The sequence below is a fragment of the Phaseolus vulgaris genome, chromosome 5, assembly GCF_000499845.2.
Source record: "Phaseolus vulgaris cultivar G19833 chromosome 5, P. vulgaris v2.0, whole genome shotgun sequence".
Classification (NCBI taxonomy): Eukaryota; Viridiplantae; Streptophyta; class Magnoliopsida; order Fabales; family Fabaceae; genus Phaseolus; species Phaseolus vulgaris.
The window spans coordinates 12,770,287-12,842,375 of NC_023755.2; the positions used below are offsets into that span (position 1 = coordinate 12,770,287).

Below are 72,089 nucleotides of genomic sequence, written 5' to 3' on the forward strand. Positions count from 1 at the left end.
GAGTCCGCGCAAACGGGTATCCCAGGTCGCACTCGGCTTACCGGGACTTGGGAGTCATGACTCTTGTGGAAAGCATTGAAATTATAGAGGGCAGGGTCCCCTCTGTGGGCCTCCACGTCCTCAACGGAGTTCAGGAGAGAACATTCGTCCAGAAGTTCGTCGGGGGCCCAGTCATATTCGTCCTTATAATGAGACTTGGGGAGCGGGGGAGGCGCGGTGGTCTTGGTTTTTGCCATCAACACCGATGCTGAAGATCAAAAGAGAAAGAAAGGGTTCAGAGAAAAGGGGTTTGGAGAGAAGAAAAGGGGAAAATGGAAGAACCCTAGGGGCGCCCTACCCACAAAAGAACGAAGGGAAACAAGAGGAATAACGAAGCATACAAGCAACATCCAGAGAAATGCAGTAATATGGACAGTCCCAGGCAGTTCATACAGTAAAGAGAATCATCAAGGAGGGAAAAACCATACCTTTGGAGGCAGTAGGAGAGCGCAGGAAGGAGAGAATCGCGATTGCAGAGAAAGGGGTTTTGAAGGCGATGAACAGTGCGGAATTGCAGAGTGAATGAATGTAACAGTAGAGTGAGCGCGGGGTTTTGGGGTAACTTAAACGTTACATTTCGTAACCCAAGAGGCGCAAATTGAGGGCCGCAGGATCGATCCATGCGTCAGAAGGTCGACTGCCCAGGGGAAGCGCAAAGGTCTCTAAAGGAGGGCCACGCGATGGGCCACGTGGCGCGCGATAAAGGGTAGCCCAAAAGGTGTAATCATCCCCATTGCAGGGAATGTCCAATCGGTCATTAAGAATACCCCTGTGGTTCAGATAATGTCGCGTTAGTAATTCGAAAATTTGCTGAGTCAGCAGAGAATGACACGTCATCAAGAAAGCACGTGGATGGCGGGGGCAAGGCTTTAGTCTTTGCGCTGAAGACAAGTCTTCGGCTTAAGACTGGGGGGCTTGTGTACCGTCCCGTATCAGGGCGTTGACTAAGGCAAGGTCAAAGTCAACAACTGGAAAGTCAAAGTCTGCTCGAGGTGTCGCCCAGATGTAGAGACGCTAAGAGGAAGCGTCGCCAAGGCAGGACAAGACGTCGCTAAGGCAAGGCGTCACCTAAGCAAAGGCGTCGCCTAGAGGAAGGCGTCGCCTAGGTGAAGGCGTCGCCCAGGTGAGGGCGTCGCCAGATTAAACAGTGTAAAAGCAAGGCAATCACGGTGTGGTTCCCCGATACCCATGGGTAGGAAAGACCATGGAGGGAGCGACGTTGTGGGAAAGCCTCAGGTCCCGATATCTCGGGAAAGTGATAAAGAGAAGGAAAAGGTGGCTCCAAGGCCATAGTAATAGGGCAGCCTGACTCGCGAAGTACCCCTGCCGCCCCAGAGACGCCTTCGGGACAGATACGACCCAAGAGAAAGGTCACGCCCAGGATAACCGGGTGCAGGGTGTGAGAGGAAGGCAGATATGCTCTCAGAGTAAGTGGCTAGATACTTGGGGGCATGAGTTGGCACCCAAAAAGCCACCCCTAGCGCAGTAGCACTCCCAAGCAGGAGGACCCACACGTAGAAACGTCCCCAGATGGGCAGAAACGCCCCCAGATGGGGTCATGGCGTCGTGAGGCCCTCCACGTGTATGACAGCAATGCCGGAATAGAAACACCCTCTAGTCAGGTGCCAGGTAATTAAAGATATTCAATACAGTTTCCCTTTTTGGCATTCAGGTACTATTTTGGCTCCCAAGCGTTTCAACGTCTTAAATGCGCTACGTTTCATAATTAAGCGCTTTAATGAGCGCGTTACGTTTGAGTTTAAAAGCGCTTTAAGGCGCTTTAAATGCTGGGGGCAGTTTAAATAGCGCTGAGAATGTCGGAAAAAGGGTTGGAACCTTGGGCAAATTGACGAGAAACTCTCTGGTTGCTTGCCCGTGCTTTAGGATTACGTACAAGTGACTGGAGAATATTTTTTCCTGAAGGGGACAACACACACACACATATACACAGTTCTTTTACCACCCCTCAGAGTGCCACACGCGGTGCTCAGATACGCGGGGGACAGTTTTCTTGGTGTTTCTTGCTGGCTGACTTGAGCGTCGGAGTGCAAACGGCCGCTAGGGCGCCTCTTTGTCCTCTTTTTTGCAGGAAATTTGCAGGCATTCAGGGGGAAGGAGTCCTTAGCTGACGGTTGAGGTCACGCACGAAGACGTCCCGCTCAACCGGACGGAACAATACTTTCATTAACTCTTAGTGTGTGTGAAATCCTGCAAAGTCAGAGAGTGTTCTGACTTGAGGTGTGTGGTGTTGCAAAGAGGGTGAGTGGGTCTTGTGGTTTTCAAGGTCACCTCTTTGTGGTGTGTTGGTGTAATATGGAATTAATTACTAATGGAACTCAGAGGTTGTTCTAAGAACTGAATGTAGCTCAAGGTTGAATGAACTAGTATAAATCTCGTTGTGTAAATCTTTCTATCTCTATCTCCTTATAATTGTTTGTGTTAATTCAGTTTCTGCTGCTAGTATAAACAACCGATTAAAACACAAATTTAGTCGGTTAAAATTCTAAAAACAGTTTTTGTATCATTGGTTGATTGCTTTCCTTGATTGCTTATCTGTGCTTGTTTGATAAAGGTTCATTCTTAATGAATCTTTGACAAACAATTCAACCCTCCTCTTGTTTAAGCCATCAATTCTTATAGTCCTTTAATGACTTTAGAGATGAAGACTCCTAAGGAACTTTGGTCAGGTCATTCCCCTAACGTTGAACATTTGAGAATCTTTGGTTGTGTTGCTTGTGCATATATTAGGCAAGGTAAACTAGACACTTTGTAAAATGCATGTTCCTTGGATACCAAGAATGAGTGAATAGGCATTGTCTATGGTGTCTATAGCCAAAATTTAAGAAATGTTTCATCAATAGAGATGTTATATTTAAAGAAAATGAAATGGCTTATAAACTGATCCTGCCTGTTGACCGGAGCGCTGGAGAATGCCTCGTCAAAGGATCGACGTGCGCGCCGCTTCTCACCTCCGTTCCTCCTCTGGATCTATCTCAAGAACCTGCAAAGAAACGATACGGCGCCGCTGCGGCCGATCGCACTCCGACGCTCAAGTCAGTGACGGTATCACCAAATACTAAGAACTGGAACCGTGCAAATCTCTCTCACAAACAGCTCTGTCACTCGCAAGCGTAAAGTGTATGAACTGAACGTGCGTACCTTAGGAAATCTGTTAAGAACTCTTATATACCTGGTGATTTTCTCTCTCCTGGCAGTTACAGACTTGAACACGTGGCTCGTATCCAACCGTACACGTGCCATCATCTGGAGGATCCCTGACTTGGCGTTGCTTCTATTCTCATTTTGGCTAAGTTACCTATGCATGGTATTGCCCAGTGCATAGCTTAACTTAGGAGTGCGATCCCTACTGAAACTGGCGAGTTAGGGTCTTCATACACCTTCCCTGTGGTCTCGCCGGCCGCCTTCATAATCTGCTTCTCCTTTATCTTCGGCGATGTGCTCGTTCTGGCGACTATACGTGCCTCCCGACTTCCTTCCCAACTGCCAACCTGGCGCCTTGTCAACACGCCTACACTGTAGCAGGGTGCCACGTCATCGCACCCGACCACCAGGGCGGTACACAAACCATTATTGTTTTAATGTAAGCCTATTGAAAGCAAGGGTGTTAGGAAGGCTAACATTGAGTTGGAGTCCAAAAGACTAGACAAATTTGAAACCATTAGATTGTCTGATAAGTCTGAAGATGAAAGAAACTTGGTTGTTGCGTCTGAAGATGATAAATGTTTTGTTACGTTTGATGAAAAATGTCCCACTGATGATGAGTATAGAATCAGAAGAACAATTAAAGTTCTAGAGAGGTATGGTTTTGCAAAACTTTTTGCTTACTATTTGGTAACTGCTAGTGATGTATTAGAAGATGAACCTAATAATGTATCACTGCCTTAGAAAGTAAGGAGAAGAATCAATGGTAAAATGCCATGAATGAGGAGATTAAGTCACTTAATTTGAACAATACTTGGACTTTAGTGCGTAGACCTAAAGTGATGGAGATCAAGATCAAGAAGAGATAGAGGCCGAAGATCAAGGACAAGAGGAGGTAGAGGCCGAAGTTGAAGAAGCTCAAGAAGTCATTAACCTACTTCAAAGGCTTACAAGGAGCAAGTTTAAGGAATTAGGAAGTAGTGGTAGATTGTTTTCTCTTTTTATAGTGTCTTTTGTATAAAAAGTAGAATGTTTAAATACATAGTTTTTAAAAAGGTGCTTAGAGGGAAACATTAGACACCTCTTTTGTAAAGCATCTTTAGGCTTTATTTTAGAATTTTCTAGAAGGTGACTCTTCATGAGTCACTATAGGCGTTAGCTTAGGAGACTTTTGGGTAACTTGTGGTACAAGCTTTGTAGCATCATGACAAGCCCTTGCTCCTATAAAAGGAGGGCTTGGGTTCTTCTAAATTTAGAATTGATATTTGAAGTAACAAAACTCTCCCAAATTGGTGATTGAGTGTAGTGAGAACTTGTCATCTCCTCTTCCTAGTCTCATCTTGAGAGCCTTGGTTCCCTCAAGTGGCGGCAATTCACACTTATCTTGGAGCATTCATACTTCAAGTGGCGTGTTCATCAACCAAGTTCTTCAACCACATAAGTCTTCTCTCTTTTCCATTTATTCCTTTCATCTCCATGTCCATACGAATTCCTAAACATGTCTTAGGTCCTTTCTATTCGGTGTTTTAGCTTAGTTTCATGTTTTAATCGGTTCATCTTCCTTCTTCCTTGCTTTTGTTCGGTGCATTTCATTTGTGAAGCATTTTAATCGGTTCATTTCATTTCTTAAACAATTTAATCGGTTCATTTGCATTCTTGCACCTTTTAATCGATTCAATTGACAAGAAATGGGACTTCCATATGTGTTTTGGTGTTTAGCGCAAGTTTTGGTGAGTTCTTGAAACATAGAACATTGATCCATTTCTATAAAAGTGCTTATTCAATCTCCAACTCAAGTTGATTCCATAAAATGTCAAAGAATCATCTATATCTTGTTATTGGAATCATATCATGTGGTATCATGAGTCTTAGGTTTGTTCTTGTTTGATTTTGAGTTGTTTTGCACTTTTAATTCAAGAAATTTACATTCTTGTTCTTATCTTTCTGTTTTAGGTTTATTTTTTAGTATTTCTTGCTGTTTTCTTGTTGCTATTACATTGTGTTTGTGTCTTTTTAATTTTTGAATCTCTACAAGTTTTGTCATAGTCATGTTTTTCCAAGAATGTTATCAATTCCTTGTGTTCCTTTTGTTGTAATTTTTTGTTTCTTGATTTTGTGTAATGTAGTTTTCTGAGTTTGTTTCTTGATCCTTTGGTGCATTTTCTTTTTAGTATTGAGTTCATACTTGTATTTTAGACCTATACAAGTTCTTACACATCATTTCCATTATGTCTTTGCTAGTTCTTAATTCTGTTTTTCATTCCTGTTAGGATTCCTCTATTTTTCCTGCAAATGTGCTGACTGTTTCGCCTTATTGAAATTGATTTACTTACTGGAAATTTCTGAAATTCTGGATTTGTGTTCGTCAAAGTGTTATAAAAAAGTAGAAAAAAGAAGTACTTCAAAATTCAAAGTACAAAAAAAATGATAAATAAAATACAAACAGTGTGTATTTCTGCCAAAAAAAAAACGGTAATCTGGTAGTGATTTTAGAAAATTTATCACAATTAATTGGCTTACTGTTTTTGAGTAATTCCAGTGCCATTGTTGAGCTAAGATCTTGAACTTTATGTGGTTACAATTTCATATTCCAGTTCGCGCTATATCATTCCAGATAAATCTGTAAACATTTCGCACAGTTTGCATAAATTTTTTTTCCAATAGTTATGTTTTTGTTTTCTTCATCTACTCTAGTACTTTTCTCTAGGTCTCTTTTGTGTGCCTTTTTTTTTCATTGAGTACCTTATTTTCTTGCTTGTCTTTTATTCACTAATCTTTGAGTTTGTCATATATCTTGTATTCCTTTTGTTCTAAGCCTTTTATTGTTTACACCTTTTCTTGTTTGTCTTTCATTGTTCTTTGGTTTTGTGGTGTTTAGCTTTGAGATTGTGTGCTATTGCTTTGACATCTTTCATTTGAGGTTACTAAAGGCCTCAAGATCAGATTGGTAAAGGGGAGTATTCTTTCTTTGGAGTGCTTTAAGTGACACTTCACTTCGGCATTTTGATCTACTTGTTGCTAACTTTGTTTTCTTAACATTGTTTGTTCTTGTGTTTGCTGTTTTCTTTTCTAATGGATACCTATTCAAGTGAGGAATCTTCAAAGCCACGCTCTACTCATAGAGCTTATGTACTTAATGAATTGAAAGAAGCAAGGAAGGCTCTTGCTCAAAAGGATGAAGAGGTGCAAAGATTAGAAGCACGTTTGGCAAAGGTTGAATTGAAGCAAGAAGGAGTTGCCCATTCCTTGCATGAGAGGCAACCTTCTCCTAAACATTCTTCAAAAGGTTCTGCATCTGCTCACGGTTCTAGGGATGATCATAGACGAATGAGGCATCATCCTCATTCCAATGAAAGACACCATCACCGTGACCAAAGACCACACCAAGAATCCAAGCCTCAAGTTCCTTTTGTCAAAATTCCTAGTTTTAATGGGGATAGTGATCCTAATGTTTATCTAGATTGGGAGGCTAAATGTGAACAAATCTTTAACACCTATGAGGTTGAGGAGGACCAAAAGGTGAAGCTAGCCACTCTAGAATTTGTTGATTACGCCATGAAATGGTGGCATAGTTATGTAATTGACATTATCTATCACAAGAGACCTCCCGTGGTCTCTTGGAACAATTTGGTTGAGTGTATGCGCTTTAGGTTTGTACCACCACACTTTAGGAAAGACCTCATGTTGAAGCTCCAACGGTTTCAACAAGGCACGCTAAGTGTGGATGCATATTTCAAAGAATTGGAAACGCTTTTGCTTAAGGTTGATTTGAGAGAGAGTGAGGAAGCCTTGATAGTTAGCTTTGTAAGTGGTCTAAGGAGGGATATTCAAGATGTTGTTGAGCTTCAAGAGTATTCATCTTTGGGATCTTTGGTTCATCTTGCAATGAAGGTTGAGGCCCAAATTGCTAAAAGAAATGCTTTTAAAAATTCTCCCAATGATGGTTACTACAACAACTCTTGGAAAACTAGAAAATCTTTTTCCAAAAATCCTTCTAAAGAATCTTCTTTCAAACCTAAGGAATCTCGGCCTTCGACTTCTACCCCTAAATCTCCAGTTAAATTGTCTAGTAAGAAATGCTTTAAGTGTATGGGTTATGGTCACATTGCGGCTAATTATCCTTCTAAGAGGAATATGTTAGTACATAATGGCATTGTGATGAGTGAGCATGATTCGGATTCACCTAAGCATTCTTCACATTCTAGATCATCTAGTGAGCATGAGAGTGAGAGTCCACTTGAAGGAGATTTGTTGGTTGTGAGAAGACTTCTTGGACAAGTTTTACAACCTTTTGATGAAAGTCAAAGGGAAAATATTTTTCATACAAGATGTCTTATTCAAAACAACATTTGTTCTTTAATAGTGGATGGTGGTAGTTGTGCTAATGTGGCTAGTACAAGAGTAGTAGATAAGCTTGGATTGCCTACTATCTCTCATACAAAGCCCTACAAATTGCAATGGCTTAGTGAAGTAGGCGAAATCATTGTGAATAAGCAAGTCCTCATTCATTTCTCTATTGGAAAATACAAGGATGAGGTATTATGTGATGTTGTGCCCATGGAAGCAACCCATGTTCTTTTGGGAAGGCCTTGGCAATATGATAGAAAAGTTTTTCATGATGGCTTTACCAATAAACTCTCTTTTGATTTCCATGGTCACAAGGTCATTTTGAAATCTCTCTCTCCAAGAGAAGTCCATGAGGACCAAATTCTTATGAAAAAAAAAGAGGGAGAATGAAAAAGTCAAGAGTTCTAAGCCTACGCTTCTTGTGTCTAGGCATGAGGTCCAAAGGGATATAGTGGCTCACAATCCTATTTTTTTAGCTATTCCTAGACCTCTTAAGATAGAACCACTTGTAGATAGTCCTCATTGTTTGGATAATTTGGTAAAGGAGTTTCATGATGTGTTTCAAGATCCTCCAAAAGGACTTCCACCTTTGAGAGGGATTGAGCACCAAATTGATTTGATTCCGGGATCTTCTTTACCCAATCGTCCGGCCTATAGGACAAATCCAAGTGAAACTAGGGAAATTCGCCAACAAGTTGAGGAATTAATTGCTAAAGGTTGGGTTCAAGATAGCATGAGCCCTTGTGCTATGCCTATTATCCTTGTCCCTAAGAAAGATTGCACATGGAGGATGTGTTCGGATTGTAGGGCTATAAATAACATTACAATTAAGTATAAGCATCCCATACCTAGGCTTGATGATTTGTTGGATGAATTGCATGGTTCCAAAATTTTTACAAAGATTGATCTTAAAAGCGGCTACAATCAAATCCGTATAAAACCAGGTGATGAATGGAAGATGGCCTTTAAGACCAACTTTGGTTTATATGAGTGGTTGGTTATGCCATTTGGCTTAACTAATGCTCCAAGTACTTTCATGCGCCTCATGCATCATGTTTTAAGACCATTCATTGGTAAGTTTGTTGTTGTTTATTTTGATGATATCCTCATTTATAGCTTGTCTTTGTGTGACCATAGGATGCATGTTAGACAAGTCTTGGAAACCCTTAGGAAGGAACATTTGTATGCTAACCTTGCTAAATGTATGTTTGCACTTGATCATATAGAATTCCTAGGGTTTGTTGTGAGTAGCAAAGGGGTCCATGTGGATCAAGCTAAGGTAGTGGCCATTCAAAATTGGCCTACGCCTACAAATGTGAATGAAGTCCGAAGTTTTCATGGTCCTGCTTCTTTTTATAGAAGATTTGTACCCAACTTCGGAACCATAACTGCACCTCTCAATGATATAGTGAAAAAGGATGTGGTTTTCAAATGGGGAGAAGCACAACAAAATGCTTTTGATGTTTTAAAAGAAAAATTGACTAAAGCTCCCATTTTAGCCCTTCCTAATTTTGCTAAAACATTTGAGATTGAATGTGATGCTTCAAGTATAGGCATTGGGGTTGTTCTCCTTCAAGAGGGCCACCCCATAGCTTATTTTAGTGAGAAATTGAAAGGAAGTCATCTCAACTATTCCACTTATGATAAGGAATTGTATGCACTTGTTAGAGCTTTGTTTACTTGGCAACATTATCTTTTTCCTAAAGAGTTTGTGATTCATAGTGATCATGAATCTCTTAAATATTTGAAAAGCCAAAACAAACTTAACAAGAGGCATGCTAAGTGGGTGGAATTCCTTGAGCAATTTCCTTATGTGATCAAGCATAAGCAAGACAAAAATAATGTTGTGGCCGATGCACTTTCTAGACGATATGCCTTGATAAATCTTTTGGGTTCTCAATTTCTTGGCTTTGATCACATTAAGGATCTTTATCATGATGACTTTGATTTTTCTCTTATCTATCAAGAGTGTATCAAAGGAGGACACAAAGATTTTTTTATACAAGATGGTTTTCTTTTTAAAGGAAAACGTCTTTGTGTTCCCCAAAGCTTCATTAGATTATCTCTTGTTAGAGAAGCACATGAGGGAGGATTAATGGGTCATTTTGGGGTTGCAAAAACTTTGGATGTGTTGCATGAACATTTCTTTTTGCCTTATATGCATAAACATGTTCATAGTTTGTGTGAAAAATGCATAGTTTGCCGTAAAGCTAAATCTAGATTGCATCCCCATGGTTTATATACTCCTCTTCCTATCCCTTCAATGCCTTGGGTTGACATTTCTATGGATTTCATCTTAGGATTACCCAAGACATCAAAGGGAAAGGATTCCATTTTTGTGGTAGTGGATCGTTTTTCAAAGATGGCTCACTTTATTCCTTGTCACAAAGTGGATGATGTATGTCATATTGCAAACCTCTTCTTTCAAGAAGTGGTTCGTTTACATGGGATTACTAGAACTATTGTGTCCGATAGAGATTCCAAGTTCTTGAGTCACTTTTGGAAGACCTTGTGGGGAAAGCCTGGTTCTAAACTTTTATTTTCTACCACTTGTCACCCTCAAACCGATGGTCAAACCGAAGTGGTAAATAGAACTTTGGGACAAATGTTGAGATGCTTTATTTCCGGGAATCCTAGAGTTTGGGAGAATTTACTACCACATGTTGAATTTGCTTATAATCGTGTAGTAAATTCTACCACCTCACATTGTCCTTTTGAGGTTGTCTATGGGTTTAATCCCTTAACACCTCTTGATCTTCTTCCTATTCCCATACTTGTACCGCCCTGGTGGTCGGGTGTGATGACGTGGCATCCTGCTACAGTATAGGCGTGTTGACAAGGCGCCAGGTTGGCAGAAGGGAAGGTAGTCGCCAGTTGTTATATTGGCGTGTTCCGATTTCCAGCTACCAGAATCGGCGATCGCCAGGTTAAAGATGAAGTCGCCAGATGTAGATTCAGGCGACCTAGTCATTGGAGATCGCCAGAGCAAGCACATCGCCGAAGATGAAGGAGAAGCAGATTATGAAAGCGGCCGGCGAGACCACAGGGAAGGAGTATGAAGGCCCCTAACTCGCCAGTTCCAGTAGAGATCGCACTCCCAAGTTAGCTATGCACTGGGCAGTACCATGCATAGGTAACTTAGCCAAAATGAGAGTAGAAGCAGCGCCAAGTCAGGGAGCCTCCAGATGATGGCACGTGTACGGTTGGATGCGAGCCACGTGTCCAAGTCTGTAACTGCCAGGAGAGAGAAAACCACCAGGTATATAAGAGTTCTTAACGAACTTTCTGAGGTACGCACGTTCAGTTCATACACTTTACGCTTGCGAGTTAGAGCTGACTGTGAGAGAGGATTTGCACGGTTCTTGTTCTCTTAGTATTTGGTGATACCGTCACTGACTTGAGCGTTAGAGTGCGATCGGCCGCAGCGGCGCCGTACTGTTTCTTTGCAGGTTCTTGAGGTAGATCCCGAAGAGGAACGGAGGTGAGAAGCGGTGCGCACGTCGATCCCTTGACGAGGCAGTTCCCAGCGTTCTGGTCAACAAGCAGGATCAATACTTGATGATGTTTTGTGCAAAGATGGGGATGAAAAGGCTTTTTTTGTGAAAAATTTGCATAAAGACCTCAAGTTGCAAATTGAGAAGAAGGTTGGCAAGTATGCTGAACTTGCCAATAAAAGGAGAAAAGCATTGTTATTTGATGAAGGTGATTGGGTTTGGCTTCACTTGAGGAAAGATCGTTTTCCTACTCAAAGGAAGTCCAAACTAATGCCTCGTGGTGATGGACCTTTCCAAGTCCTAAAGAGGATTAATAACAATGCTTATGAGTTAGATATGCCTGATACATACATTGGTAGTCATACATTTAATATCAGTGATCTAACTCCTTTTTCTGTAGGTCTCCAGAATTCGTGGTCGAATTCTCTCCAACTCGGGGAGTATGATGGAGATCAAGATCAAGAAGAGATCAAGGACAAGAGGAGGTAGAGGTCGAAGTTGAAGAAGCTCAAGAAGTCATTAACCTACCTCAAAGGCTTACAAGGAGCAAGTTTAAGGAATTAGGAAGTAGTGGTAAATTGTTTTCTCTTTTTATAGTGTCTTTTGTATAAAAAGTAGAATGTTTAAATACATAGTTTTTAGGAAGGTGCTTAGAGGGAAACATCAGACACCTCTTTTGTAAAGCATCTTTAGGCTTTAGTTTAGAATTTTCTAGAAGGTGACTCTTCATGAGTCACTATAGGCGTTAGCTTAGGAGACTTTTGGGTAACTTGTGGTACAAGCTTTGTAGCATCATGACCGGCCCTTGCTCCTATAAAAGGAGGGCTTGGGTCCTTCTAAATTTAGAATTGATATTTGAAGTAACAAAACTCTCCCAAATTGGTGATTGAGTGTAGTGAGAACTTGTCATCTCCTCTTCCTAGTCTCATCTTGAGAGCCTTGGTTCCCTCAAGTGGCGGCAATTCACACTTATCTTGGAGCATTCATACTTCAAGTGGCGTGTTCATCAACCAAGTTCTTCAACCACATAAGTCTTCTCTCTTTTCCATCTATTCCTTTCATCTCCATGTCCATACGAATTCCTAAACATGTCTTATGTCCTTTCTATTCGGTGTTTTAGCTTAGTTTCATGTTTTAATCGGTTCATCTTCCTTCTTCCTTGCTTTTGTTCGGTGCATTTCATTTGTGAAGCATTTTAATCGGTTCATTTCATTTTGTAAACAATTTAATCGCTTCATTTGCATTCTTCCACCTTTTAATCGGTTCAATTGACAAGAAATGGGACTTCCATATGAGTTTTGGTGTTGGGCGCAAGTTTTGGTGAGTTCTTGAAACATAGAACATTGATCCATTTCTATAAAAGTGCCTATTCAATCTCCAACTCAAGTTAATTCCATAAAATGTCAAAGAATCATCTATATCTTGTTATTGGAATCATATCATAAAGGTTCTAAGTTGGTCAATTGTAAATGGATTTTCAAAAAAAAAGATGGTAGTTTAAGAATCGATCAACCAAGATTGGTGAGGGTATTTGCTTGATGTTTTACACAGAGAGAAGGAATTGATTACAACGATGCGTTCTCTCTTGTGGTAAAAGACGGATCCATAAGGATGTTGTTAGCCATGGTTGTTGAGTTTAACCTTGAACTAGAACAGATGAACGTTAAGACTGTTTTCCTTTATGGAGACTTGGACGAAATCATCTACATGAAGCAACCAAAAGAATTTGAGATAGAGGGTGAGAAAGATTATGTTTGTAAGTTGAACAGATCTTTGTATGGTCAAAACAATCTCCAAGGCAATGGAACAAAAAATTTGATGAGTTCATTACTAGAATTGGTTTTGAACGTAGTAAGTATGACACTTGCGTCTACTTCAAGTTCTTAGAAGACAATTTGTTCATTATATTTTTGTTGTATGTAGATCATATTCTGATAGCAAGCAATATTAAACATGAGGTGATAAAAGTTAAATATGAACTGAATAATGAGTTTGGGATGAAGGACTTAGGGGCAGCTAAAAAGATATTGGGGATTAAGATCTCTAGACAAAGAGAGTTAAAGCGTCTAAATCTGTCTCATGAGACCTATCACAGAAAAACCAATGACAAGTTTGACATGAAAAACTTGAAACCTATTTCTACACCGCTTGCTTCGCATTACAAGTTGAGTGATGAACAATCTTTTAACACGGTCGAGGAACAATTATATATGGATGGTATTTCATATGCAAGAAAAAATTTCGTGCGAGAAAAAATTTCTTGTGGATCTGTGAAGGTGGCGAAGGTCTCAATAGGTCACAATCCATCTGACATGATCACAAAGGTAGTGCTTGACATCAAGTTTTTTCATTGTTTGAATCTAATTCAGTTGATGGGTGATTAAGTTTGTAATTGACTTAGAAAATTTTCAGTGTTTTATCACTTAAGAGATTTATACTGAACCAAGGTGAAGATTTGTGAGTTTAGTTAAAAATCTAAGTTTAAAGTTCCTAGATCATCTAGATGTTCCATTTGTTCTAGTGGTTCAAGATCGTTTGATGGGTATCATCGTCTGTGCAGAACTTTTGGTTTGGTTCATCTGTTTGTTTTATTTAATTTCCTTCTAACTCATGGTGTTTTAATCCCAATCGTTATACACGTGGTTGGTTTTTATGAGAAACACATAGTGAAAAGTTGTAAGACAATTATTTTCTTTCTTGTACTTAGGAACGTGAACTTGACAATTATCTATAATGTAAGAGTCGACAGTGCTATTATGAAGTTTAGAGAAAAACTTTATTGTAATCTCTAAGAATACTCATAGTGAAACTCTATTCGTGGATATATACTTGATTAATAGTCGAACCACATCATTTTATGTTATTTTTTGTACTCTTGTTCTTTCTTATTTTACTTTTTCATTCATCATTTTTATTCACGGTTTATGCATTTTCGTTTATATTAACTTGATAAAACGATCCATTAAATTTTGTTTATGGTCAACAATTAAGAAATGTGTCCATTATAGTTCTATTTAATTTGGCTGAAAACATAATTTAGACTACAATTTCTTATTTTTATTCATTATGAGTTTTATTTTACCATTTTGTTATGTTTGATTTTGTAGTATCCATGTACAATAGCCTACTTAAAAGGTTTATATAATATAAGAGATTCCCGAACATTTGTTTATAATAGAACATTTTTTAATTATATCATAAAATTTAATTTTTTTATTCAATTTTTATTTATTTTATTTTATTAAGTGTCTAAAATATTATTTATTTTCGCTTAAGTATCTTATCTTTGATTCTATTTTGAATAGGAATATGACTCTTATTACTATCTTTTCTATTTCCAACATTTATGGTCAAGTCTTGTGTTGCAACTGCGCTAAGCTTGTGCAACGCGTCACATGATGCCTCACTAGTAACCCTAATTCCACTAAAGGAAATATCCTCTTGGGAGAGGGAGTTGACCTAGATACAACTTATATAAAGGGTGGTAAGAACCCTAAAAAAGGTACGTCATTTCTAAGACTGAAACTGCTCTACATACTTTACTGTTTCTTAGCCTAGTACTGACTTCATCGTCGGAGTGCAATCAACAGGGAGAGCCCTCTCTGTTTCAACACAACCACTCTCAACCACCCAAGGAGAGAGCTGAAACCACTAGGAAATAGGAAGAGCCACCATCTGCCTTCGAAGTCAACGACGACTAAGTCAACCGGTGAGAACATTTGGCGTCTACCATGAGACCCAATAAAACTAGGTCTCATTCACAATTGTGTTAAGAGCCATCTAGCAACATGAGGAACACGAGGCAAGGATCAGTCGCACCAGAAGGAGGGGACAACGTCACCATGAAACAACTCATGGAGACCATACGTGCCCTTCAACAGGCAGTAGTGGTGTCCAGAGTCGATCAGGACCGATTCCAGGTCGATCTGGCCGCGTCGCAGGAAAACAATGACGAGTTGCACAGGACATATGAGGAATTGCGGAGAGATTTGCAATGCACAGGTGAGCACACAACTGGTGAGCGAACCCCGCACTAGTGCAAAAAGAAGAAAAGGATACGCTTTATTTAGTGCGGCTTTTGCGCTACCCGCTTTCGTAAAAAACGCGGTGGCATTTTTGAAATTATTTTGATTTACGAATGCGGTTATTTGAATAGCCACATTCGTAAATCAAAGAATTTTGATTTACGAATGCGGTTATTTGTATAACCGCACTTGTAAATCAAAGCGCTTGATTTACGAATGCGGTTATTTGAATAACCGCATTCGTAAATCCTTTTTTACCCTAAATTTTGAAGCGCGTCACACACAATTTCAAACTTTATTTCTCGTCTTTGCCTTCGTTTCGCGTTCGCACTTTGAGTTCGTCTCCTTCTACTGCATCTGCATTCCATTTGTGCAATGTAAGTTTCTTGAACTCTCTTTCTTCCTCTTCATCTTCACAAATATATGCATAAATGTTTTTCGTTTTTCTTATATATGTTTTTTTCCTTGCATTGGTGGTCTCGAAGCACTGTTTCGTTGGCTGACATTCGTTTTTCTTACATTGTTTGGTTTCTCGCATTGCTCAGTACTCTTTCATTGTCTTCGTGGTTTCTTGTGGATTTTTTGGTTTGCTCCGTTGCTGCTTCCCTGTCCGCCGTCGCTTCTGCTGCCACCACCGTTGTTGGCGCTCCCGTGACTCTTCATCAACGTTGGCTTCACACAAGATTGATGATCTTTTAAAATTTTTAATTTTTATTTTAATGATTTGGCATATACAAGTGCGGTTAAAGCAAATAACCGCACTTGTAAATGGTATTTATAAATGCGGCTATATAGCCGCATTTATATTTCTTGATTTACAAGTGCGTGTTGATCAAATGCGGCTATAAAGCCGCATTTATAAATTCGAAATAGCCGCATTTGTTTTATGTTTCTGCACTAGTGCCGCCTGTACCAATTAGGGCTCGCCCCATGCCGTTCTCATAACCAATCATGGACACTGTGATACTAGCCAACTTCATAGGTCTGAAGTTCGCCTTCACGGGTGTAGAGGATTCAGAAGCCCACATCACGGCTTTCCACACCCAGATGATGGTTTTAGGAGGCACCGACGCCATGCACTATAAGCTGTTTATGAGTACGTTCTCAGGTACAGCGTTGGACTGGTTCGTCAGTCTCCCTAATGGACACATCACCTCTTTCGACCAGTTCTCAACGTTATTCAGAGAACAATTCATCGTCAACCAGGCTCCCCCTCCTATCTATTACGATCTCTTTTATGTGAAGCAGTATCAGGGAGAGCTTTTGAAGGATTTCTTGAACAGGTTCGGGGCATTGGTGGTGAAGCTACACACCGAAGACGAAAACATGACGGTACACGCCTTCAAACGAGGGGTGTTGCTAGGATTTTTCAGTGATTCACGGATAAGGTGCCGACAAAAAAGTTCAGTGAGATCCGACACAAAGCTGTCGCCCACATCATTGCAGAAGAAGAGGTCACAGAGAAGCGCGGAAGCATCGACCCAGTCTGACCTCGGGGAACTGGTCACCCTCAGCCCCTGAGGGTACATGAGGCCACGACAAAAAAGAAAGCATCGGGAAAACAACCGCCATATGAAGGAAAGAAGCCTCAAACCAGGGCACGTGCGAGGGAGAACGCCCCCACGAGACACAATTTTTGGATGGACCTCAAAGAGTTGATAGCCATCCCTAACGTGGCAGACAGACTGAAGTCTCCACCGAAGACTAACAAGAGGCTAGGGCCCAGCAAGGATACTTGGTGCGAGTTCCTCCAAGCCTTTTGCCACGACCTGCGCAACTGTTTGGCGTTGGGATTCAAGTTAGATGAACTGGTAAAGAAAGGTTTCTTAAAGGAATACCTACAAGAACCGCAGGGGGGCCCGACGTCAGCAGCCCCAGCAGGAGATCAGGGGCATGAGGTGCCAATCCATGGAGAGATCAGCACCATCACAGGAGGATTCTCAAGAGGAGGGTGCACTGCCTCCCAGCGCAAGAAATATGCCAGAGGAGTGATGACAGTAGAAGCACAGAAGTCAGACAAAACACCCGAGCCCGACCTCGTCTTTACCAAGACCGACTTATAGGATGTGGTCCCACATGATAATGACCTAGTAGTGATCTCAGTGGTGACGCCAGAAAGGTACATCTCATCTTTGCCAACTAGGGAAGGTCGACCGACGTGATGTTCTGGTCAACCTTCAACAAACTACAGCTGTCTCTTGACCAGCTGAGGCCTTACGATGAATGTCTGTATGGTTTTGCGGGAGACCAGGTAGAAGTGCGGGGGCACATAGAGTTGAGGACAACCTTCACTGACGGCACGACTTCCCGCACTGCAAACATCAGGTACCTTGTTGTTAATGCTCCCTTAGCCCATAACATACTTTTGGGCAGGCCTGCTTTGAACAGAATTGGAGCAGTAGCCTCTTCAGGGCACATGAAGATGAAGTTGCCTTCCCTTGAAGGAGTAGTGATCACCATGAAGTCTGATCAAAAGGAGGTCAAAAGGTGCTACGAGAACAACCTCAAAACAAAGAGAGGAGTGTGCACAATCACCACCCAACCTCCAAGGGAAGAAGGGATCACCCATGTCGAGATCGCCTGAGAGAGATGACCCAAGCCCGCAGAAGAAGTGCTGGAGAGGGAGATTGGGGGCAAGAAGTTCAAGCTTGGCAAGTTCTTAGGCCAAGAAACATAAGACCAGATTGTAGAGGTCATAACACGACACATGGATGCCTTCGCATGGTCTGCCTCAGACATGCCTGACATTGACCCCGATTTCTTGTGTCATCACCTCACCATGAACCCACAGGTCCGACCTGTTCACCAGAGAAGGAGAAAGTTCAATGATGATAAGTGTCAGGTCATCAGGAAAGAGATCCAGAAGCTGTTGAGTGTTGGCCACATCAGGGAGATTCAATACCCAGAGTGGCTAACGAACGTAATGTTGGTCAAGAAGGCCAGTGGGAAGTGGAGGATGTGCGTGGACTTCACAGATCTCATCAAAGTCTGCCTGAAGGACTCCTACCCGCTGCCCAGAATTGACGCCTTGGTAGATAGTGCCTCAGGATGTAGACTTCTTAGCTTCCTGGATGCTTTCTCTGGAAACAACCAAATCCGAATGCATCCCAGGGACGAATGAAAGATAGTGTTCATGACAGAGCTCTCATCTTACTGTTACAAAGTAATGCCTTTTGGGCTCAAGAATGCAAGGGCAACCTACCAGAGGTTGATGGACAGAGTGCTCCCGCCCATGATAGGGTGAAATGTCCAAGCATATGTGGACGATATGGTGGTCACCTCCCAGGTGAAGGATCAACAGATCGCTGATTTGGAAGAGCTATTTACCACGATAGCCAAGTACATGTTGAAGTTGAACCCTGAAAAGTGTGTGTTTGAGGTAGAGGCAGGCAAGTTCCTAGGGTTCCTACTCACTGAGCGTGGGATAGAGGCAAACCCTGAGAAATGCGCTGCCATCATAGCGATGCGCAACCCGATCTCAATAAAGGAGGTGCAGCAGTTGACAGGGCGGATGGCCGCTTTGTCCAGATTCGTGTCAGCTGGAGGAGATAAGAGACATCCCTATTTCTAGTGCTAAAGAGAAATAGTAGGTTCGTATGGACCAAGGAGTGTGAGGATTCATTCCTCAAGTTGAAGGAATACCTAGCTAGCCCACCAATATTGTGTAAGCCACAACTAGGTAGCCCGCTTCACTTGTACTTCGCATTTACAGATCGGGCAATCAATCCGGTCCTCGTTCAGGAGCAGAATCAGGCACAGAAGCCAATATATTTTGTGAACAAAGTTTTGCAAGGGCCTGAGGTGAGATACCAGGCCATAGAGAAGGCAACCCTAGCAGTAGTATTTTTGGCATGAAGACTTCGCCACTACTTCCAGAGCTTCACTATAATCGTGATGATGGACCTGCCCATTCACAAGATCTTACAGAAACCCAATGTGGCAGGACAGATGGTGCATTGGGCAGTGGAGCTCTCAGAGTTCGATGTGCAGTACGAACCCAAATGACCTATCAAAGGCGAGGTTTATGTTGACTTAGTAGTAGAGCTCTCCTCGACAACCACACACCAAGAGGAAGAAGATTTTAGATGGGTCCTCTCCGCAAATGGATCCTCAAACCAACAGGTTAGCGAGGTTGGCGTTATCCTGGAAGGACCAAATAGGCTATTGATCGAGCAGGCCCTGCGGTTTGCTTTCAAGGCCAGTAACAACCAGGCGGAGTATGAGGCTCTAATAGCTAGAATACTGCTAGCCACAGAGATGGGTGCGAAGAGTTTGTTGGCGAAGAGTGACTCCCTGTTAGTAACGGGGCAGGTTACGGGGGAGTACCAGGCCAAAGACCCCTAGATGGCCGCATACCTATAGTATGTCCAGATTTTAAAGGAGACTTTTGCGGTGTTTGAGTTAGTACATGTCCCTAGAGAACAGAATGCCCGAGCTGACTTGCTAGAAAAACTTGCCAGTTTAGGAAAGGGGGGCAGACAGAGGACAGTCATACAAGAGACCCTGAGGACACCTCGAACCACCACAAGCAGCACAGTAGAAGTCCAGCAAGAAGTCCAGCAAATAAGCACATAAGAAGGTGTTAATAGGAGTCACCGGTCGTTGACTTAAGAAACACTGAAAACGCCCAGAATAAGTACGTACGCATTATAAAGGGAAAAGTCAATGCATGTTTGCCTAGTTGAAGGAGGCGAAACCTGGATGACACCCTACCGATGCTACTTGGCTGATGGGATACTCCCGCTGGAACCCACAAAGGCCAGGGTAGTCAAGAAAAATTCGAGCAAATACACCCTAATCGACGGGGATTTGTTCAGACATGGGTATACTCACCCCATTTTGATATGTGTAAGTGGTGAGCAGTGCACACGCATTATAGCATAGCTTCACAAGGGGATATGCGGGAGTCACATCGGTGGCTGAGCTCTCTCATCAAAGGTCATTCGCACAGGATACTACTGGCCAACCATGAGGGAAGACTGCACAAGGTATGGACAACGGTGCAAACAGTGCCAACAACATGCTGATTGGCACAAGGTGCCCCCAGAAGAGGTAAGATCGATTCATAGCCCATGGTCGTTCCATACCTGGGGGATCGACATTTTGGGGTCATTCCCTTTAGCGGTGCGATAGATGAAGTACCTTGTGATTGCCATTGAGTACTTTACAAATTCGATAGAGGCTGAGCTAGTTGCACAAATCACAACCCACAAGGTCCAGCACGTTGTGTGAAAAAACATTGTACGCCATTTTGGAGTCCCAAAACGTTTGGAGTCCGATAATGGCACCCAATTTGCAAGCCAACAATTGGGCAAGTTGTGCACAGAGCTTGGAATAAAGCAGGTGTTCGCATCAGTCGAACACCCCTAGAAAAACGGGTAGGTCCAGTCTGCCAACCGAGTTCTGCTCAGAGGTCTGAAGAGAAGGCTGGAGAAAGCCAAGGGGACCTAGGCAGAAGAGGTTCGTAGAATTGTGTAGGCTTACCACACCACTCCCCAGTCCACTACCAAAGAGACGCCGTTTAGCTTGGTGTATGGTTCACCACGTTTTTAGAACTTTGTGGCTGAAGAATCCAACGAAGAAAGAAAGGTGAACCTAGACCTACTGGACGAAGTTAGGAAGGAGGCTTGCATCAAGGGTGAAGCCTTGAAGATAAAGGTGGAGTACGAGTACAACACCAAGTTGAGACCTCGGCAGTTCCAGGTCGCCGACTTGGTGATGCGGAAAGCCAACCCTTACTAGCTAGAGAACAAGTTATCTCCCAAGTGGACTGGTCCATTCTGTATGACAGAGGCGCTTAAGAATGGACCGTACAAGCTCGAGACCCTAGAAGGTGGGATGATTCCTCGAATTTGGAACGGAGCAAATTTAAAGTTTTATTTCAGTTAATTATTTCATTGTACACAGTTTAGGGGACACTCTTTTTCCCTTATTAGGGTTTTTTAACAAGGTCACCCAATAAAGTTTCAGTTAAAAGATATATCTTTGCAAATGTGTTGTACAGTGAAGTAAGCGAACCTCTCCCTTGGGTTAGAAACACAAAGACTGGGAACAATACGATTCTTAGTGAGCCTCCCTCTTGCGTTGGAATGCCAAGGTCGAGACAGAATGGTTCCCAGATAAAATCCTCCCTTGCCTCTATACGACAAGGACGAGGTCAGTAAGCAAACCTCTCCCTTGGGCTAGAAACACCAAGACTGGGAACAAGACGGTTCTTAGTGAGCCTCCCTCTTGCGTGGGAATGCCAAAGTCGAGGTACAGAAATCGATATACTTTGTAAGCAAAGTACTGCAAGGGCCGGAGGTGAGGTACCAAGCCCTAGAGAAGGCAGCCCTGGTCGTGGTGTTCTCGGCTAGGAGGCTTTGTCATTACTTCCAGAGTTTCACAGTGGTGGTGATGACGGACTTACCTATCCGAAAGGTGCTGCAGAAGTCGAACGTAGCAGGAAGGATGGTGCGTTGGGCGGTGGAACTTTCGGAGTTCGATGTCCAGTATGAGCCCCGAGGCCCCATCAAAGGCCAGGTATTTGCGGACTTTGTGGTAGAGCTCTCCTCTGTGGACGCACAACAAGAGGAGGAAGCTATCTTCATATGGGTGCTCTCTGTGGATGGGTCCTCCAATTAGCAAGGGAGTGGAGTTGGCGTGATCTTGGAAGGACCAAACGGGTTGTTGATTGAACAGGCCCTAAGGTTCGCTTTCAAGGCCAACAACAACCAGGCAGAGTATGAAGCCCTCATAGTCGGGATGCTCTTAGCTAAAGAGATGGGAGCGCGGAGCTTATTGGCAAAGAGCGATTCCCTTTTAGTCACAGGTCAGGTGACCGAGGAGTATCAAGCCAAAGATCCGCAGATGGTCGCATACTTGGGGTACATCCAGATTCTAAAGGGATCGTTCGCAGTGTTTGAGCTGGTGCACGTCCCGAGGGAGCAGAATGCCCGAGCTGACTTGCTAGCCAAGCTTGCCAGTTCGAGCAAGGGGGAAGGCAGAGGACGGTCATACAGGAAACCCTCAAGGCACTGCGAACTTTTATTTCTGATAACATGGCAGGCGTTCATCAGGCCAGTGCTGCTAGAGAAGGGGCAAGGAGTCATCGGTCGATGGCTCGGGAGACGTTGAGAATGCCCAGTGTAAGCGCTTACCCGGTTTTGGAGGGGGAGTCAATGCAGATATGCACCGTTGAGGAAGGGGACACATGGATGACACACTATAGGCGCTATCTGGCCGATGGGATACTTCCGTTGGAGTCCGCGGAAGCCAAGAAGATAAAGAGGAACTCCGCCAAATACACCCTCGTCGACGGGGAGTTGTTCAGGCATGGGTTCACCCATCTGATTTTGGTGTGTATGAGCGGAGACCGATGTACACGAATAATGGCAGAACTCCACGAGGGGATTTGTGGTAGCCATGTGGGAGGGCGGTCCTTGGTGTCGAAGGTCGTCCGTGCAGGTTATTATTGGCCGACAATTGCACGAGGCATGCCCAACGGTGTAAACAGTGTCAATAGCACACCGACTGACACAAGACGCCGCCAGAAGAGCTAAGGTCGATTTACAGCCCGTGGCCGTTTCACACGTGGGGAATCGACATTCTGGGCCCTTTCCTTTGGCGGTAAGGCAGATGAAGTACCTTGTAGTGGCCATAGAGTACTTCACGAAGTGGATAGAGGCTAAGCCAGTAGCGCAAATCACAGCTCATAAGATCCAACACTTCGTATGGAAGAATATAGTGTGTCGTTTTGGCGTGCCGAGGCATTTAGTTTCCGACAATGGCACATAGTTTGCAAGCCAACAACTGGGCAAGCTATGCGCAGAGGTGGGGATAAAACAGATGTTCACATCGGTTGAACACCCCCAAACAAATGAGCAGGTTGAGTCTGCCAACAGAGTTCTACTCAGGGGTCTGAAGAAGGCTAAAGGAACCTAGGCAGAAAAGGTTCCTAGGATAGTGTGGACCTACCACACCACGACTCAGTCCACCACCAGAGAGACACCGTTCAACTTGGTGTACGGGTCTGACACAATGATTCCGATAGAGATTCAGGAGAGCTCGTCACGTTTTCAGAGTTTCGTGGCTGAGGAGTCTAACAAGGAGAGAAAGGTGAATTTGGATCTGCTGGATGAGGTCAGGGAGGAGGCGAGGATCAAAGCTGAAGATTTAAAGAGAAGGGTGGAGCACAAGCACAGTTCCAAGCTAAGGCCTAGATAGTTCTAGGTCGTTGACCTGGTAATGCGAACAAGTTATCCCCACCCATATCAGTTAGAGAACAAGCTATCCCCCAAATGTACTGGCCCTTTTAGGGTGATAGGTTTAAGACTTTGGAGGGAGGCGCAATTCCTCGTACATGGAATGCGGCTAATCTCAAGTTTTATTTTAGTTGAACTCTAGCATTGTACACAGTTTAAGGGGACGCTCTTTTTCCCTTTTTAAGGGTATTTTAACGAGGTCACCCAATAAAATTATGATTGAAGTATACATATTCTCAAATTTTTTGTACAATGCAGGGGCGAACCTGTCGCCTTGGTGTTTAGACACCTCGAGAGGGAGTGATAGCTTCCGCTTAGGACGCCTCCCCCTCGAGCGTGAGCGCCAAGTGCGAACAGCAGGGTTCGGTCAGTGACGAGCCTGTCGCCTTGGTGTTTAGACACCTCGAGAGGGAGTGGCAGCTTCCGCTTAGGACGCCTCCCCCTCGAGCGTGGGCGCCAAGTGCGAACAACAGGGTTCGACCAGTGACGAACCTGTCGCTTTGGTGTTTAGACACCTCGAGAGGGAGTGGCTTCGCTTAGGATGCCTTCCCCTCGAGCGTGGACGCCAAGTGCGAACAACAGGGTTCGACCAGTGATGAACCTGTCGTCTTGGTGTTTAGACACCTCGAGAGGGAGTGGCAGCTTTCGCTTAGGACGCCTGCCCCTCGAGCGTGGGCGCCAAGTGCGAACAACAGGGTTCAACCAGCAATGAACCTGTCGTTTTAGTGTTTAGACACCTCGAAAGGGAGTGGCAGCTTCCGCTTAGGACGCCTTCCCCTCGAGGGTGGACGCCAAGTGCGAACAGCAAGGTTCGGCCAGTTAAGTCCTCCTTTGCCTTTGAGCAAAGACGAGGTCGGTGACGCGTCTTGTGGCTAGAGACCTTGAGAGGGAGGGGCAGTTCCCACGTAGGACGCCCCCTCCCAAACGCGAACGCCAAGGCTCAGCGAAAGGATTCCCAATTAAGTCCTCTACTGCCTTGGGGGCGAAGATGAGACCGGTTGGTGGATCCTCCCTAATCGCAAAGTATGGGTAAGTATCAGCAAAGGAGTTTCCCTTGTCTAAGCAAAAGTTAAGGCAAGACTAGTTGAAGGTTCACTCATGCTCACATCCATCACGGGTTGCTAAGCAGTTAAGACAGAGGGCGAGAAAGCGTGCTACCTAGAGTTCGAAGTTTTAAAGTTTGTCAAGGACTTAAAGGTGTTAGCATCATAACGTTGTTGGTAAGAGCGTCAAGTCAAAGACGCAGTTATTGGCAAACAAAGATAAATAAAGCAAGTAAAGAAAGGTGCGAGTTATATTAAATAAATGTTTCGGAGGACATAGTTTCAAAGCCAAAGTTACACAAGTTCCTTTTGAGGGCGCCTTGGCACGATCTGCCTATCCACAATGTGGTTCGACGTTGCGAAGGAGGAGACATCTATCTCGAGATGCTTGCAAGTAACCCGAGCGAGAGCGTCCTCGAACCCTACTGCATAGGCATTGGTGGCATCGTCAATGAGCTCCGCTTTGGCTTTCCCGAAGGCTTCAGCTTGAGTGGTCAGTTCTGCCTTGACCCTCTCAAGGGCTTCAGTTTGTGCGGTAAGCTCAACCTCTACTTTCCCGAGCTGCACCTCCCGATCCGTGGCCCACTCTTCAAGTTTGACCATCCTAGCTTTGTTGGCCATGGTTTCCTCCTCAAGTTCCACCACCTGGGTACGTAGTGGCACAACCTTGGCCAATAGAGTGGTGTACTCTTGGCCCTTGTCGAAGAGCTTCTTGTTGGCCTCCAGCTCAGCCTGGTGAAGGGCGTTTACTTCCTGATGTAGCGCAGTCTCACGGTTGGAGAAAACCTAAGCCTGTTGGGCCAGTTGCTCCTTCGCCAGAGCCAGTTCTTCAGCCAAAGCCATCTGCTCCTTTGCTTTTGACTCCACCTCGTGGAAAAAGGCGTCAAATTGGGAAAGGAATTCTCCAAGGCTGAGAGCCAAGCTCTCCCGCACAGCCTTTCCGCTTGAGCTTCCCATGGCCCCTCTCTGGTAGCCCTTGAGGATTTGTTGAAGGACCAGGGGAAGTTCAGGAGCAGGGGCTAGTTCAAGTACGCTCTCACCGCCACCCTCGAGTGCAAGGAGGCCTTGGGAGGATGAGGCGCTCGGTGGAGCAGAAAGCGCTGAGGCACTTACGTCAGCAACAACATCTTGACGAAGGGCCAAGACCTCAGCAAGTCTTGCTTGCTTCTCCTCGTTCAGCACCATGCCTGCATTAAAACAAAAGGGGATGAGAATTTGGCAAGGTTACCAAGAGGCAGGAAGTTAGCACATGCATAAGTATGAGATAACATACAAGCAAGGTAGTAAAGAGATAAAGGGGGGTCAGAAGCAAGGCTCTATACCAATGTAGCCCGCGAGACTAGATGGGTTGTACTCATGCTTGATGAGCTCGACTGTGCTGAAGACCACCCCAAGGCTAGCCAGCACTTGGCACACCTCGCGATCAGCAGAGGATAACTCATCAAGGGTCTTGGCTTTTTTAAGGGTTAACTTCCCCACCCAATACAGAGGAAACCCGTCCAACAGGGTGCTGTCGTGCCCAGAGCAGCACACCTTGAAGAATTTCCTTTTGAAACCCTTGTAAGATTGTTGAAATAAGGTGAGGATGACTCTCCCTGTCACCCTGCTGAAGCTCACCCAGAGGTTCTTCCCAGGGTTCTTGGCTTCGAAATAATGAAGGAAGACGTCCACAGATGGTGGATGGCCGAAATGGTTGCAAAGGATGGAGAAAGCCCTCACAAAGGCCCAACTATTGGGATGCAGCTGGGCAGGGGCAACGTTCACTTCAGTGAGCAGCTCCCTCTCGAAGCTAGTGAAGGGGAGGTGCTGCCTAATGCGTTTGAAAACAGTTTGGTAGAAGAAGAAGAAAGACTCTCCATCATTGGCACGGTTGTCCGTGCACACGGGTTCACCCTCTGCACAGGGACGAACTGAGACGTACGCGTCACTCTCTCTCCCAAACGCCCTACCCAGGAACTCGAGCTCGCTATGCAGGTGTGCCCTCCAATCCGCAATCGATGTAAGGGTGGAGGTTTCAGCGAGGAGTTCATCGGATACCCCAGGGTACATTTCTCTGTAGTTGACATTGGGTGGAGGGTTGGAGGTAGTCTTCGTTCGTGCCATGATGAAGGAAGCTAAAAAAGCAAGGAGAGAAGAAGGTAAGGGTCCAGCAAGGGGGGCTACGGTGTAAAAAGGAAGAAAAACCCTACGCTCGCAGAAAACCCAGAAAAACAGAGGAACGAAGAGTAAATGCAGAGGAAAACCTAAACGTGGAAGTTTAAACAAGCCCAAGCAGTTATCAATGCGCGAAATCAGAAATAAAGAGCAATCAATGGAGAAAAATCATACCTTTGATTGTTGATGAGCGAAAGTTTGGGTTTTTGCGAAGGTAGGAAACCAGAGTGTTCGAAGAAGAAGATGAAAAGTGCAATAGAAGTTACAAATGATGGAACAGTGCATGAAGCATGCACTTTGAAATACTTAACGTAAACTGGGAAAGCGCAAGCGACGGTAAGTCCCAGCCGTTGGATTAAGACACGTGTGCACATATTAAGAAAGGTACAGGAAAGTGTCATTTCGAGACACTATGCACGTCCTGTCACAGGAAACCACGTAGGTCGGCAGGGCGAGAACTTAGTCTCTTCGCTAAACAAGTTGACAGCTCGAGACTGGGGGGCTTGTGTGCCGGACGGTCCTCGGACCTCGACATTGACCGCATTTACGGTGGGGCCCCGAATGCTGGGTCCACTAGGAGGCTGGGAGGATAGGTCAACATCTCGCGAAACACACGAGTGAGGGTAGCCGAGGAGGGGGCGGCGTTGAGGTGAAAAGGGTGGTTTCCAAGACACACTCCAGTCATCAGTAAGGGAGAGACCTAAATCACGGGGGGTCCATGCATGGAGTGTGGGCGGCAGGGTAGGGTGCGACACAATCAAAGAGCTGTTGAATCAAGTGTGTTCAAGCTTTGAAAAATCCAAACCCTTTGAAGGTTGATGGAAGGCTGGATGTGCTTGTTGTTGCTGAGCTATGTTAGAATAGGATCTGGGGTAGATTATCTGTGTTAAATCCACTCTTGATTGAATTCAAAGCTTAAGCATTCTCAAACCTTTTAATTGAAAGTGTTTTTCAAACTAAGTGAAAAACAACTTGTTGTTTTGTCGAAACAACCGATTGTTTTATACTTAGGTGTTTTTATAAAGGTTGAAAACTGTTTTTGATGGTTGACTTGCTGTCAAACCAAAACAACCGATTGATTCGAGCATTCAGCCGATTGTTTGTTTTGGACCATAACAGAAAACTGTTTTGTGCTTTGACTGAGCTTTAAATGATATTATAACTGAATACACTCCAGTTTTAAATGCTTTGACCAGTCTTTGAATGCAATAAATAGTTTGTTCAGATTTTGTAACAAACAAGAACTTATTTTTAATCAAAGAAAAACAGATTTGAGTTTTTCACTGATTTTCCTTTTGAAGAGTTGGAGATTGCTTTGAGATTGCTTTGATCAAGAGAGTGTGATATAGGATTTTCATCTTGTATTGATTTCAAATCTTTTTTGTAACAAGTGTAATCCTTCTGTACATTGAAGAAACTCTGTGTGTGAAGCTGAGAAGTGTTGTGTGTTCTTGAGGTTGTCAAGATCAACATTCTTAGTTGTGTTTGTGCTGAGCCAAAGGAAGTGTGTGTCTTGAGGGGATCAAGGTCACTTCTTTGGTGGTGTTGTAAGTAATCTAGGGTTGATTGCTTAGTGGATTCCGCAGTGGTTTCTGGGAAGACTGGATGTAGCTCTTGGTTTAAGAGTGAACCAGTATAACTCCGTGTGTACAATCTCTATCTCTCTATCCCTTGAACTCTTTAAATTCAGTTTATATTTGTGAACTAGTATAAACAACCGATTGTTTTTATGGTGCTGTGCTAAATTGCTTTGTGTTTTTGGCAAACTGATTTCTTAATCAAGTTTTCTCGAAGTAATTTCATTCTAGACTTAAAAGTTTGCAAAAACCCTCTTTAAACCATTCACCCCCCCCCCCCTCTAGTTTAAAACCATACATTCTAACAAGAGCCACTGGGAAAGAGACGACCTGTGAGGGTCACATTCTAGGGTGATTTGCATGCATGGTACGTGAGCAGCTAGGGCACTCCTAGGGCGGATGATCCCAGAGATTGGGTGCATGAGTTGGCACCCAAGCAGTCATCCCGCGCCAACTGCACTTTGGAAAGGGAGTCTTATGCACTAAAGGCCCTCAGAGCGGGTGTTAGTGACGCTAAGGCATACCTACAGTAAGGCTAGTTACAGTTAGCGAAAGTGGCAAAAACACTAGAGTATATAAAGGGTAACAACCAACGTAATAAGGTACGCATTTCTAATGCAAGTAACACACAGAGAGAATACACACACACAAAGCTCTTAGAGTTAAGAGTTTTTTGGTGTTTCTTTGCCCGAGAGTTTGACTTGAGCGTCAGAGTTTAAACGCCTGCGAGGGCGCCCTTTGTCTCTTTGTTTCAGGTGATTCTGTCGGAGGTAAGGCACGTAGAGACGAAGGGATTCTTGATCGCAAGGGTGTCTTAAGTGCACAAAGACATTTAGGTCAACCGGCGGGAACAATATGGTTCTTAGTGAGCCTCCCTCTTGCATGAGAACGCCAAGGTCAAGACAGTAAGGTTCCCAGATAAAATCCTCCTTTGCCTCTATACGACAAAGGAAGGTCAGTAAGTGAACCTCTCCCTTGGATTAGAAACACCAAGACTGGGAATAGTACGGTTCTTAGTGAGCCTCCCTCTTGCGTGGGAACGCCAAGGTCGAGAAGAGTATGGTTCCCAGATTAAAATCCTCCCCTGCCTCTATACGGCAAGGACGAGGTCAATAGGCAAACATCTCCTTTGGGTTAGAAACACCAAGATTGGAAATAGTATGGTTCTGAGTGAGCCCCCCTCTTGCGTGAGAACGCTAAGGCTCATAATAGAATAGTTACCAGTTAAATCATCCCTTACCTCTATACAGCTAGGACGAGGTCAGTAAAGGAGAACCTCTTCCTTGTCTTGTAAGGCAAGGTCAGTATGGTTCCCAGTTATATGTCTCCCTTACCCCTATGTGGAAAGGTCGAGACCAGCTAAGTGAGTCTCTCCCTTGTCTTGTAAGACAAGGCCGAAAATAGTGAGGAGTGTAGGGGTTTTGAGGGGTTTAACGTATACGAAGAAGCGCAAGCGGCAACGAGCCTTAACCGTTGATCCTGCCACGTGTATGCTGATTAAAAAAGTATGGTGAAACGTCACTTCAGTGCCCTGTTCACGTCCCGTCACCCTAGCATCACGTAGGTCGTCGTGGGTGATCACTTAACCTCTTTGCTGAAACAAGTTACAGCTCGAGCCTGGGGGGCTTGTGTACTGGCCAAACCTCGGACATCGACTGAAGAGATCGGCATCAGACATCAGTCATATTAATGGGTCACGTAGGTAGCCCCCAGAAATACTAATGAGTTATTATCCATACAAGAGAGGGACCTAAGTCACGAGAGGATTCATGCATGTGGTGTGAATAGCACGTTCAGGTCTAGCAGAAGTAAATAACCCTTGGAGACGCTAAGGCCCGTTAGGGTGAGGGTTTCCAAGGGTAGACTGCATGCATGACACGTGAATACTTAGGGCACCTATAGAGCAGATGGCCCCGCAGCGCTGGTACATGAGTTGGTACCCTAGGAGTCGTGCTATTAGAGATTTTGCACTCCAAAAGAGTCAAGTCTTGTGACGCGGCTGTGCTAAGCTTGTGCAACGGGTCACATAATGCCTCACAGTAACCCTAATTCCACTAAAGGAAAGATACTCGTGGGAGAGGGAGTTGACCTAGATACAACATAAAGGGTGGTAAAAACCCTAGAAAAGGTACGTCGTTTCTAAGACTGAAACTGCTCTACATACTTTACTGTTTCTTAGCATAGTACTGACTTGATTGTCAGAGTGCAATCAACAGGTAGGACCCCCATCTATTTCAACGGAGTCACTCTTAGCTATCCAAAAAGACAGCTGAAACCACTAGAAAATAGAAGGAACCACCATCTGTCTTCGAAGTCAACAACGACTAAGTCAACCGACGAGAACAAATCTTATAAACATGTACCACACCTGAAAATCTTAACTTTACTGTTAGACTAGAAAAATATTGTTAAGCCTATTTTGAGCTTAATTCGAAATCTTGAAATTTAAATGAACCTATTTGAATATAACGGGCTAACTAATCATTTATCTAGTTAAATCATTATTTTTTTCTAGTTAACCCCAAATTTTTATTATTTAAATATTAAATATATGAGATTGCAGTGCAGTTCTTAAAACATTTGTTGCGTTAAAACATAGAAATTTTACCTTGGAAGTGTTAAACCCTTTGGCATTGTGGAATTTGAAGGATAACACAATTCTTATTTATCTATTATTTTATCTTCTTCTTCTTCTTCTTCTTCACTCTGAGACTCCGAGTGAGTGTGTATGAGTTGGGGTAGCCATGGGGAGTTCACGAGAGCGATTGGTGAAGGCGGTGAAAAAGTTCGTGGATGTTCGGTACAAGGTTTTCAGCAATCGTTACGGTCCAACCATCATCGACATATTGGACTTCCCAATTAAGGTTGTCTTGTCTCCCTTCACTCTCGCCTTCGACATTGCCGGCTCTGCGCCTCGCGGCTTCGGCGTCCCCGAACTCATCTCCAAGCTCTCTGCCACTTCCGTCTTCGTCAGTCTCTTTCCCTTTTCCCTATGCAATTTTCTTCTCTCTCACTTTTTCTCGCTATTTATCTATTGTTTTGTACAATATGATTCCCTAATTTCTGGAGGAAGTGATGATTACTGGTAGCCGGATTGCCTCTGTAGAGATACTTGTAGAAGGCACATGTGGTCTTGAAAACTATTATTTTCACTATCCTGCATTTATGTAGTTATATAGATATAGACAGGAAAGTAATTGCTGTTGTTTTTCCAGTTTCTGAAAAAAAAAAGTTAGAATGAAGAAGCTGAAAACAATGTAATATTTTGGTAATGATTAGTGAAATTGAAAATGAATAAGAAAGGAATTATGTTAAACCAAATAAGTATTTTTGGAAGCCATTTTACTTTTTAAATTTTTTATCATTTGGATTATTGATGGGAGTTGTATTCTCTGGAAATTTTATCTTGTTAGTTCTAGGTTCAATTTTTGTTTTATTTTTATAATGATAGATGTTGCTTCATGGCTTGGTTGTAGGCTATAGCTGCTCTTGGAACTTATGACATTGCATTTGAGCTGGGGAGGAAGGTGCTATGTCAAAGGTGCTGTTTGTATTCCTTGATTGTGGTTTTGTTGTGTCACTTGAATACATGATACCTTGAATCTCTTATGAGTTTAGTGTTGCTCATTGACTTTTGTAAACTCTAACTAAATGTGTGTCTCAAGAACAGGAATTGTAATACATGTAGTGGATGGCGGGCCTTGCGGTGTACAATGTGCAGAGGAAGTGGGAGGGTGCATTATCAAGTCAAGAATTACACCTTGAAGAGGTATGTGACTCTCCATTTGGATAAATTTAGAGGTGGCGGTGAGTATTACTATGTAAATGTGGTTTGTTTGGTGCTCTTGTTGAAATTTTTAATAGAACCCACAAACAATGAAACTTGCAAAAGTTATTTCAAGATCATAAAAGTTGAGATTCTAGTTGAATTAGAATACGTTGCAATCTTCGTCATTTGGGGTCATGCATGATTACTTATGTAGTTTGTCCAAGCTTCCAAGAAAACTACGTAATAAATACTCACACATACACAAAGTTCAGATGGGAAAAAAGCTACTCCATCAAATCCTTATTATAAGACACTGTTAACAGAATTATAACTGTTTAATGAGAAAACGAACACAGTCTTTGGGACTTGAAAATGTTGTAATAGCTTTTCATTGGGAAATACCTGAATTATAACTCAGCCTATATCTCTCTTTTTTAAAGAAAAACCCCAAAGTAGATACCAAAAACATTTAGTAAAGGAAAACCAGTAAAAAAGATAAATGTATCATTGGAGTATAAAGTCACGTATAAATTGGACCATATAGAGCATGTACAAGGTGTCTTATAATAAGGACCGGAGGGAGTATTTAAACACATACTAGTTTTATGCCAATGAATTTTTCTAAAATGGTGGTTGACCTAAAGTCACACTAAATTAATATATTAATATCTGAACTGCAATGAAAATATCTGCTGTCAAGTAAGGAAATGTGTATCTGATTTATATAAAATGGGCATAAGATAGCTCAGTATATTTTTAGTGGATAACTCTCTTCTATTTTGATTTCTTTTAGTGCACGTCATTTATTATTTTGAGATTCTCCTCCAATTTGTATACACCTTATATGTTCTTCAACTTTTAACTTTTAGTGGAGAGAAGCCAACTGCTGAATCTGTAGCAGACGCCATTGCCAACAATCGGGCTGAGTTGGTGCATCTACCGTCATCCTTGGATTTTCAAAACCCACTCCCTTCAAAAGAGTGTCCAACTTGTGATGGAACGGTGGGAGTTAAATTCCAAGACAATTTGTCTTTTCATCCAACATTTTGTTTTCATGGATAGGTTCATTCCCGCTGAAGTAGTAATTCATGAATAAACTTTAGTCCTCCCCCTGCATGCGCACACACCTACCCACCATAAAACAATTCTACTTTGAGATCAATAGTTAGTCTCATATGTTCTTCATCTGGTAGCTTTAACATTGCAATGTGTTTTGACCTTTTTTTTTGAAGAATTTATTTCACTTTACACAGGGTGCAATGAGCTGTCCTGAATGCAAACACAGATTGGTGCATGTTAGGATCTCAGCAGATGATGTGGGTATTGTTGACTCTTTGGTGCTTGGTTCTTTTCCCATTATTGAATTTAACTCGTTCATATTTGATCTTTAATATTACCTGTGAAGTTTTAATAATCTATTTATAATATGTAGCCAAATGTGGCTTTGGCAATTAAACTAATCTTTTGTTTCCACACCAGTATTTTGATTGATATGTCACTTAGTGATTCAATACTATATTTTCTCGCTTTCTCTTAACCATTTTTTACCCACATCAGCAACGGCAATTTTTATTTTAATTTCTTAAATGAATTAGAATCCATCACTTACATTGTATAATAACCATTGATTAGTGGAAACAGTGAGTTCTTTTGATGTAATTATACTTGTAATTGCTTCAAAATAAAAAATTTGCTTCCTCAACAAATATTTTCTCAAACACTTGGTCGATTTCTCTTGTAACAATGACAGTATTTAAATCTTGCAAAAATCTCATAACTTTTTAAAGATTTATTGGATTATTTATTTTACTTCTCAATGATATGTAAATTATTAAAGTTAAAATACATGCTATCGGATAGATGCTAAAATTATCTTATTGATGAACTGTTTAACAAGTTGGTGTAATGCTGGTTCATATTATTTTAAGCATCCTTTTCTTTGGGCAGATTATGGAGCCCCCTTGGCAAGCTTATAATGTCTTGAAAAAAATGGATTACCCATATGAGGTTAGTGTTATTTCTTCTAAGATCAAATTTGATTCTATTAAATAAGAAATTCTATTGTCATTATTTATTATTGACAATATAATACAGATTCCTCTCATATGCAACTGAACAAACCTTGATCCTAGGCATTTGTACTCATTTCTTTACTTTTGTGTGCATTGGAATTCATGTTTCTCTTATATTAGCATTTCATGCAAACTTTTGTTGGTTAAATAAGTGTGTCAAGAGGAGACATAAAATATAAAATTTATTCTACTTCTGATTTCTCACTCTTTTTTTTGACATTGAAATCATTAGTATATGTTTTGTTTTTTCCTCTTTTCAGCACATAGTTCACAGCATGTTTTGTTTTCTCTTATATTAGCATTTCATGCAAACTTTTGTTGGTTAAATAAGTGTGTCAAGAGGAGACATAAAATATAAAATTTATTCTACTTCTGATTTCTCACTCTTTTTTTTGACATTGAAATCATTAGTATATGTTTTGTTTTTTCCTCTTTTCAGCACATAGTTCACAGCATGAAAGATCCTAGTATTGCTGCATTTTGGCTGATTACATTTCCTCAGATCATGGGTGGATTTACCTATGATGATGATGTGAAGCAGAAAATATGGTGGCAATACAAGGTTTACATTTCTATTCCTTTCCATAGTTCAGTACAGTTCATCTACTAATTATTATCTTATGATAAATGATTGCTTGGTAAAAGAAATGATGAAATTACATACCTGCTTTAAACAAATTTTAATTGCAAATTTGTCATGAAATATGAATATAAGGTGAAAATACAATGTTAAGGCCCAGGATTAAACAAAAGAAATGTGTTTTTGCTTGTTTACCCTTATATTTTGGTTAGGAATGTGGTCCACAAGGATAATAATATACAACAAAAGTAACATATTTCTGTCCTTGCTACTTTCAGATGGATGAGAATAATTTTCAATGACCTGGTTTTCCTTTTGTTCTGCATGCTTGCAAGTGAAAATTTAATTTCCTCTATTTTCTACTTCTGTCAATTCATTTTTACTCTCCTTGAGCTCAGTGGATCGTGCACCTCAGTTCAGAGATTGGTATTTGTAGAATTCTAATTTTGTGAAAATACAAGAAACAACTGATCTGAATATATGAATCTGTCAGCTTGTAGCTTTTTGAAGGTTTCATCCCTTTTTCCAGCACCAACATAGTTTTCCAAGCACCTATGCTGTTTCATCTGCGTGTGTGTGTTTTAATACAGAAGGATTCATGGGACCAATTGACTGAATAATCCTGTGTATTTCTCTAGCCGGCAAACATAATGTGTTGGAAGATTTTCTTTGTACTTAGTACTTTGACCTGTATGCCAGTAACTATTTGGAATTTCAGATTGCTTAGGAAAATGGTGCGGGAAATTGGATTTAATATTTAAAATGGAATTGAAAAAAAGGGAATGAAGGTCATAACCCTATGATTATACAACCTTTCATTCGATTAACCTTTTCAAAAGTTAATCAGACATTATGCAGCCTAAATCATCATCTGTCATGTTCATTCTTTATAGAAGTTGGTCAACTCTATGTCTCTAAATATATCTATTTTCCTTTTCCTTTTGTGAGTGAATTTAGGAATCTAGGCGGTATGATCAACTCCGAGATGTGGTGGCCAAGAGGAAACCTGGGTGGGAGTATCTGCAGGAGGTAAGCTTTTCATCCTTTGCACTAACCATGGCTATCTGGTAATGCCTATGCTCATATTTTAGATGTGGAAGTCACAAGCGATATAAATGTTGGGTATGCTGGGGATTAGTTGCTAAAATAAATGGACGAAAAGCTTATTCTTTTACTATTTTTCTGATAATTATGGTAGTTTTTTATTAGTTGGATGCTAGATATGGAGTTATTTATGTGGTTGATTGACGGTGGCATTCATCTTAAATTTATGTAATTTTCTCTGGATTAAATTTTACAATGTTTGTTTATTTTGAACTGATGTTATCATAGGCCTTGATATCTATTGATCCTGACCGTGCAAGGGATGATCCTGTCATAGTGAAAAATGTCCCTTACTATAAGGCTCAGAAGGCACTGGAGACAGAGGTTATGAAGCTTGATCCTCCAGCAAGACCGTCAAATTGGGGTGTACGTATTTACTATCTACACGTAACATTTGCTAGTTATTCCTTCAGTTAATGTGCACAATTTTCTTTCAAATTAATTTATAATGTGTTTTTGATAATTGCACTGCTTGAATTCTTTATCCCCAGTTGGTTAGAATGCGCATATAGACAGTTGCATATACTGGATTGACATGGTCAGTATGACTTAAAAAACAAGCTGGCCTCTAAGCTGGTCTAAACAGGCCTCTTTATGTATTTGCAGTGAATAAGTCTAATGTGGGTGATCCACCAGGATGGGCTAACTCGGTTTAAATATTTTTGGCTTCACAAATTTGTTAACACTGTACAAGGATGACCCTTTTGAAGTGCATTCTACTACAGAACACTTCCGATGTTTTCTCCTTTTATTTCTTTAAGCTGTTCAATGGAAAATCAGTGGGGCGTAAACCTTTTGAAATTGCGGCGAGCCTCTGGCTCAAATGCGTAAAAGTGAGAATATAAATTTAACAGCATGCAAAAAGGGTCATAAGATATTCATAAAATATGCCATCACAACTTTTCACTACAAAATATATTGTTAGGTTGGTCACTCCCACTTCCATTTGAAAAAGGAAAATTATAAAAGTAGTGTAGGTTGTAGGCATATCCTTCTCAGAAATGAGACATAAACTGCAGAGAATTGGCAGGAGCTGGACCTTCCATTGAATGCATCGTCTTGGAGTGAGGAGGATCTCAAAAATCCAGAAAAGTTCTATGAAATGACTGTTCTTCTTAATGCCCAAAGAGAAATCTCTGATAAGATCTTGGATGCACAGTGGGAAACTAAATGGCGTCAGGACAAGGTTGGTGGTTTTTTTGTCTTTACAATTAGTTACTTTGTTTATGTTGAAAGGATCAACTAATCAAAATCGACATATGCTGTAATCAGGCATTTCATATGATGAAATAATAATGTTAAATTGTGTGTACAATTGTCTTGTCCCAAGATCACACTCTTTTTTTTTAATCAGCATCAAGATCACACTCTTGGCCTTTTTAGTTTACAATGTTCATGTATGCTTGGGTTTTGCTTCCAATTCAAGATTTCAAGCTGTCTGTGGTTTGAGTTGTGTACTTAACCGCTCTCAGAACTATTACATACCTTTAATATATGTTCAGTTTGTGGAATATTATATTATTCTTGCACACTTTCAAATGTCGCTGTCCATCAATCTTTTGTGCAAGTGACTGACTTAATTTCACCTTCAGTTGAATGAGATGTTGGAGGCCAAGGTGAAGCCATTCATTCAGGATATAGACAACGCAGTTCTTCCTGAGCCTATTTTAATAAAACCACAAAATCAGGAAAAGGTCTCTCTTTTCTCTGTTATTTGCGTTCGAACATTCATTGATTATGCATGTTGCTCAAGATAGACAACTTTTCTATTTTAATTAATTTGTACAATCTCTTCTATATTTGTTTTTTCAAAAACTGATTTTTAATTTATGTATAAACTAATTTTACTTTAAGAATTTTTTTCTTCATTTTTCCATGTTTTTTTATATTATAAGTGCTTTTGGAGAAATTTTATCGAAAACATGTCCAAATTTATTAGCTTTCATTTTGAAGTTTTCATTTTTCCATTTTGAAGTCTACTGTATTTTTAGATTACGCAATGTGCAGTTTGTTGCATGACTGAATTTTCTGATTGAATTTTGTAATTTCCACTATTCCTTTCATCGTGTAGAAGATACGAAGTTAAACTTCAGAGCTGAATAAACATTTAGAAGTTCATTAGTTGTTCGTCTTTGAAATATAATAGGAGGAAGTTAATGTTTCCTTATTATTATCATGTTTTACTTTCTCAGCAATATCCCTCTCCTAGTTTTAGGTACAGTGATGATGTGATTTTCTTACTTTGCATGTTGCTCCTGCAGAGACAACGGCGAAGGTGGTTTTTCTTTTGACAACAGGGACAAAGCTACTATAAATATGCTCCAGCATGCTTGTTTGTAGTCCTACTATTTTTTTGGCATGATCTGTAACTATGCATATTGTTGGAAGCCTGGATTCAGTGTGTATCATGAAGCACACATGTTGTGCCTCTGTTTTGGGCATCATTTTGTGGAGGAACCAATTGTTTTTGACACAAGTAATACAACTTGTGGAAAAAAGTCCAGAGAGACATGCAAGAAGAAACAAAAACCTTTGCAGATGTTACATTTTGTTGTTGTGACAGACATGTTCCGAAGATACCATATTTGGGTTAAATTCCTTTCAATCCTGTCTTACTGAAATTTCCTGTAATCCAATCCTTCATGTTGTTTACTCTCAACTGTTCTGTTCACTGCTGATATATTTGATGATTTTTACATTCACCTACGCATTACACACACTAACACGTAGAATCAAATATCAAAATCCACTATTTGATTCTTATAGTGTCGCTAATAAGTAATTTTGATCATTCTAAAAAATAAATTACACATTTGGTTAAATTTTTTTTAATTAAGTTATTTTGATCTGATATTGGTATATAATTTGATTTCTACGTATTTTCAATGCTAATAAATGCTACAATTTATTATTAAACATTATTGTTAATGTTCTATGTAAACAAGTAATTAGCATTGTTATATATTAATATTTTTATTTGAAATGTAATATCAAATCAATTGAAATTATAATTGTTTAATTTGAAAATCAAATAATCAGAAGTACAGTTAAATTTTTTGTAACTTCAAATTGCTGTTTGCTTTCATACACATGCATATGCAGGCATAAATCTATGTTGGAAATTCAACTGTCTTTATCAAGTTTTAAATTTTATGCCAAGAAAAAGTCAGTGGCGATTTTTTTTCTTCTAAACACTGAGATAGCTTAGGATTTAAAGATAAGTATGATTGACTCACTTTTCAAAATCTTTTGTTTAGTATTTACTTGTGTGTTTTGTTTTCAACTTAATCTAAGACCAACCTTAAAGTTCATAAAGTAATATTCAGATATTTCGTTTTACGCGTTTAAATATTTTTATAGAAAAATATATTAGAGATATTTTATTTTTTATAAATTTTTATTCTGTTTTTTTTTTCTGTATTTTTTCAAGCATCTTATATTTTGTCACCTTTTATACAACTTTAAACGTCGAATTGTCATGTTTTATTAATTATTATTTAATATTTTGTGTTTTCAAATTTCTATTCATTTAAGAAATTGTGCTAAAATATTTCAATTTAGTGGTAAATATTTCTTTTAAAATTTTGTAACTCATACTTTTACTTCAGTTTTTCAGTTATTCTCTTCATAATTTTCATATTTTTTATATTCACTCTTTTACAACTTCATTTCATTTCAATTAAGATATTTTCTGGGAGAAAGTAATATTAAAAGTAAGGTTTTAAAATTATTTAGAAGGTATATATATATATATATATATATATATATATATATATATATATATATGAGATTTTTCATTATAATCGTTTTTTGGTGTACACAAATTTTTTCCAATTCTATCCTTATTAATATATCATATTTTATTAATACAATGGAGTATTTTGTCATTTCATATGAATTACTTAAAATATAAAATTATTTTTTAATTTTTTAAATTAATATTAATGTACAGTTTGTATATGACTCTCTCACTCTTTTCTTATTTCCTTGTTTTAAGGCAACAAAAAGAGTATTCTCTCACACATTTCTATACAAAATCTCACATATAAAATAAAAGAACCTTCACTTTCAATCACTCTCTGCACTCTATTTTTTTTTTAAATTTCGACTCACCCTAAATTATTTCTGTATGTATGTTACATTTCTATCATCTTAAAAAAATTAAGTAAAAGAAAAAAATATGGATATACAAACGCCATTGCGTCTTTGTTTCCACTAATATTAATAATAATGTGCGTTATATTAGATAGTTTTTTTGTTACATAATAGTATATAATTTTATTTTATATTATTTTTAATAATAATGTAAATTAAATTTATTCAAAAATATAATAAATTGTTAATATTTGTCCTATAAATATTTATATCTGGTAATATGTAAAAGTAGTGTGTAGTTGTATGATATATTTTGTAATATTTATATTTATTAATTGATATGTATAATTTTATATTTATATTATAAAAAGAAGATCCTAAGAACTTGAGTAGTGTGTTCACATGCTTCATCTGCATTTCCACTCTTACTTTCCAAATAGCCAACTCGTGACACACCTCACTTTCACACCAAATAGCTTACACCTACTTTAAAAATTTACCTTGTCATTTCACATAACCAAATAGCTTATTAATTGTTAGACATCTTATGTTAGATTAGACACCCTATTTTATTTATTAAAATTTTTATTCTCTAGATACATTTAATTTAGAGTATAGAATTTTCATCAATCAAATTTTAACTAAATGATTTATGGAAGAATGAGTTACACTTATACTTTTTTATATTTTTTTTAGTAATTCATAATCTATCATATTTGAGATTTGAGTTTGTTTAAATTTTTTTGTTATGTTATTGGTATGAACATAATGAGTTAGATTTATATTTTTTTAGCAATTCATAATCTATTATATTTGAGATTTGAGTTTGTTTAAATTTATTTGTTATGTTATTGGTACGAACATACAATGTTCGCAGCATAAGATTTTACATCAACTAAAAATAAGATCAACGTAGTATAGACAAATTTCATCTTACAAGATAAATTAGACTTTTAATTTTAATAAATTTTATATTAAATAATTATAAACCGTCCAAATTTCATTGTATTATATTAGGGGTATTAAGTTTGTGTTTTATCCATATATTCATGTATGCAAGAGGAGTTCGTTTTTATATTCTCTACTTTGTTTTATTTATAATTTTTTTACTTCAAATAATTTATAATCTAATTATTCAAATGTTTGTTTTATTTATAAATTTGTTACTTCAAATAATTTATAATTTAATTATTCAAATATCTGTAACTTACAAAATTTGTATTTTCATTACTGATAACTTTATTATTTAGAAAGTTTCCTATTTATTTATTATTTTAAAATTATTTTTTAACAAATGAACTAAATCAAATAGTAATAATTGAGATTCCTTAAACATTGAAGTAAGTGTGATATTTAGTGTCATTATTATGTTATTCCCTTGATATATAGAGAAAGTTTATCCATAAAAAAAAAATCATTTTATCCCTTGTTTTTCTTTTAGTTCCTCTATAAAAATACAATTGTTTGAAGTAACTTTCAATTTTGACGTGTTCCATTTTTTTAAAAGTTAACTTAAATATATTTCATAATGATTATGGTAACACCCAAACTATATAGTTTAAATTAAATAAAACATACATATTATTATCCCTGTCATATTTAGTATAGATTTATATTATATAATATATATATATATATATATATATAATTATATAAACCCTTTAAACACTCATCTTTATAGAATAATTTTCTCCCATATTAAAATATTATTATAATAAAACCATAAACCATAAACAAAATACAAAGATGAGTTAATTATTTAATTAAGCATATAAGAAATAATGCTAACCACACTACCTAGTTTTTCTAAACCGTTTATCAGTAATATAAATCTCAACCTCATATAATTTCTCAACCCGATTAAATGTTAGTAATCTTTATAGACTCTTATCACTTTATAAAGTTGATTATATATATATATATATATATATATATATATATATATTTATCGAGATCGAATGTGTCACGTCACTCGATATCATTGACCAATCAATTGGGTAATCAACCACGTTTAATGACATTAACAATAAAAGACAAGTAAGGAAATATCCTATAAATCAAGATAACCTCCCTATAAATCCAGGTCACGCCTACCAAATTCGGGTGACACCCTGAGAAATCAACTAACACTAATATATTGAAGATATGCGCCCGATATGATCCATAAATCAAATAGTCCATTATCAAACTATAAATAAACCTTCTATAATGGAGTAAGTTATGCTTTTATCAGTTTTATATCACACACTCTCAATCTAGAGTACTTACTTGATCGTCGGAGAACCTTTTGCAGGTTTACTCCTGATCGAGCGCTAAGGAACTGAGGAACTGAAGAGTTGATATCTGAAGAAGGGAAAAAGATGAATAACCGAAGCACGAGAGAGGACGACCGAAGGAACAATTACTTGAAGAGCGACCAACACCAACAACAATTGTCATGCCAATCTCAGGTACTATTTAGGCCCACTTTGTCTATACAAGTACATTTGACACCCAACGTTGGACCTAAATAGAGTCAAAGCAAACAACAATGGTTTCGACAAGGTAGATGATGAACAATAGGATGCTAGAAGTGGATCAGATCGCTATTTTCCAGGCTCTACAGAAAGAGGTGGAATAAATATGCTAAAAGAACAAAGACGAGGTTACCCTTCGTCGAAAGAATGAGGAGGAGATGTGAATCCTTAAGGAACAACATGAACAGATGAAGCGACAGCCAGTTGAGCCCATATTTGGAGCCGAGCGTAGGTAGCGTAGACAAACTCCTCCTCAAAGGAGTGAACACACACAAAATCACGAGAGAACGACTACTACTCGAACTCAGACTTATCAATCTTCTAGACCGCATACAGAATGAACAATCATCATAGAAGACGAGTACGAAGATACCACAAATCCGGACGAACACATTGATGTATACAAAATGCAGATGGACCTCTACACATCAAACAAGTTGGTGTGGTGTTGGGTATTCCCCACTTCGCTGAAGGGGGAAACATTCATTTGGTTCACCAGGCTTCCATTCGACTCAGTAGATAGCTTCAAAACCTTATTATCTAAACTCGGTACTCAGTTTGCAATTAGCCGACCGCATCATCTGACATTTATAGCACTTGTCAACATACAACAAGAGAAAGGAAAATCACTTAGGACATTCATGGAGAGATTTAGCAAATTATCCATGAACATCAGGAATGTCAGCCTAGAAGTGGCCATCATTTGGCACGACCCTTAGGTCAAGCCTGTTTGCTGATAGTCTATGTAAAAAACCAACAAAAAACTTAGATGAATGGAGGCAATGACTGGCTAAATTTATGCAATTAGAAGAATTGCGTGACAATTGCAGTAATGTTCGAGCGAAAAATGGAGGAGATAAAGGAAAAGAGAAGGATCGTGGTGGTAGGCAAGGGCATAGTAGATCGAACAGGTACAAAGAACATCGAGGTCCTCAATTTCACACTTATACCCCTTTAAATGTCGATAGGGGAACAATCATAGATGAGACACTAAACGTCAATCTCATCTCGACATTTTGAAAGCTGCAAAGCCCGAAGGATGCGACACATCTAAACAATGTTGATACCACCACAACTTTGGCCACATGGTCGAAGAGTTCCAAGCATTGAAAGAAAAAAAATGAGGAACTTATTCAAGCTGGGCACTTCCACAAGTTCGTTTAAGGCGCAAACAGGAGTTCCTATAAATCCCCCCAAAGGGAGAAATATCATCGAAGGGATGGGCGAAGGACTATGGCTGCTAAGGTACTTAGAGCAAAATACTATTGGCCGACCATTCAGAGCGACTATGCCGAGTTCATGCAAAAATGTTTGAAATTCCAAGAGTATGACACATTATGTCAAGAGTATGTCCACTAACGATTAATGAATATTTAATAGAAAAACTTTTCTTTGACATTCTAAATAATGAAAAACAAACACTTGACAACTTGTTATAATAATATAATAATATTTTAAATTAAAAAATAAAATAAAAATAATAAAAATATTAATTTATTAGGATGTTAAGTGTATGTTTTCAGTGTAGATAGTGTCAATATATTATCTTCCTATATAATAACTACATATCTAATAAATATCTATATTTTAGGTATTGAGTAGTACATATGTACCTTCCTAAAGAAGGAATGAATAAATACGAGATTATAAAGAAGAGTGACAAAAGAGAATAAGGAGAAAGAATGATCTACCTTAGGATCTCCATTCTTCTTGCCTTGAACAACACATTGTGAGGTGGAAGTAATGTATCTTTTAAGACTTTAAGTGAATGAATCTGATGGTATATATAGAAGTGTGGTGTCATAGGTCAAGTCTGATTATAAGCCTCTAAGACTCGATGCATGAGACTAGGAGGATATGTGGTATCATAGGTAGGGACGATTTTGACGGGATAGGAGTCAATCTCAGAAAAATATCTAATTGGAGATTAAATATTTAATAGAGAAATCTTATTAATATCTCCTCCACATTCAAGATAATTTTAATGCAAAATTAAAGCATTATAAAGATAAAATTGACATTTAGTGAATAAAAACTAAAGACAAAACCAAAAAAAAAGGAGATAAAAGGAAATATACAAATAACAAAAACTTAATTAAAAAATTCCTATATTTCTTATTTAAACTAAATACTCTAGTTAATATTCATATTTTTTGGTAGAAGAAATTTATAGAATCATATATACAAAACAACTGGTGTTCTTGGCCATAAGGTACTGTTTGATGTAACAATTTGATCGAGCAAAAAACAGGCGATTTTATTTGACTAAGCTGCAATTCAAAGAAAACAGTTAAGTTTTTATCCGTGGGAGAAAACAGTTGAGTGGTTTTGTTTGGTATTTACTTCCAGCTTCTCCATTCAATTTAGACTTGCAATTCGTGAATTTTAAAATTGATTGATTATTGAATTGCAGAATGAAGTAAATGAAATTTTGGTTGGGTAATTTGTTGATTGATGAAATGATTGCAATTGAAGAAATTGACTGTGCGTGATGGAATAAAGCCTATTTGCTATCTCATAGTAATTGTGTGTGATTTGCTTTTAATTTCTAAAACAATTTCTGGTGGGCTTGCAATTGAAATTGATAATTCCAATGGGGCCCACCATATTGGTGAAAGCTTCAGACATGCTATTTGTTTATTAAAGAAGCAGCAGATTTGTGAATTGGTATGAATTTTGGTTCCAAATTGCATTCAAGTAGGACCCCCCATTTTTTAACCCTTCTATCACATGCACTACCCTATTCAATTACAATGACAAATTTAATTCTTCAATTCAATTTCCTCAAAAATATTTTTCAAATTGAGTTCATTTGACTCAAATGATACTTCTGATTTTTGGTGCAATAATTGTGCAATTGAAGACCAACATTGTATAGGTGCATGATTGGTTTTTGATTTTAACTTTTGCCCTAAACCTTACTTTCCTTTATTGTGAAAAATCTTTTAATACAAAACTTATGTCTATGCATATACTTCTTACCATACATTAAATAACTTAGGTTCTTTAAAAAAATGTTTAAAACCTTTGGATACTAAATTGTGTAAAAGGAAAGAATTTTTTTTAAAAAAAAGAGATGTTAAACTTGTGATTCTTGATGAGAAACGTAGAATCTTAACTACAGAAGAGGAGAAAATAGAAAAAAGAATTAAAAAATAGAAAAAAATCACAAAATAGTAGAAACAATTCTACTATTCCAAAAGTTACATTAGGGGATATTGAGGTCAAATAGTGTATCTTAGTATGAATTAACATTATTAACCTCCCCTATAATGTATTTTGTTTTTAAAAAAAAAGTATAGTTTAAGTATTTCCTATATGCTGATGCTGCCCATATTTGTTCTAATGAATTTTTTCTTGAGCAAAATTTCCGGATCAACCTAGTATATAACAAGAAAATAATTTTCAAAATTCTTATTTAACTTATTCTCTTATTGTGGATAGTAAATCATGCTACAATCTGTGTAGTACTTAGTTAGATCAAATGTTGAACTTAACTATCAATTCTCATCCTAAATTTTATAAACTTCCTTGAATTTTTAAAGATGAAAATATAATAGTCAAGCAACAAGTCAAATAAAAGCTTTTCAAAGGCGAGAAAAAAGTTTTGTGATTTAGTACCAATTGATGCTTGTGATATTTTGTTAGAACAACCTTGCATATTTTATCATAAAATCATTTATGAAGATCGTACTAATAAAATAACTTTCACTCATAAGAAAAATAAGTCATGTATTGAGTTGCTAACTGAGAGAAATTCTAAGAAATATGGCAATCACATAGGACAAAAAAAATTACTTCTAAAATCATGAACTTTTGTCTCTAATTTGATAAGAAGTACATGAATTTTAGAAGTCATAATTTTCTCTATTATGTCTTGAAGAACCTTATTCTTCTTGACCTTTCTGTATATCTTTCACTTTCTGTTTGGTGTTCATTGTAGGTGGGTGTCTGATCTTGGGGGAAAAACGTTAACCTCAAATAATAATAAGGTTGTTATCTTGAAACAACGATGCACATTTGAGAACAAATATTCTTAAGAGGGGGATGGTGAAAAACCATCAAGTCACAACATCCACAAAATAAGGAAGATGAAGACCTAGAGTTTTGTTCAATAACTTATTTAAACGTTTGAGCCTAATTGAAATTTTATCTATCTTTTATAGACCTAATAAAGAGGAAAAATCTAGGATAATCCGCTAGCTTCTTTCTTGTTCCTTATTGCGGCTAAAGGTTTGGCGGGAGTGGCTAGGATGGCAGTTGAGAAGAATTTGATTGATATCTTGGAGATTGGAGGGAAAAAAAAGTGAAGGTAAACATGTTGCAATATGCCGACGATACCATATTCTTTTGCAAAAAGAATAATAAAAGTGTCTTCAATATAAAGTGGCTTTGAATTGTTTTGAACTTTCTTTTGGCCTTGAGGTGAACTTCTTGAAGAACTGGTGGCTTGGGGGTTGATCAGATAACGATCCAACGTTTTGCAGGAATTCTCAATTGTGAAGTGATGGTAATTCCTTTTGTATACCTGGGTATGTAGGTAGGGGGTGTCATAAGAGACAGACGTTTTGGGTAGGGGTGGTTGACAAACTGAAGAGTAGATTAAGCAGGTGGAAAGGTAAGTTCTTGTCAATGGCAGGGAGGATCTGTCTGATTAAGTCAGTACTTTCCTCTATTCCGTTGTTTTATTTGTATTTATTCAAAATGCTCTCTTTGGTGGCAAATGAGATAGTGAGAATACAAAGGATTTTTTTTATGGGTCTGGGCTTCTTGGAAAAAGGTGTGCGAACTACGCAAGGCCGGTGGTCTTGGTATCCTTGACTTAAGGGTCTTTAATTCGGTGTTGCTCAATAAATGGATTTGGCGATTGGGATCAGATAAGGGTGGTTTGTGGAAGGAGATTCTTGAATCTAAGTACGGGGGTGGAGAGTTTTGAGAGAGGGAGGGAAAAATAATAAGGACTATCTTTGGTGGAGAGATTTGAAGGAAGTCTGGAGTTTGGAGGGCTGGGGCCAAAATTTTGAAGATGCTATTAAGTGGAAGTTTGGTACAGGGAAGGAAATTTTTTTTGGGAAGACAATTGGGTGGGCAGTGGAGCCCTAAAGAGCATTTCCCCGAGGTTGTTTTACTTGAGCTTGTCAAAAGCCTCTAAGGTGGTCGAGCTTGGGGTGTGGAATAGCGGGATATGGGATTGGACATTCGCTTGGAGAATGAGTCTTTTTGAATGGGAAAAGCAAATGGAGCGTCAGTTTTCCCAGGTAGTCTAAGGTGTGTGTTTTGACTTGGAAAAGGAGGATAACTGGGTTTGGAAGGATGGAGAGGCGTTATCATATACGGTTAAATATGCTTATAATCGTTTAAGGGGGGTGGAGAAGGGGAGAATGTCACCGTGTTTAAATAACTTTGGAGGTGTAAAGCTATGCCTTTTGCACTTGTTACTACATGGAGGGTGTTGGAAAATAAGCTAGCCACTAGGGTTAACCTGGAAAAGCGCGGGGTTGCGGTCGAAGCCCTCTGTGTAGTCTTTGTAGGATGGAGGAGGAGTCAAATAGCCATTTGTTCTTCAAGTGCAGCTTTGCTTGGCTAGTGTGCAAACGTTGTTTTGCATGGCTTGGAGTGCAATTTGTGTCCCATAATGATCCACTACTAAATTTCTCTCAGTTTAGGTTGTGTAATGCGTCTGCTTCGGTAAATGAGGTATGGGGAGTGATATGGACTACAATAAGCGAGTTAAGGAAGCATAAAAATGGCATAATCTTTAAAGGAGGAGTTGTCGATGGTTTAGAAGTGGTTGCCTTGGTTCAAGTGAATGCTTGGTCTTTGATTACGTCCAAGTCTCTCTCTGGATTCTTCTCTTTTTCTGATTGGTGTCTCGAACCTCTGGTCTGTATGAGGATGATTTTTTGATATATTATTGAGTTCAGGTGCTTGTTTTTAGGGGGTTTGATTTTTTAGTAAATTCAGGGGTGTTTTTTTATTCATAGGAGTGTTTTTTTCGATAGGAGTGAAGTGAGTCTATTTTTTTTTGTATAAGAGTTGGACTATCCCTGAAGTGGTTCACATTTATTCATTTTTTATTGTCAATAAAAAAACTCTATTTCTCTTCAATCTATGAAACTGCTCTTGAGTTTTAAGGATTCCTCAATTCTCATTCATCATCCATCAAAAAAGAAATCATAAAGAAGACTACTAGAAGAATATTGTTTTCCATAAAAATAGAATTTAAAAAATGATAAAATTAAATAATTAAATAATTAAGATTCTAATTTATATGTTTTGTATAACTTAATTTTAATTTTAATTTCAAAAATTATATCTACTAAACAAAAATGGATCTCAACGTGATATTTATAAATAATTAAATAATTATGATTCTAATTTATATATTTAATATAATTAAAAAAATTAGAAAATCTGATCTTACACTTATAATTGTTTTTTAATGATGAAATGCATTGGAATCACGTTTAATAAATCTGTTCTCTATCAATGATTAAAAGAATTTATTATTGTACTTGCTAAATTTGTAATTATTCAATATAAAATTTGGTTAATCAGACCATTTCATATGTTCTTTACTTGTACATATTCAAGAGAATATCAATTTTATTAGTTTTTATTTTACATATATTATTGATAATTTGTTTTAAATTATTTTTCTAGTTTATTTATTTATAATTTTTTATTTCAAGTATTTTATAATTTCGTGACTGGCAGAATTTGATTTTTTTTCTGAAGAACTTTGGTAGTCAGAAATGTTGACAATTGACCTATTGGAGATAAAATTGAAAGAGAAAAACTCAGTTAAGAAAAGATATATTAGTTTATGAAAAAGTGTACAATTTGCTGATAGAGATATCTCCAAATTTATAGCCAAACATTGTATAAAAATTATTGAAATGAATGCAATTTCTTTTTGACAAAAGTATTAATCTAAAAAAAATTATATTCTACACTTGATATGCAATTTGTTATCTTCTAATTGGATATTATTCTTGACCATATCATTGCTCCAATTTTCATTCACATATATCTTGAACTATGGTTTATTTTATGTCACATCACAATGTATGGTGTAACATCATTTTCCATGGAGAAAAGCTTTTGGTTGAATGTTCTTTGAATCAACCATACAAAAACAATGTACCTTTCACCCCAATTTTCCAATTCACACTCCAATGCCTTTGCCGACGCAGCTTCTTCCTTTTTCCAAAATTTCTCATCAAGTTTATTCCATTATTATAATCTTAAATTTGTACAATGAAAGCTTCCAAATTTGAAAAAAAACATTACCCTGAAATGATGGCAGACAACAAGTCAATAGGTCATTAAAGGAAAAAGAAGACCAAAAGAAGTTCAATTTAATGCATGGAAGAGTGTTGTAGTTTTTTTATATCCATGTTTGAAGAAATAAATGTCTTGGTTGGTTGGTAGATGCTATGTAATTACTTCTTCCATAAGTGTGCTATTTTAAAATTATTTTTTGATTTTATTTTCTACTCACTTCTTTTCTATATGTAATTGTTGTTTAATTCTGTTTTACTTAAACCAAAAAACATTTAATTCGGCTATTTTCAATATAATTTTAATTAAGTTGTCTATTAGTATTTTCTCTTCAAATAATTTTCGTGCACAATAAAAATAGAAATATGATTGAATAAAAGTTGTAATATCTTGAAATTTTAAAATAAAAGATAAAATAATAATGTCTATTTCAAAATATATAAACATAGAGAATATTTAACTGTTTTACATATTTGAGGTAAAAATTAAAAGTGAAAAATGAAAAGTACTATAAATATTTTAGTAATATCAATAAAATTATTTTGTTTTTATTTTTTATAAAGAGAATTAAAGGAGACTTAAAAAATAGATGAAGATCGTAGAAAAATAGACTTAATTGTTGCTATTTGTTCATGTGAAAAAGTATTTCATCCATTCACTTTCATATAGGCTTTTTAAGGAATCTATGAACCAATTTTAGAGTGGTTTAACTTATATTTAAAAATATAAGTTAAAGCTAAATTATTTAGTTATTCAAAGTTAAAATTTATAATTTTTTTAATTTTTATATAATTTTTTAAGTTTATGAAACTTCTTTTTCTTGAAAAGGTTTGGTTAGTTAGGAGGAATGACTTGTTAAACCTTTCTATCATATTATAATTTGATTTAAAGTAAGTTTCTTTTTTATATCTCTAAGACTATTGTTCTTGCTGTTTGACCTGGTTGTCGGTTGACTTTGGGAACAGGTTGTAATTCCGTCTACTTCTGCTGGATTTTGCCCTTTTTCTGGGATGTTGGAACACGTCTCTGTTTGAAACAGAGGGGACCTATTGATTGCACTCTGACGATCAAGTCAGTACTGGGCTAAGAAATAATGAGTAAGTAAGCAAGTAGTTTCAGTCTTAGAAACGGTGTACCTTTACCAGGGATCTCGAGTCCCTTTTATATACTACTTTTAGGTTACTTCATTGTAACACCCCTTCTCTCACGAGAACATTATCTCGAGTGAAAGTAGGTTTGATGGGGACAATCTGTTACAATGTCGCACAATCTCAGTGCAACAATCGCACAAAATTTTCCTCCTTGGAGTGCATAATCTTAACAGCATGGCCGCCAAGGTACCAACTCATGTACCAGCATCATGGGGCCCATATGTTACTGTAGGCGCTCTAGGCTTTACGTATCATGCATGCAGCTTATCCCTGAAAATCCTAACGCTCTTGGGCCTAGGCATCTTTAGGGGATATTTACTTATGCTAGACCCAAATGTATTATACACACCACATGAACTTTCTCGCTGATCAGGCCTTATATATACGGGTTTCAACACACGCATTCCTGGGCCCACTTACGTGGCCATTAACTTGTCCAGACCATCGAGCGGACCTGCTTCACACAGGTGTCGATGTCCGATCACCTGAGCACTAAGCTCGACGCTCTGGTCCTATACACAAGCCCCCCAGGCTCGAGCTGGAACTTGTTCCAGTGAAGAGGCTAACTATTCTCCTATGGCGACCTACGTGTCTTGTGAATGAGGTGACGTTTCACCATACTTCCTCACAAGCGCACACATGGCCATCATCAACGGTTGGAAAGCGTTGCCGCTTGCGCTTCCCCTATACGTTAACCTTTAGATTTTTGCGCTTCTCTTTGAACACTCTTCTTTGAACACCCTGTTCTCTCCTCTCCAAATAAGCCTCCTCGCCTCCTTTCATCAATCATCTCAAGGTGCACTTTTTATCTTGTGACTGATTTTGGTATGTCGTTTCAATGCCTTTAATATGCTCATAACTGCGTTGGGACTGTTTGTATTTCTCCTATCTATGACCGTAAATACCTCTATTTTTCTGCTTCCTTGCTTCTTGTAAGAATTGATGGCTTAAACAAGAGGGGGGATGAATTATTTTATGAAAGTTTTTCGCAAAGAGTTGATTTAGAATGAATCTTTATCAAACAATCCAGATAAGAAATTAAGGAAAGCAATCAAACAATCCAACAAAAATAGTTATCAGAATTTTAACCGGTTAAACCTTCGTTTTAATCGGTTGTTTATACTAGCAACAAAAATGAAATTATCAAACAGTTGTAGAGAGTTTGAGAGAAAGAGAGATTTACACAATAGGTCTATACTGGTTCACTCATACTTGAGCTACATCTAGTTCTCAGAAGAACCTCTGAGTTCCACTAATAACCAATACCAAATTACAACACACACAAATAGGTAACCTTGCAACCCACAAGATTCACTCACCCTCTTTGAAATACCAAACACCTTAAGACAGAACAACCTTTGCCTTTACAGGATTTCAAACACACACAACAGGTAAAAGAAGTACTATTACAAGTATCTAGACAAGGATAGAAAACACATGGATTTGCACAATACATGAAACTCCTATGATCAGAACTTGTTACCACAACAAAGCATGAACAACAATCTTGCACTATGAAAACCTCCTTTAAAAAACAAATCTTTTTCTTTGATCTCAAATTTGTATCAATACTTGTTGTATTTGATTGTGTATTTTGCTTTGAAAGAAGGGCTATATTTATAGCTCTTGAAATGTAGCCGTTTAAGGCAGATTTAATCAGCTGAATCAGTTAAAACAAGTTTTCAAAAATTTGTTATGAAAACACACATTTAACCGGTTGAAACCACGATTTAACCGGTTGAAACCACGATTTAATCGGTTGAAACCACGATTTAACCGGTTGAATGAGTTAAGCAGTTTCATAACTAATTCAAAAAGCAGTTTCAAAAACCTCAAGCTAGCTAAGTGACAAACAACTGATTATCTCGATGATTCAACTGATGGTTTTCCCTTTGCTTGGAAAAACATTTTGTTTCTTTTATAACTGATTGGTCAAGCTTGTGCAAGGATTAAGATTTGAACTTTTACAAAGATTCTAAACAATCTAATCTAAACCCAAACCAAAAGTAGCACAACTTTAGGCTTCATGTGGATTTGACACATCAAAGCTCCCATGTTCAACACTTCTTTCTTCAAAACACATGCACTTCTTCCTCTGGGTATTGCATTTGTTTTCTTTCTTTGTTTTAGATTCCCTGTAAGATGGATTACAAAACCCTATACCCCTGGGCTCCTAGTAACCTTTTAGAGAAAACCTCTGAGTTCACCACTCATGTGAAAATAGTATTGTATAGGAAGAGCGAGCACCCTAAAAAGAATTTTCTTTTTGGCAAAGAGCACGACAAGTTTGTAAGGTTGTGCCTTGTAGGGTAGATGAACCTATTTGCTGTGATGAGTCATCGGACCCAGAGGGCCCATTCTGCTTCATCTACTCTACTGTTTTCAAAAATATTCTTCTTCGCCTTCCCTTTAACAATTTTAAAAGAGCCCTTCTCACCGAAATCAACATCGCCCTAGTCCAGCTACACCCAAATAGTTGGGCGTTTGTTCGGGGATTTTCCATCTTGTGCCACCACTTTGGCCATCTGCCATCAGTGGATGTGTTCCTATACTTCTTTGAAGCCAAGCGACCAAGTCAGAAGTTGTGGGTGAGTTTCAACAGGGTTGCTGGGAGAGTTTTGTTTGTTGGGTTTAATAGTGTCAAAGTTCAAGAGGGGGGATGAATTGACCTTTTAAAAGCTTCTCGCAAAAACAGTATTTAACACAGTTTACAGAAAATAAATCGATTTATATGGAAATGAGCAGATTTATTTTAGCACTGTTTGTGTGTTTGAAAAGAGTTTATGCAGCAAGGTTAATCACAAGATCTGCAGATATATTTTTCAGATGCTCACACACTGATATTAGAACGAAAAACAGTGAATCACCAAAACAACAACCTTCAATTTCAAGCAAGTGATTAAGGTTCACTTAATGGCTTGACAGTTTATTGAGTGATCTATTACAATCAACCTGTTCTAATGGCTTTTAACAGATTATAAGTGTTCTTATTGAAATCAACCAGTTTTCCAGAAATTAAGAACAATATGAACCGTGTCCAGACAGAACAGATTTATTTTTAATTGAACCGATTTATTTCTTTGCTGTTTTATCAATTATGCAAAAACTTAATTGCAGAGATTGAGAGAGAATGAACACAAGGCAGTTATACTGGTTCACTCAACTGAGCTACATCCAGTCTTCACCCAAACCAAGGTGAAATTCACTAAATCACAATACAAACAAACACAATTCCTACTGTTCTTGAAACCTACAAGAACTTAGGTACTCTTGCTGAAAAAACCTATTTCAGCTCACACACACTCTTCAAGAAAACCTATCAAGAAGAGTGTTCAACCAAACTATTACAGGAAATGAAAAGTGAAACGACTACACCTGATTGAGGATACAAAGATCTGCCTTAAACCAGTAGGCAAGATTGCTAGAACAGTAGCAACACCTCACACCAAGCTTTTGGAACCAAACCAAGAACAAGCACTTTGTGATTTTCGAAATCTTTGAAGAACAAATGCTAATTCTTTGTAAACTTTTAATTCTCTGCTGTAAAACTTGTTTTTACAAATGTATGAACGATGATTAAACTCAGAAACAAGTTTTCATTTTATAGAAAACTAACTTATAACAGAATTTTGAAAAACAGTTAAAGCTGTTATAAAATGAACAGATTTATTTTCAAAAGCAGTTAGAAAATTTGTTAAGTGAGGAGACTTAGTCAACCATTCTGGTGCAGAGATAAAACTGAAAAACGTTTAAGCTAGATATGGCACCAGAGACAAAATGAACCTATTCATTTACAGATGAACAGATTTATTTTTCAAAACGAAAACAGAAAAGCTTAACTATTTAAACACAGTCGTTTTGAAAGGTAGAAAACTTAGTCAAAATACATGATGCACAAAATCTAATTTTCACAAGACTTAGCCAAGGCATCAGTTTAAAAATGAATCTGTTTATTTAGAAGAACAGATTTATTTGTATGCAGTAAACGTGTTTTTGGTAAAACATGTGAAAAACAGTTTAAGAAACCTTATGCTTGTTCTTATCACATGGCCAGTGGTTATGAGGTGAGTTACTCAGCAAAAAGCCCACTCTTAAACAACCTCTAAGCACTACCTAAGACACACTTAAAGCAAAGCAAAAATACACATGAAATGTACATAAAAGTCTTCATCAAACACAATCTTGAAGGGGCAGCAACCATCTTCAACAATCTCCCCCTGTTTGATGGAGACAAATCCCCATAGCTCTTGTTGCTTTAAGAACCTGCACTGCACCACAGATTAAACCAGAAAAACAGAACATTGCATAACATGTAAAATGGTTTAAAGGTGCAGAATTTAACTCCCTGTTTTAGCTAGCTTCACCTAGCATGGTGAGCTATTTTTCTCCCCCTTTGGATTCATCAAACAGCATGTAATCCTAGAGAAAAAAACCAGAAGCATAACCATAATAGTCCAAAAGATAAAGACAAATTGTTCATCATTACAAACTTTTAAACTAATAAAGAAAGCATGAAAAACAGAAGACTACTGATCCTTGTTGTAAAGCTCTGCAAGTTGTGCCTGAACCCTTCAATCTGATCATCAAGGTGTTGAAACCTTGCTTGAGTAGTTTCAAAGTATGCCCTTTATTCTGTAGTCATTACATCAAGGCGATACAACACTTGCCTTTCAAACATAGACATTGGTTCTCCTCGGTATTTTGGAGATTGATAGGCAACTATGGCATTTGCAGCAACTCCCTCATGCACAGATTGGGTGGCAGGTGAGTCATCCTCCATGGGAATAGCTTCATCCTCATCCTCATTGTGGAGGTTTGATGCTTCATGTTCTGCTTGAGGGTCCTTTCCTTTAAGAACCACCCACTTGTCCTCAATTTTGTGAAATCCCATTTTGGTGAGAGTTGAATTATCAATCTCACTTACAGCTTTGATAGGGTCGTTTCTCTCATTTGTAACATCAACACCAAAGTAATCAATCAATTTGGAAACAAGAATAGCATAGGGAAAGCGGTAATCAGCCAACCTTTTTTATTTGAGCATGTGTTCATTGATAATGAAAACCCAATTTACCTTAATCTGGTTCATGATGCAATATAGAAGAATTAGATCCTCTTCATGTAAAACTGCATGGTTTGTACCTCTTGGGATAAGTTGCCATGCTATGATGTAGGCAACAAGGCGTGGAGTGAGGTTCAAATGCCCTGCACGGAACCTGCTTATACTCTCTGTAGAATTCCTCATGCAGCTTTTATAGTATTGCAGCTTGTTGAATTCTTGAATTCCACTGGTGTTTCCCTTTCCTACTTTCAGTCCAGCATACTTTATTCCAGCCACAGAATTCCACACCTCACTTGTGATCTTCATCTTGGTCCCTTTCACATAAGATACAACATTCTTTCCATCCAATGTGAGGTTAGTGTAAAACACCTTAACCAAGTCAAGATATACATTACCCATTAATTCCAGCAGCTTTTTTAGTTTCTGGTGCTTCAACACAACCCTTGTTTCTTCCAATTTTTCAGATTTCAGCCAGTTGAAATCCAGCACCTTGGGTATATTAATCTGCTTTCTGCTTGTCTCGTGAATGTAGGCATTGATTGCTTCTTCATTTCCAGCGAACCAACCTTCTAGCACACCTTGAAAGGTGGTTTGCTTGCCCTTATTTTTCTGTTTCTTTGAAGAAGAAGCCATGGTTGAACCAGAATTTTTCTCTTGTTTCAAATGGTGAGAACAGAGAATAGGTAGCCAATGTGGGTAGCAGATATTCACACAAATTTATAGTAAAATGAATGGGTTGATACGGCAGTTATGAGTGGATATGCATGAAGATTTTATGCTCTGAATTTGTGCAGAGAATCTTTGAAAATATGCAGCAAATATTTAGGGTCACGATGCACACAATTTATACCTTTATTGAGCACCCAAACCATCAAATCGGTTACATAACCATGACCAAAACCGTCAAAGGTACAGAGGTTAATGCCCACTAGGTCAGTCAAGCAGTCAAAGATCAAAATTTCTCTTTCCTAGTCATAAATGCATATCAGTACAGAAAATAAACACATTCAATTACGAATAAACAGATTTAATTTTTCACTGCTAGGCACAATTGATATTTATAATACCCAATTCATTAAGCAGAAAATTAAACCTATATTTGGCTAATGGTTTTGTGAACAAATCAGCAAGTTGTAAATCAGTACCAATGAACTTAATCTCACATGTTCCATTTGAAATGTGTTCTCTTAGGAAGTGATGCCTAATTTCAATGTGTTTGGTTCTTGAATGCATGACAGGATTTTTGGTTAAGTTGATAGCACTTGTATTATCACACAGCAGAGGTATATGGTTAAGTAAGATACCAAAATCATTCAATTGATGTCTTAGCCATATAGTTTGAACCATCAACTCCCTGCTGCAATGTATTCTGCTTCAGCAGTGGAGAGAGCTACACAAGCCTGCTTTTTGCATTGCCATGAGATCAAGGTTGATCCAAGCAAATGACAGGTTCCACTTGTGCTCTTCCTATCAATATTGCACCCTGCAAAATATGAATCAGAATATCCAGTTAAACTTAATGAAATATTACCTGGATACCACAAGCCAACTTCTTTAGTTCCTTGCAAATACTTCAAAATCCTTTTGGCAGCATTGTAGTGTGATTCTTTAGGAGCAGATTGAAACCTTGCACACATGCACACTGCAAACATTATGTCTGGCCTGCTGGCAGTGAGATACAGTAGTGATCCTATGAGTCCTCTGTATTTGGTTTCATCAACAGAAATTCCAGCTTCATCATGATCCAAATGACAGCTTGTTGAGAAGGGTGTGCTGATTGGTTTACACTTGTCCATTTCAAATTTCTTCAGCAGATCCTTGCAATAGTTAGCTTGACTTAAGAAAATGCCATCCTTGAGTTGTTTGACCTGCAAGCCTAGAAAATAGTTCAACTCACCCATCATTGACATTTCAAACTCACTCTTCATGACTTTCATGAAAGCTTCACACAATTCTCCATTGTTTGATCCAAAAATGATGTCATCCACATATACTTGTACTAGAATTGTGTCATCTCCTTTCTTCTTGATGAACAAGGTCTTATCTGATGTGCCTCTGTCATAACCTTGAGAGATGAGAAAATCACTTAGCCTCTCATACCATTGCCTAGGAGCTTGCTTGAGTCCATAGAGAGCCTTTTTGAGTTTGAACACATATTCTGGATGTTGATGGTCTTCAAAACCTGGTGGTTGTGAAACAAATACCTCTTCATTTATATAACCATTTAGAAAGGCACTCTTCACATCCATTTGAAACAGCTTGAACCCTTTGATGCAGGAGAAGGCAAGCAGCAATCTAACAGCTTCTAACCGAGCCACTGGTGCATACGTCTCATCATAGTCTATCCCTTCTTCTTGATTGTACCCTTTAGCTACTAGCCTAGCCTTGTTTCTGGTGATCACTCCATGCTCATCCATCTTGTTTCTAAATACCCATTTTGTCCCAATTATATTCATCTCAGGTATTCTAGGAACAAGAGTCCAGACCTCATTAAGAGCAAATTGATTCAGTTCCTCTTGCATGGCTAAAATCCAGTTGCTGTCCTTGAGAGCTTCATTCAGATTCTTGGGTTCAGCTTGAGATACAAAGGCCATTGCTTCACAGAAATTGTTCAAGAATTTTCTAGTTGATACTCCTTTCTCAATGTTCCCAATGACATTATCAAGGGTTAAGTCTCTTGGGGTTTTCCACTCTTTTGGCAAACCTGCAGCTGCAGTAGATTCTTGTATAGCATGTGTATCAGCAGTATCAAAATGAATCGATTCATTTTGATTTAAAACAGATTTAAATTCATTACAGTCAAGATCATCAGTAGCAGTTTTAGATATGCTATGATCAGTTTCATCAAAAACAACATGCATTGATTCTTCTACTATAAGCAACCTTTTATTGAAGACTCTATATGCATGACCATTCAAAGCATAACCAATGTGCACACCTTCATCAGATTTAGCATCAAACTTACCAAGATTTTCTTTGCCATTATTCAATACAAAGCATTTACACCCAAATACCCTAAGGTGGCTCACACTAGGTTTTCTGCCCTTATACAATTCATATGGGTTTTCTTAAGAATAGGTCTTATTAGGGTTCTATTTAACACATAAGCTGCAGTATAAACTGCATCAGCCCAAAAATACTTAGGAAGCTTAGATTCATTTAACATAGTTCTAGCTAGTTCCTCTATTGATCTATTTTTCCTTTCAACTACACCATTTTGTTGGGGTGTCCTAGGGGCTGAAAAGGTATGTGCTATCCCATGCTTCTCACAGAACCTCTCAAATCTAGCATTCTGAAACTCTCCCCCATGATCACTTCAAATTGATTTTATGCAGCAACCATTTTCATTTTGCAGAATCTTTGCTAATTTCTTAAAGGCAGTGTAAACATCATGTTTATAGTCCATGTAAATCTAGAGTAGTCATCCACAACAACTAAAGCATACAGATTTCCAGCCAAGCTAGCAACTCTAGATGGACCAAATAAGTCCATATGTAACACATCCAATGGATTTTTTGTAGAAACAATATCCTTTAACTTGAAAGAGGATTTGATTTGTTTACCTTTCACACAAGCATCACAAAGCCTGTTGTCCTGAAATTTAATGTTAGGTAAACCAGAAACTAAATCTTTAGATTTCAATTTATTCAAGTGATTTGTGTGTACGTGAGCTAACCTCCTGTGCCACAGCAAAGACTCATCACTTCTGGACAGCAAATACTCATTTGAAGGGTTAGTTTCCATGATATTCAGCAGATATATGTTATTCACTCTCTTACCAGTAAATAGTACCTTACTAGATGAATTACTTGAGATTGTGCAGCCTTTTGACTCAAAGTTCACCTTGTATCCTTTGTCACAAAGCTGACTTATGCTGAGAAGACTATGCTTGAGTCCTTCTACATACAGCACATTCTCAATGGTTGTTGAGTTCCCTGTTCCAACAGTGCCTCTGCCCAAAATCTTCCCTCGGTTATTATCACCATAGGTTACATGTCCTTCTGCTTTGAGCTTCAAGCTAGTAAATTTTGTAAGATCTCCAGTCATATGCTTGGAGCAACCACTATCCAAGTACCATTGATTCTTCTTATTGTTCATATGCTAAACAAAGTAAAAATGATACAAATGGTACCCTTTTCAGTATAGGGTCTAGCACAGATTAAAACCTTCTCTTTGGTAGCCATTTTGCTAAGTTCTTAGGAACAAGATGCTTTCTAGCAATGCAAGACCTAGAGGTATAACCAGATTTCATGCAGTAAAAACAGGTTACATGAGATGCCTTTTTGCCACTGTTAAAAGCTGAAAAAACTGATTTTGCTGGAACAAAAAAACTTGAAAGCTTTTTGACATTGGTTACATTTCCAGGGGTATAACCAAGACCATTCTTATTGAAAACAACATTCTGTGAGCCAAGAAGAGACTCAAGGTTTTCTCTTCCCTTGGTGAAATTGGAAAGGGTTTTCAGCAAATACTCCACTTGTTTTTCCAATTTTTTGCAGTTTTCACAGGTTTTAATTGAGGCATGCAAGCATGTTAGTTCAAGGCTTACCAAATCTGTTTTGGCTTTATGCAATTCTTCCTCAAGTGTTTTTACTTTAGGTGCAAGCACATTATTTACCTTTTGCAGCTTATTGCATATTACAGCTAGCCTATTTGCTTCATCATGTGTTTCCTTGAAAGCAGCAAGCAAATGATCATAGTTATCAGAATCCACAGAGAAATCACTTACTGAATCAGAGATTGACTCCTCATCCTTCATCATGAAGCACAGATTGTTTTCCTCATTCTCAGTTGAAGAGCTGCTGGTTGAAGATACTTCATTTTCTTCCCATGAGATGTAGGCTCTTCTTCCCTTGTTCCTTTCAATTCTCTTGCTGGCAGATTTTTCCTTTGCTTGATTATCTGGACAATCTGTTTTGATGTGCCCTGTTTTGCCACAGCCAAAGCAAGTATATTTAGAGGAATTTGAATCATTGGGTTTAGGATACCTTATTTTCTGTTGGTTCCTATCTCTGCTTTTCTTCCTCAGGAATTTGCTGAATCTTTTTGTAAGAAGACTGATTGTGTCATCATCTTCAGCATCTTCTTTTTCCTCCTTGATCTCACTCTGTTCAGTTGCTTTCAGTGCAAGACCTTTGGGTTTTCTCTCTGTTGTTTCCTGTTCTTTGAGTCTCTTGAGCTCTAGCTCATGCTCCATTAGCTTTCCAAAAAGTGCAGCAGTTCCCAGTTTTGACAAATCACGACTTTCAGATATGGCAGTCACCTTTGGTTGCCAGCTTCTGTCGAGGCACTTCAATATCTTTATGTTGAGTTCCTCTCTGTCAAATTCTTTTCCCAAACCATTGAGGTGATTCACAATATGGGTGAACCTTTTCTGCACATCAGCAATGCTCTCCTCGGGTTGCATTCTAAACAGTTCATATTCTTGGATGAGAGAATGTTTTCTTGACCTCTTCACATCTTCAGTACCCTCATGAGTGACTTCTAAGACTTCCCACATCTCCTTAGCTGACTTACATTGGGATATCCTGAAGAACTCATCCATTGTCAATGCAGAGGTTATGATGTTCTTGGCCACAAGATCATGTTGAGCCTTCCTCCTTTCGATCTCATTCCATTCAGATCTTGGCTTTACCACTTCTTCATCCTTGACAACCTGCATTGGCACATAAGCTCCATGGACCACAACTTCCCAAATTAATGCATCAATAGATTCCATGAAAATTCTCATTCTAACTTTCCAAAATGCATAATTCATTCCATTGAACATAGGTCGTCTATTAACAGCAGATCCTTCAGCAAAAAGCACATTAAACTCATACATTATTACAAAAAAACTTGATTAAAATACAAGTCTTAGCTCTTGATACCAATTGTTGGGTTTAATAGTGTCAAAGTTCAAGAAGGGGGGTGAATTGACCTTTTAAAAGCTTCTCGCAAAAACAATATTTAACACAGTTTACAGAAAATAAATCGATTTATATGGAAATGAACAGATTTATTTTAGCACTGTTTGTGTGTTTGAAAAGAGTTTATGCAGCAAGGTTAATCACAAGATCTGCAGATATATTTTCCAGATGCTCACACACTGATATTAGAACGAAAAACAGTGAATCACCAAAACAACAACCTTCAATTTCAAGCAAGTGTTTAAGGTTCACTTAATGGCTTGACAGTTTATTGAGTGATTTATTACAATCAACCTGTTCTAATGGCTTTTAACAGATTATAAGTGTTCTTATTGAAATCAACCAGTTTTCCAGAAATTAAGAACAATATGAACCGTGCCCAGACAGAACAGATTTATTTTCAATTGAACAGATTTATTTCTTTGCTGTTTTATCAATTATGCAGAAACGAAATTGCAGAGAGTGAGAGAGAATGAACACAAGCAATTATACTGGTTCACTCAACTGAGCTACATCCAGTCTTCACCAACAACAGGTGGAAATCACTAACACACAGTACAAACAAACACAATTCCCACTGTTCTTGAAACCTACAAGAACTTAGGTACTCTTGCTGAAAAAACCTATTTCAGCTCACACACACTCTTCAAGAAAACCTATCAAGAAGAGTGTTCAACCAAACTATTACAGGAAATGAAAAGTGAAACGACTACACCTGATTGAGGATACAAAGATCTGCCTTAAACCGGTAGGCAAGATTGCTAGAACAGTAGCAGCACCTCACACCAAGCTTTTGGAACCAAACCAAGAACAAGCACTTTGTGATTTTCGAAATCTTTGAAGAACAAATGCTAATTCTTTGTAAACTTTTAATTCTCTGCTGTAAAACTTGTTTTTACAAATGTATGAACGATGATTAAACTCAGAAACAAGTTTTCATTTTATAGAAAACCAACTTATAACAGAATTTTGAAAAACAGTTAAAGCTGTTATAAAATGAACAGATTGAAAATAAAATGAACAGATTTATTTTCAAAAACAGTTAGAAAATTTGTTAAGTGAGGAGACTTAGTCAACCATGCTGGTGCAGAGATAAAACTGAAAAACGTTTAAGCTAGATATGGCACCAGAGACAAAATGAATCTATTCATTTTACAGATGAACAGATTTATTTTTCAAAACGAAAACAGAAAAGCTTAACTATTTAACCACAGTCGTTTTGAAAGGTAGAAAACTTAGTCAAAATACATGATGCACAAAATCTAATTTTCACAAGACTTAGGCAAGGCATCAGTTTAAAAATGAATCTGTTTATTTAGAAAAGAACAGATTTATTTTTATGCAGTAAACCTGTTTTTTGTAAAACATGTGAAAAATAGTTTAAGAAACCTTATGCTTGTTCTTATCACATGGCCAGTGGTTATGAGGTGAGTTACTCAGCAAAAAGTCCACTCTTAAACAACCTCTAAGCACTACCTAAGACACACTTAAAGCAAAGCAAAAATACACATGAAATGTACATAAAAGTCTTCATGAAACACAATCTTGAAGGGGCAACAACCATCTTCAACATTGTTGACCCTCTTCCAGCAATCATACAAAGGCTTCAAGGGTATATTTTTCAAAATCCGCTGCAATGATAATGATCCAAGTCTTCTGGACAGGTTCCCTCTGTACTGGACTAAGGAACCCAAATTCCAAAAACCCAGATACCTTGAAGACCTACCCCAACGAGAACGAGAGGTGTGTCTCTTCCTCTCCAACCCTAAGGTAGTGTTTAGCACTGCCGAATTGATAAAGAACGAGTACAGCCCTACAGGCTTTAAGGCATACATTGGTATCCCCCTTCCCTTTACTCCTGCTAGCAATGCCTTGCATGTGTGTGTTTTCTGAACTCTTCTTTGTTTTCATTCTCATGCAGACAGTATGTTGGACGCTCAAAAAAGAAAGAACTTAACTGCACTAGCCAAACAAAAGAAGACCACCCAAGCCCTTTCTGCCAAGGATCAAAAATTGAAGGCAGTGGCTGAAGTCGCCCCTTCTGAGGATGAAGAAACTTGTTCTTGACTCCTCTTCAAGAGGAAGTGAACAGATGTTGCTGCAATTTCTGTCCACTCTGCCTCAAACGACTGAGCTCCCTTCTACCGGGACTTTCCACCCAGCCCTTCCCCTCCTCGTGACATTGCGATGTGGAAGGGTAGAGGAGAAAGTGCCTCAAAGGGAGATCAGTGGGACCCCTTCCCAGACCCAACTTCCTTCCTTCACAAAATGTTGCTCTCCTAAAAAATTAAAGGAAGATTGAAAAACATGGAGGAGGGTCCACTGATGGAGCACGCCACAAGGCAACTGGGGGAAACCCTAGTTGCGAACTATCTTCTCCTTTCCAAGCCGTGGAAAGCAAAGGAGCTGGCCAAAGAAGAAGCCGTCCAAGCTGTAGAGCTCAAACGACAAGTCTTCAAACTCACACTGGAGGTGGAGGAGCTCTGAAAAGTTAACCAAGAGACCAATGCCCTCCTGTTTGGGAAGTCCCAAGAGGCCTTGGGGCTATATGCAAGAAACAATGATCTCCGCACTGAGGTGGAGAAGCTGAAGGGAGAGCTGGCTGAGAGGGACGATGAGGTGGCCAGGCAAAAGAAGGAGATGGCGCAGAAGGATGAGCTCCTATAGAAAACCAAAGAAGAGCTGATGAGCAATGCCCCTGACTCCTAGGGGGCAGACTTTGAGGATGTTGTTGCCCAGGTCACCTGCGTCCACCCTGAGCTGGACCTCTCCCAAATAGGATTAGGTAAAGTTATCGTAGATGGGCAACTGGTAGATGAGGAATAGCCGTGGGGGACTCCCCCTCTATTGCCTTCCTTTTGTAATCTAATGAACAGTTGACAATTCTGATATATGTATATGTGTGTTTTCTTTTCCTGACTTCGACTAACTTAGTAACAATGCATGTCTTGAATGAACACAACTTTCATAACTTTAATAACTAACTGAACGCCAATGATGGTCCATACTTAAGTAGCGTGGTCTTCACAATTAACAATGGTAGACTTATGCTTCGGGGTACCTGAGCTCAGAGCCTCCCTGGTCAACAGGTCCTCTTGCACAAATTGCTTTGCTTTATTTGTACATTCTCCCTAAAGGTTGATTTCACTGTGGTTCACTATGAACCTTACTACTCCCACTCTTGGAATCTTACCAAGGAGAGACTTCGCTGAGGTTCACTATGAACCTTACTGCTCCCACTCTTGGAATCTTACCAAGGGGAGACTTCGCTAAGGTTCACTAAGAACCTTACTACTCCCACTCTTGGAATCTTACCAAGTGCAGACTTCACTGAGGTTCACTATGAACCTTACTGCTCCCACTCTTGGAATCTTACCAAGGGGAGACTTCGCTGAGGTTCACTATGAACCTTACTACTCCCACTCTTGGAATCTTACCAAGGGGAGACTTCGCTGAGGTTCGCTATGAACCTTACTGCTCCCACTCTTGGAATCTTACCAAGGGTATATTTCAATGAGGTTCGCTATGAACCTTACTGTTTCCACTCTTGGAATCTTACCAAGGGGACATTTCACTATTAACACGAGATACTGTAAGCATAGTTTTCAAATAACTTTTTCTTGGGCGACCTCATTAAAAAACCCTGATAAGGGAAAAAGAGTGTCCCCTTAAACGTTTGTATTGCATACAATAGCATAATTAATTGAAATAAAATTTAAGATTGGCCCCATTCCATGTTCGGGGAATAATCTCGCCATCCAAGGTCTCGAGTCTATACGCTCCGTTCCCGAGCACCTCTATCACGCGGAATGGGCCAGTCCACTTAGGGCATAACTTGTTCTCCAATTGATAGGGATGAGCCTTTCGCATTACCAAGTCGACGACCTGGAACTGCTGAGATTTCAGCTTGGACTTCTGCTTATATTCCACCTTCTCTTTAAGGCTTCGGCCTTGATGTGTGCTTCCTCTCTGACCTTGTCGAGAAGATCTAAGTTTACCCTCATTTCCTCATTAGACTCCTTGGCCACGAAGTTCTGGAATCGTAGTGAACTTTTCTGGATCTCGATGGGGATCATGGCATCCGACCCATACAACAGGCTAAAAGGGGTCTCCTTGGTGGTGGATTGGGGAGTGGTGTGGTAGGCCCACATAATTCTAGAAACTTCATCTGCCCAAATTACCTTGGCTTTTTTCAGTCTCCTCTTTAGGCCTCTGAGCAGGACTCGGTTAGCAGATTCGACTTGCCCATTCGTCTAGGAGTGTTCTACCGAGGCGAACACCTGCTTGATGTTGAGCTCTGTGCATAGTTTTCCTAGCTAATGACTTGCAAATTGGGTGCCATTGTCAGACACTAAACGCTTTGGGATTCCAAAACGGAAAACTATGTTCTTCCACACAAAGTGTTGAACCTTGTGGGCTGTGATATGTGCGACAGGCTCAACTTCTATCCACTTGGTGAAGTACTCGATGGCTATCACCAGGTACTTCATCTGGCAAACTGCTAAAGGAAACGGACCCAGGATGTCAATCCCCCATGTGTGGAAAGGCCATGGGCTATGGATCGATCGCAACTCCTCTGGGGCGCATGATGTTAGTCGGCGTGCTGTTGGCACTGTTTGCACCGCTGTGCGTACCTCGTGCAGTGCTCCCTCATGTTCGGCCAGTAATACCCTGCTCGAACAACCTTTGATGAGAGAGCTTGTCCATCGATGTGACTCCCACAAATACCTTCATGGAGCTCATATTCAGCTTGGTTGTTGCTAGCTTTGAAAGCAAAACGTAGGGCCTGCTCGATCAGGAACCCGTTTGGTCCCTCTAAGATGATACCAGCCCCACTACCTTGCTGGTTAGAGGACCCGTCCACAGACCTGGAAATGTCCACTTTCTTGGTGTGTGGCTGCCGAGGAGAGTTCTACCAGGAAGTCAGCATAAACTTGACCCTTGATAGTGTTAGAATATATGGCTTAAACGAGAGCGGGGGGGTGAATTGTTTAAGAGAGGTTTTTGAAAACTTTTCAATGTTTAACAAATTCTTTGTGTGAACCCAGAACAGAAATCAAGTTAGCCAAGAATATACGCACTAAAAACAGCAAAGCAACAGAAAAACAATCAGTTGTTTCTTCGAAACAATTGGTTGTTTATACCAGAAAAGCTTAAAACAGAATTTAAATGAGTATAGGGTAAGAGAGAGATACACCAACAATTTATGCTGGTTTACTCTTAAGCCAAGAGCTACATCCAGTCCCCAAAAAACCACTGGGTAACAACTAAGTAATCAAACCAGATTACAACACACAAACCACCAAAGTAGTGACCTTGAACCCTTCAAGAAACACACTCCCTTTGGCAAAATACACCAAGAGTATTGATCTTGACCACCTCAAGAGCACACAACACTCCTTGGCAACACAACACCAAAAATACAGTAGGTTGAGAAGGGATTACACTTGTTTACAGTACAAACTGAAATCAATACAATTGCAATCCTATTCCGTTCTCTTTGAAAACCCAAAGCTTGATGTGAATGTTCAAATCTTGAAATCAACTTTGTCACAACTGAAAAAATCAAATTTGTTTCTCTTTCTTGTTTGAAAACATAAACAAACCATTTATATTTTCCAAAGATTAGTCAAAGCAATTAATGAAGGAGCATATTCAGTTGGAAATCATTTAAACCACATTCAACAACCAAAACAAAATTCTGTTAGGATTTTCAAAGAGACAATCGGTTGAAACCACGAAACAACCGATTGTTTGGTTTGGCAGTTAAGTCAACCAAACTAAAACAATTTTCAACCTTTTCAAAAACTCCTAAGAGTAAAACAACCGGTTGATTCGACAAAACAACATGTTGTTTTTCACTTAGTTGGAAAAACACTTTATTTTCTAAAAGATTTTAATTCACATCAGTTTTAGATTCAACAAAGGAGTGGATCACATTCTATTCTACCCAGATCCCTCCCCAAACACAGCAGCAACACAAGCCTTGCATCAAACACATAGGATTTGGATTCTTCAAAGCACTTGATCATTCTTGATCAACAATCTTCTCCTATTTGATGAAGACAAATACCTGGTCGCTTGTGTTGATCTTGATTGAATATGAAATTGTACCTGCAAAACAAAAATTATGCAATCCAGAGCATCTCTCATAGTAGGTTATGATCATACATCAACTAGTTTTTCTGCATAAACACAAGTGTAGGAAAACCAGCCAAAAACAAAGCAAAAACAGTTTCATACAAACCAATTATGTAGCAGAAATTAAAAGCAGAATAGTAGCAGAGTTATAACAGTTTGTAAGACAACACAAACACCATATTCTCCCCCTATTTGTCTTCACAAATAGACTTTAGGAGGAGATTAAACAGAATAGTTCAACATAAAGCAATACAAAGATAGAAAGAACAACAAAGCCTTGACATTCAAGCTTAAACAATCGGTTGTTTCGAGAAATCAACCGGTTGTTTTGCTTCAGTCTTCTTTTCCATACTGCAACTCGAAAATCTAATTCTGAACAACTTCAATATGTTCATCAAGCATTTGAAACCATGTATCCATGCTTTGAAATCTATTGTCAAAGTTATGAAAGTTTGAAACAAAAAGATCATGAAGATTTCTTTGATTTTCCGCAAAGCCATCTAGCCTATTCACCATGTAGCTCTCAAAGGAAGACATTGAAGGAGTCCTATCTCCTTGATGTCCAACACTTGTCCCAGCACCATAATTAGTAACAGGTTGTTCTGTATCTGGAAAATCCATATCAGCACCTTCAACATCTTCTTGATCTTCTTCACCATGTTCAGCATGAAAGCGACTTGAGGAACCACCTTGTCCACCATCCTTACTCACCCATTTTCCATTGATCTTGGTAAAACCCATTTTGCTTAATGATCCATTGTTCACTTCAAATGTTGACTTCACCTACTCAGATGTTTAAACCTCAAGATTCACTTCAAAATAATGTAAGAATTTAGAAATCAAGATAGCATAAGGGTAATGATAATCACTTAACCTCATAGACTTTTGCATATGCTCTTTGATGATATGTATCCAATTAATCTTGATTTTGTTCATTATGCAGTAGATGTAGACAAGATCTTCCTCAGTTAGAACAGAATGGTTGATTCCTCTTGGTGTTAGAATCCAAGTGACAAAGAGAGCCAACAATCTTTCATTTAATTTCAGCCCTCCAATCGAACAAGTTCTTACTTGTGCATGAGGATTCTTCAAACAACTTTTGTAATATTAAATCTTGTTGAAGTCTTCCACCACACCAATGTTTCCTTTGTTGATTCTCAACCCAACATACTTTAGACTAGCCAGAGCAACCCACACCTCATGAGTGATCTCCATATCCACACCCTTGACATGAGAAACAAGATTGTTACCTTCAAATTTCACGTTGGTGTAGAAAAGCCGAATAAGATCTGGATAGATGTTTCCTTTCATCTCCAAGAACCTCTTCAAAAGTTGTTATTTGAGAAGCCTCCTAACATCATCCAGCTTTTGACTCTTCAACCAGCCAAAAGAGACAACTTTTGGGTTATTTATCACTTTTCTACTTGTTTCAAAGCGATATCTCTCAATCAATTCATTGTCTCCTGAAAACCAGCCCTCAAGACGTCCTCCTGACCTCACAACCCTTATTTTAATCCTTTTTTATGTAGGAGGAGTGGAATCCATGAAAGCAGAATGAGAAAAGGCACACACACAAAGGAGAGTATGAGATGCAGTAAGAGATGAGCCAATGGGTTATTTTTGTGAAGGAAAACAGTTGTAGAGGGTTTTATAGCAAAACAAATTCCCTCTTTGATCCTTTGGTTGAAGTGGGTTTTAGTCTTCAAGGTAAAAATTTGTTCCAACTTTTGCACAGAACAATGTCAGCACAGAGCAGAAAAACACATGGTCAGGACATGTGACTTTGACTAAACATAAAAGGCACTTGAATTTCCAAGAAATGGAATATATTCCTTTATGACAAGAAGTAACTTCCTTCAGAACCAAATCAGGCTTTCATGACTGCTTTATTGACTTAAAGACTCTTTAAGATTTAAATTTGCAAAAGATAGAATGCATAAAGAAATTAAATCCATTTATGCAGTGCCGTCAGAGAAGAAATAATCGGCTGTTTCGAGAAAACAATATGTTGTTTTTCTGCAACAGCAACAATGTATAAATTTTAAGCAGAAACTGAGAAGAGTTTAAAACAAATGCAATTGCTCATATGTAGATGAAGAATTTAATATGAATTTATAATTGAAAAGCAGAGACAGGGAAGGTCTTATCCTTTTGTTATGAAGTTCCTTCAATGAGTCATTGTTTGTGATCAAGAATGTTTCTTTTGGCTTTCAAGACATCTTGGACTGGTACATACCCTTAGTTCAGTTCCAAACACACTTCTTTTCTTCCAAAAGCTTGATCAGATAACTCAAGACTTCATGCTTCTTTTAGTATCCCTGATCATAATGAATTCAAGCAACAAGATTTGGTCCCCTTACAAATGTGGGTCCTTTTGATTCATCTTTATCATTTGAAACCTCACACCCTTTGGGAATCCATTTCAAAATACCTTTAGGAACATAATATTTCCTAATTTTACAGAATCTAACTGAGTGGCCTCTCTTCATGCAGTAAAAGCATGTAACAACTGGTTGTTTAAATCTTTCAATCGGTTGTTTTTCTGGCAGCTTTGAAAAAGGCTTTGAAATCCCATTTTTCTTGTTTTGAATATAAAACCCCTAACCAGATTTTCCAAAAACACATTTTTGGGATGTCAAGACAGTTTCAAAGTTGGATTTACCCTTTGAAAGTTTATCCACAATTCTTACAAGATAGTGGATCTTACTCTCAAGAGTATTACAATTTTTACAAGTCTTGGAGTCACTCAAGTGAGAAGAATTTTTGCAATGCATTTCAAGTTTTTCAAAATCAATTTTTGACTTTTCCAATTCTTCTTCAAGATTCTTGACTCTATTTTCAAGCTAGTTATTCAACCCTTTCAATCGGTTGTTTGAGAAAGGCAATCGGTTAGCTTCTTCATGAGTTTCTTTAAAAGCTTGAAGTAATTGGCTATAATTTTCAGCACTTAAGGAAGCACAAGAACTTACACTGCTTGAGCTACTTGAATCATTATCTCCTTCTGCCATTAAATATAGATTGGCTTTTTCATCTTCACTTGATGAGGAGCTTGATGAAGAGACTTCATTTACATCCCAAGCAATATATGCTCTTTTTGATTTCCCTTCCTTTTCCTTATTGCTTGACTTCTTTTCCTTGCCTTCTTTATTTGGGCAATCAACTTTTATATGCCCTTGTTCTCCACAACCAAAACAAGTATAATTGTTAGAATTGAAATCACTAGTTTTCTTGTTTCCATACCTTTCTTTGTTGGATTCTTTGTTGCGATTTCTCTTCAAGAATTTGCTGAACTTTTTGGATGACAAGCTAAGGTTTTCTTCCTCACTTTCATCACTTGAATCTTCCTTATTCTTGTGCTTGACAGCTTTCAAGGCAATGTTCCTTACATGCTTGTCCTTACTTTCTTGAACATTGAGTCTATTCATCTCCAACTCATGTTCTCTAAGCTTTCCAAACAAGGAGGCCGTAGTCAAGGATGCCAAGTCCTTTGAATCAGAAATTGTCGTGACTTTAGCTTCCCAAGATCTATCAAGACACTTGAGAATCTTGATGTTTAGCTCCTCTTTGTCAAAGGTTTTTCTAAGACTCATTAGATGGTTGATGATGTGAGTGAATCTCTTTTGTACTTCAGCAATTGATTCTCCCTTGAGCATTCTAAACATCCCATACTCTTGTATTAGAGTATGTTTCCTAGCTCTCTTCACATAGTTTGTTCCTTCATGGGTGACTTCTAGAGTATCCCACATTTCCTTAACCGATGCACATTGTGAGATCCTGAAAAATTGATCAGAATTCAAAGCAGAGGTTATGATATTCTTGGCAATACAATCAAACTTGGCCTTTTTATTTTCAGCATCAGTCCATTGGGACCAAGGTTTTTCAATAGAAGATCCATCCTCTTCAAATTTTGGAATAAAATGGCCATTTTCAATTGCATATCAAATTCCTTTATCAAGAGATTCAACAAAGATTTTCATTCTAACTTTCCAAAACTGATAATTTAAACCACAAAACAAAGGTGGCCTGTTAATTGAGGCACCCTCCCCAAAAGGTAGTTTTTCAGCCATAGAAAAAAAAAATTAGGATCAAACTTGAATATATTTCAAGTACCAAGCTCTTGATGTCAATTGTTAGAATATATGGCCTTAAAGAAGAGGGGGGTGAATTGATTAAGAGAGGTTTTTGAAAAAATTTCAATGTTTAACAAATTCTTTGTGTGAACCCAGAACAAAAATCAGGTTAGCCAAGAATATAAGCACTAAAGACAGCAAAGCAACAGAAAAACAATCGGTTGTTTCTTCAAAACAATCGATTGTTTATACTAG

General features: G+C 38.6%; 2 protein-coding genes across 3 annotated transcripts; both read left to right on the forward strand.

Annotated features, from left to right (window-relative positions):
• Positions 1-21,463: 21,463 nt before the first annotated feature.
• On the forward strand, positions 21,464-23,272 carry LOC137833981 (uncharacterized). Its single transcript, XM_068642050.1, has 4 exons — positions 21,464-21,589; positions 21,692-22,031; positions 22,115-22,513; positions 23,100-23,272. Exons 1-4 carry the CDS (start codon positions 21,464-21,466, stop codon positions 23,270-23,272), a joined length of 1,038 nt encoding a protein of 345 aa, XP_068498151.1.
• Positions 23,273-30,668: 7,396 nt separating this feature from the next.
• Positions 30,669-38,268, forward strand: LOC137835179 (uncharacterized). 2 transcript variants are annotated; one of them, XM_068643553.1, is made up of 12 exons: positions 30,669-31,053; positions 31,561-31,625; positions 31,755-31,853; positions 32,723-32,855; positions 33,107-33,169; positions 33,801-33,860; positions 34,365-34,487; positions 35,463-35,534; positions 35,838-35,975; positions 36,640-36,795; positions 37,202-37,303; positions 37,871-38,268. In XM_068643553.1, the coding sequence occupies exons 1-12, from the start codon at positions 30,829-30,831 to the stop codon at positions 37,898-37,900; spliced, it is 1,266 nt and encodes a 421-aa protein (XP_068499654.1). In that variant the 5' UTR covers positions 30,669-30,828; the 3' UTR covers positions 37,901-38,268. The 2 variants fall into 2 exon arrangements, 1 of the variants encoding a protein (XP_068499654.1); XR_011085034.1 differs by having other exon boundaries at positions 30,707-31,053; positions 36,629-36,795.
• Positions 38,269-72,089: the final 33,821 nt, after the last annotated feature.

Coding starts and splice junctions, on each gene's coding strand:
- LOC137833981 (XM_068642050.1), top strand. CDS start 21,464: ATGACGGACTTACCTATCCGAAAGGTGCTGCAGAAGTCGAACGTAGCA. Junction 21,590..21,691: donor GAGGCCCCATCAAAGGCCAG/GTATTTGCGGAC, acceptor TCCTCCAATTAG/CAAGGGAGTGGAGTTGGCGT. Junction 22,032..22,114: donor CTTGCTAGCCAAGCTTGCCA/GTTCGAGCAAGG, acceptor ATAACATGGCAG/GCGTTCATCAGGCCAGTGCT.
- LOC137835179 (XM_068643553.1), top strand. CDS start 30,829: ATGGGGAGTTCACGAGAGCGATTGGTGAAGGCGGTGAAAAAGTTCGTG. Junction 33,170..33,800: donor TTAGGATCTCAGCAGATGAT/GTGGGTATTGTT, acceptor TTCTTTGGGCAG/ATTATGGAGCCCCCTTGGCA. Junction 36,796..37,201: donor CTAAATGGCGTCAGGACAAG/GTTGGTGGTTTT, acceptor TTTCACCTTCAG/TTGAATGAGATGTTGGAGGC.